The following is a 69,331-nucleotide window of genomic DNA, read 5'->3' on the forward strand; positions in this document are numbered from 1 at the left end:
TGCTGCTCAATGCCTGTCAGCAGAGCAAAGTGAGCTATAAGAAATGGAAATAGCTTCCTATCTTTATGCCGGGGTTATTTCAGGCAGGACGTGTCCGGCCCGGAGCAACGGCAAGCCAAGGGTCAGTCGCTGTTGCAACCCGAGGCACAGTGCAGCAGCACCGGCGGGGTCAGAGGTCATCCAAGACGTGCATTTAAACAACAGCCCTACGAGCTTTGATCTCCTGATCTGGAGCGCTCGCCGCCGTGGCGTCTTGAAAAGGAACCGCAGGAATGGACGAGGATCTGAGTCAGCTACGCGGGCTAAACCACTTCACAGGGCGGCGGGGGGAAGACGGCAGCACCGCAACATCTGCGCGCCACCGCATTCCTCTCTAATGGACTGAAGCTTTTTTGTGAGCTCTGCTCCGCTCTGCTCTGCATCGAGACCACTTCAGAGGACGACGAGGAGAGTCAGAACAAAAACGATGAGGATAAAATATCCTCCGCACATCTGGAGTGGGACCGGTTCCACGACTCGGGCCCCGCACAGCAGGTTAGGGGCTCGAGAGGTGAGGAAAGACAACAGTGCGACTGCAGAAAGAAAAACAGGTCACTTTACATCGCAAGACTGGATCCTGGGTCAGCTTTCAAGCACACGGACTCAAGCAGAGCTGGCCAACGAACTGGGCCTTTTTATTTTAAGCAATACTGCAGTTAAACCAGATTAAATTAAATAAAAGCAGATAACACCTGGGCCAAAACTGGACTAAATTAAGGTGATGGCAAAGTGTGTTTTGGACAAACTGGCCTGACAGTACGCAGCCACAGTTATTCAACAGCATTCAGAATCTGTAGTGTGTACACACACACACACACACACACACACACGCACGGCCCTGGTTACCTGGTAAAGACTGTAAACAACACCTCTGAGAGCAAGCAGAGATAGCAAGTCTACAGAAGCCACTAAAGTACAGTTAAGTGTCATGTTTAATAACTGAGGAAGAGAAACAGCACCTAAAGACACCAGATGTGACGAGTTACGTTGGTCCTGTGATCAGCCTGATGCGTAACACGTGGCCAGTGCAACCTGAATCCTCTTTAAACCCTTCCACAGTGACACACTGCCCTCATTACACCACACGCAAACTCTCCAAACTGCTGCTTTCCACATTCTCCACTAAGTCTCTCCGCTCATCAGTTCCAGTTTGACACACCGACCTCCCCGAACGCACGGCGAGAACAAAGCGCACGCTAAAACCCACCACATATTTGCTTTGATTGGAGCAGGAAAAATAAAGCTGCCGCACATCCTCTCCGTGTGAAGCCTGACAGGTACGCAGCACGACAGCAGGAAAAGCCCCGATTTAAAAATAAGGCGAGCTCTTCAGCACGTATCGGCATGCGACGACCCACGGCGCCTCAGCGAGGACCCCCGACCCGCACCGCGTCATTAGCAAAACAAACCCCACGCTGTTTAAATGTCTGTTAGTGAGCGTGGATCATATCCATTACTCATACTCTGAGGTTCCAGTTACTAGATGAGAAAAATATATACTCTGTCAAAACAAACACACTAATCACATTAATCATCTTTAACCACAAAACCACAGCAGCAGAAAAACAACAACAACAGCATTTTAATCTTATTACTCATCAGGCTGTATGAAATCTCATTAAAATGTCATCCGATATCTACAACAGAATGTGTGATATCGCGTGTTCTCCATGTCAGATTATATGATGAAGATCCTCTAACGATAGACCTGTGATTAAAGAGTTACGAAAATGACTACGTTGTGTTTACGTCATCAGTCAGCGTGATCCGGAAATCGGCTCACGCAGAAACCTGTTTTTGTCCATTAGCATGTTTCGTTTGCATTTCGTATCCCCACTAGCGTATCTGTAGCTGTCGTAATTTCTACGCCATCTTTCCGTAGATTTTAGGTGAGCGTCGTAGTCGTAGTCGTAGTTGTAGCAGTGCTCATGCGCAGATCTTTATCATCAGCTATCTCTGGTCGTGCTGAATCAGACAGCGATAATGTGAGCACGTCGCATTATGCGTTCTAAGACAAGCGATTTGAACTCAGGGCCAAAGAATTCCTTTACGATGTTTGACTGCAACATCGTACGTTTTAAACCTGACTAGAGATAGCATGGATTTAATCTAAAGAGCAACAAAACTGAGTTTTTTTTTCTTCATGGTCATATTATACACCATTCATGACAAAATTCTCTAACTAACCAACTAACTAACTACCTAATAGTAACCAGTAATATTGTGTTTAGATTTACATCATTTGACACCCGGCTATCCTGTTTCACTCAGAAAATAAATGTCATAATTGCTGTTTATTGTTGTCTTATATATAAAACGTGTGTAAACAATTTCAATTAACGTGAAAGTTTATTAAACCTGCTGTTAATATGATAGAAAATGTTTTGAACCCACAGCTAAAATGTCCAAAAAAATTAAAAGCTTTAATAGATCGGGGGAAAAAAATTAGGTTGCGTATGCTGCAGAAACATCTACAATGTTCTAACGTCTTGCCCTGAAAGTGTCATGACACAATTTTATGTCGACAAAAATCACATGAAATCAAAATTACCAACAGAAGTCTTTATGACAGGTGATGCCTGTTGGATTACGCTTTAATAGATGTTTCTGCAGACTTGTGTCAGTTGTCGTGATGGGCTTATGAAGGTAGGTATAGGTCTTAATGGCTTATGAAGGTAGGTATAGGTCTTAAGGGCTTATGAAGGTAGGTATAGGTCTTAATGGCTTATGAAGGTAGGTATAGGTCTTAATGGCTTATGAAGGTAGGTATATGTCTTAATGGCTTATGAAGGTAGGTATAGGTCTTAAGGGCTTATGAAGGTAGGTATAGGTCTTAATGGCTTATGAAGGTAGGTATAGGTCTTAATGGCTTATGAAGGTAGGTATATGTCTTAATGGCTTATGAAGGTAGGTATAGGTCTTAATGGCTTATGAAGGTAGGTATAGGTCTTAATGGCTTATGAAGGTAGGTATAGGTCTTAATGGCTTATGAAGGTAGGTATAGGTCTTAATGGCTTATGAAGGTAGGTATAGGTCTTAATGGTTTTTTTTTACATTGCAAAGACAAAAAAAAAAAAAAACACTCGATCAGTGACTCTTAAAGTCAGTTGTTGTAACATTGTTAGGTCATGTCCTCAAAGTGTCATAACCCAATGGTACTATGTAGCTCTATGAAGCTCTATGAAGCCCAGACTGTTTTTCTTTTATATTGGAAAGACAAAAAGAACTCTGTCTTTACCTGTCAGTGACTGAGGATCGGCCCCGGGCCTGTGGTTGACCAGCTCGTACTGGAAGGCCGTGATCCTCCGGCTGATGTCTCTCTGAGGCACGGCTTCGATGAACAGCGCCCCTTCGTGGATGCCGAAGCAGTGCACTTTGCCGTCGGCTTGCTGGGACTCGCGGAGCAGCAGGCGCAGTTTACCCATCCGCTCCAGGTAGATGTGCGTGCCGCTCGATTCACGGGACGGTTTGATGCACACGGAGAGGTGGGCGGCGGCCGGAGACGCCATGTTGGGCCGCAGGTTGACAATGATGGCGCCCGTGGGGTACAGCCACTCGAGAGAGCCCTGAGAGCAGCGGAGGTACACCTGCTCCACGTCACGCGCGTGTCCTTCGTGGGTCAAACCACTGCGAGGGGGGGAAGAGCGGGTCAGATTAAAATATCACGATATTTCACCAGCGCCACTTTAAAAAAAAAAAAAAAAAAAAAAAAAAAACTATGAGTGATATTTTTATTTACCTTCTACAACAAGAAATCAATTATTTCACACAGTATAAATCAGTGCTGTGCAATATGATGAAATTAATATCGTGATAATTTATGCCACAATACACTTCTCTGAGATATCAACGGTGTCCTATGATTTTTAGAAAAATAGTCAAATTTAAGAAGTAATTAATAAATAAATAAAATGAACAATTACAAACTACTGATGTTAAATATTCACAAAAAAAAAAATAAACGGAAAATTTTTACATAGTTTATTTTACTATTGCTTATTTATAGAGTTACTTATTTTTCATAGATATTAAATAGAAACATCAAACTCAAAGTTACAGATTCCTTCTTTAAAGCTTCGCCGGCAGTTTCTCCGTGATATATACAGTGTATCGTAGAAATATCGTCAAGCATCGTGATGTGATATGTTTGTCATATCGCTCTCCCCTCCTCTAGTATGAGACACAGTGGAGTTGGACAGTCACGGTGAAATTAGATCTGAAGGCCAAAACCTAACGTTTATCATCTGATGCTGTTCACTCGGTTCTCCAAAAATCCAACATAACCCGCTTTAAGGCATTTGTTAGCAAATACAGTGAATTCCGACACAGATCGGATATCGGAGTGCATGTGTAAACAGCTTGGGTTGGATTTTTTTTTTTTTTTTTTGGTTCACGAGGTTATAAATCCAAAGCGCATCTGATGCATGATCTTTGGTCGCATCGAAACCGAATTTCTGCGTCTTTCTGAAGTTATTTTCATTGTTATGTGATGAGTAAACGTGCCAAACGTGGTAAACGTGCTTTTGAAAATTTCACACTCATCATCCATCATCACTCCATTCCATCACTCCACCACATTTCCCATGAGGCTGAGGTTGGAGGCTTTTCCTCTTCATTGTTGCATCATTATAACTCGTGATGATTTGACAACCTCTTAACATATTTGGAAGAAACTCTAAGAAAAATAAGAGATCTCTCCTACAGTTTGGAGTCGTGTCCTTTTAACATGATGATGCTACTGGTAAAAAGTTACTGTTTTCAAACACAGGAATAAAATAAGCGTCGGGTCTTACGCTGCCTTCAGGTGCTATCGGTAATATCGTGATTATGAGACGAGCGCACGTGAACACCACCACAACGTCGTAATTACAGCTCGGGAACTGCTCTGACTTTCCAGCGTGTGGGGGAGGGGCGTGTCAATAGCATAAAGCTACATAAACTTCTTGTCGTTGATGCTACGTAAACAAAAAAATACAAAGCAAAGAAGTTTTCTCACGTCATCCTTTTCTTTCCCCCTGACCAAAACCACTTGAACACACACCATGTCGTAATCACCACCTCCCAGCTCGTTCGCCGACTTCCGAGGAAGACTTTACGGATGTGTAAACAGACAAACGCATTTGTGCCAAAATATCGGAATATCGGAATTGTGCATCAAGGAACACGATGCAAATGCAGCCCTTGAGTCTTGTGATGTCTTCCAAGATCTCATATAAATATAAAAAAAAACAAATTTTAAGAAGCATAGCATGTGGCCTTTTTCAGGGAAAGAGAGAGACAGAGAGAGAGAGAGAGAGAGAGAGAGAGAGAGAGAGCAATCCCATGATTCCGGTTAACAGAGACAGACATGGAGTTCGAGTGTGCTGAGTGTGCAATCGAAGGATAACAATTCCGACTGGATTCCTGAGCAGACGTTTTCTTTAACTGGCTCGTCCTCCACTCTGACGGCGGTCGGAAAATACTGTCAGCTTCACTTTGGTGTTTTTTTTTTTTTTTTTTTTATGAAACACTCGGCTTCAAAGGAAACTCCAGAGGTTCAGATTAATCTCGAAGAGCAGTCCGAGTCCAAAGCCGAATCTAACGCCAGAGGATTGTCTCTGCGGCTCAGAGAATGCATTTAATAACTTAATAACTTCATATCCGCTGGCACGAGGTGTTACGGCTGTCCGCGTAGCGCTACCGCGTGACCGATCACGTGCGGCTACTCCTGAACTCCTAAACTAAGCGTAGTGGTGGGGCGATATATTACGTTATACCGTAATGTTACGCTATGTTACGGCAGGGAAAAAGAAGGTACTCGAAGGTGCAGCACGTCCCTGTAGACGAAGAAATGTAGAAAGATATTTCCATAGCGTTCAGAAAAAAAGCATTTTAAAGGAGCACTACGTAATCTTTAGCACCCTCGGCTGCCTTCGAGCTGATTAGCAGCTGCAATGGAATCATCGACAAGGTAACACTTAAATATTACACACTGCACCTTTAAGTAATATTCTAGAAATTTCCGCTCAATTGTGGCATCACACCATGAACTGTGATGCGAGTCGAAACGTTGTCATGGTCTTCTGATGTCATGCCTTGAAAATGCTGTAACACAACTTTATGTCATCGAAAATCTGTAACATAACTCAGCGGTTATGTTGCTTTACTCTATTTCCGGACCAGAAAAATATAAACACAAGCCTGAAATTAAGAAACTAGCCAAACATGTCGCACGGCAATACTGCAAATCAGAGGCTTTTTGAAGGCACTTATAAAATATTATGATTATTAACAGCTGTTTTTTAAGCACTTTCAAAAATTACAGACTGCCACTTTAAACAACTTGTGAAATGATCTCACACCCTGAACTACGACGTGAATCCAAATGTCATCTAAAATCAATGTCACGTTAATTACGTCCATTGGGTCAATGTCCAGACCAATCAGAAGCCAGAATTAAAGAAACTATTCAAATTAATTAAATGGAAAACCTGAACATCGATGCTATTCCTAAAACGATATGATTATTACAGGTCTACAAGCACTTTTAAAAATTACATACGGCCCCTTTAAACAACATTCTAGCAGATTCTTTAAACGTGATTTAACATTTTTGCTGCCAAATTGTGAATGACACCATCAATTTTTTTCTCATATAGTTTTTTTTTTTGTCGTTCCCATTTTCCCACCGACTCTTTGGCAATCTCGGAGACTGGCGCACGGCTGCGGCTCGGATTTTTGAAACTCAAGTCAATGAATCCCGGGGACGCACAAGCCACCGGCGCACGGGGCGAGCGCTGAAACAGTAGCCGCGTCTCCAGAGCATGCAAGTGCAAATGCAGGTCACGCACCACTCCTCCCCTCGCTTTCAGACTCCTCAAAGAGCCTGGAAGCCCCCCGGCCTGCCAAGAAAAAAAAAAAAAAAAAAAACAGAAGAAGAAGAAAAAAAAGAGGAGCCTCTTAACTGCTTCAGCAATGCAACGCTCTCTCACTCTCTCGCTCTCTCTTGCTCTCTCTCTCTCTTGCTCTCTCTCGCTCTCTCCGAACCCATGGCTCACTTTCAGCTCGGAACCATCTGCCTCACTCTGAGCCCAGGTCCAGGTCCGATTCAGCCACTGAGACTGAAACAGTAACGTGGCACATGTGCAACACAGAGTCCCCGAGCGGCAACTCTTTAATCAAGAGAGTCACGTCAAGAGACCGAGCTCGGTAATGAGCGACTGGCGTACGGCCCGGCTGATCAGCACCACATTACTGACCCCGGTGCTGAAAACGACTCCACGCTCACGGGTGGGTTTTTCTTTTTTTTCCTTCTTCTCATGCTGTACTTATTATTTATTTTATTTTCAGAATATGGATTCATTGAAGTCAGCAACAAGACCAAAGAGACAATAAAAAAGCCGCATTTTAATGCATTAATGCTACACAACTAATCAAATGTCACTATCACGTCCGTTTATTGGATATAATCCATTACGATGTCACGCCTCGTCAATCATCTACAGCTCAATAAAAACAAAGCAATAAAAAAAAAAGTTGTTCAGTTGTACTTCCTTCCTGCTGGGTCTTTTCACTTCACATGGAGCAAATAACATCATCTCTGTGTTACAGGTTACAGTTAACGTTACACGTAACGTGACCTCCACGAGCCTCGCTCTCACAACCGTACAGCTTCACCACAGCTACTGATTCATGTGTTGTTCTGAATAATATGCTTTAAAAGGAATAACTCCAGCAGAATACACCAGGAGGGTTAAAGCGGTTTATCATTTTAAACAGAAAAAAAGAGAAAAACAATTCAATTCAGTAAAACTAAATCATCTGTATCAGTGATGAACACAATAAACACGATACTTATTAATCTGTAGTAGTTACTGAATGTTAAAGCAGGTGTGTAAAGGGTTAAATCACTGGGGAAGGAGGAAAAGAAGACTTTGCCAAATTGCAAATAATGCAAATTAAGGACCAGAAGAGACCAGAACAGATCCCTAACATTACAGAATCCACTTTACACATCATCACATTATCTATATAATCAATATATTATTATTATTATTATTATTATTATCATTATTATTATTACTGAAATATAACTTGTTGAAATATAATATAGGACTATAATAAATGTGGCATGTTTATGTATATAACTATGATTTAGATCTGTAAATATAAATTTGATTAGAAATGCAATCTAAAAATAAATATGATGTAAATATTAAAAAAGACAGATTTGCATTACAAATAAATAAATTGTATAAATTATAAATACTACTACTACTACTCCTACTACTACTAATAATAATAGTAGTAGGTTTTTGTTATTATTATTATTATTATTATTATACAAATGATTTTGAAAGACTTATTTGTATGAAATAATTTATGCATTTTGTGCATTGTTGTGTAAATAATCCCCACCTTCCCCTCCAGCTGCACTCGTCGCTGGAGTACTGCGCTACAGCGGGGCGCCACAGCGCGACAGCCGACAGGAAGTGCGCCACCAGCGGCCACAGCATGATGGACGCACCGCCGATCCCTGCGCCGACTGGCCGACTCGCCTTCTGCTGCTTTCTCACACACAGTGAAGGAATCCAGGTGCCATTAATCCCGCTACATCGCGCTCAGTATCCGTCAACGAGTCGCTTTGGGATGCACCGAGAGAGCCGTGATGATGCAGCAGCAGCAGCAGCAGCGGCGTCTCTCCCCCAGGGCCCGGTGTGTGTCCCGCTCTCTCCCCGGCTCGCCTTTACTCCATGTCGGTGTGAGCGCCTGCACTGAGCCGCTGCCTGTCCGCGCGCCGAGCTCGACAACTTTAGCTCGGATTCCACACCGCGCGACGCACTCAATTTACTCAAAGCCCCGCCCCCTTCTGCACGCTGCGCATGCGCACTCACATCAGCAGATGTTTTTACATTATTATTATTATTATTATTATTATTTTTTTATTACAACATCCCAGAGTCTTTTACACCAACAGTGATTTAAAAAAAAAAAAAAAAAAAAAAAAACTTCGGTATTATTATTAAATATTTTGTGCTGTAATTCCAGCTTTGTGAAAGTGAAAGCTTTTTATTCAGAATGATTTAAAGTTTAAATGATTAAAACATGTCCCCTGTGTGTAAACGTGTGAAGTTACTGATATTCTTCCCTTTTCTCCTTTTCACTGGATTCTGTTTTACAACCTTCTTTACAATCTTTCTTTCTTTCTTTCTTTCTTTCTTTCTTTCTTTTCCTCTTTCCATGTTTCCATCTTTCTTCCTTTCTTTCCTTCCATCTTTGTTTGTTTGTTTCTTTCTTTCTTTCATCCTTCCTTTCTTTCCTTGTTTCCTTCTTTGTTTCTTCCTTTCTTTCTTTCCTTACATCTTTCTTTCTTTCTTTCTTTCTTTCTTTTTCTTTCTTTCTTTCTTTCTTTCCATGTTTCCATCTTTCTTCCTTTCTTTCCTTCCATCTTTGTTTCTTTGTTTCTTTGTTTCTTTCCTTGTTTCCTTCTTTCTTCCTTTCTTTCTTTCCTTCCATCTTTCTTTCTTTCTTTCTTTTTCTTTCTTTCTTTCTTTCCATGTTTCCATCTTTCTTCCTTTCTTTCCTTCCATCTTTCTTTCTTTCTTTCTTTCTTTCCATGTTTCCTTCTTTCTTCCTTCCTTTCTTTCCTTCCATCTTTGTTTATTTGTTTGTTTGTTTCTTTCTTTCTTTCCAACTGTTTATTATCACAAGTGCCACATTTGAGTGCTTTGAGCTCTGTAAGCCTGTGGACTTGTAGCTCTGGCTATAGGCTGTAGGGGGCGCAGTGTTTGGGGCAGAGAACACGCTGTCTCTCACTCTGTCTCTCACTCTGTCTCTCACTCAGCACTCGGGCTAAAGCGACTTGTGGGGTCTTGCTAAAACATTTGAGTTATGAAAATGCCGAAGTAAACAGTGTGTGGAATAAGAGTGTGTAAACGTTTGTCCTAGCACAGAGAGTGAACAGTGAGCGTGAAGATGTCAGAAAACGTAACGTTACAGCTTTACTTCTGAGCGTAACAAAGCACTGACACTGGAGACTCCTTCCAAATGCTAATAAAAATCTTGTTAAAATGTGTTTTTTATGATCAGGGTTAGATCGTGCGGGGCGTCCGCCGTCCTAGTCCCGGTGAATGATCTGTTACTATGGAAACGATATGCTGCACAACTGTCAGAGCTGCTGTTATAGTAACTTCTGACCAATCAGAATCCAGAATCCAACAGTGCTAACAATCAGCAGGAGACAGGAAAGGGCTGAGGACTGAGAAGAAGGTCCACCTGGGTTCCATCATGCCGGGGATCTGTTTATTATCCTCCATCTTTCATAATGTCTGTATTTCAGGGTTTCTTGGCAGCGTTGTATGAACGAGAGCCAATAAAGAAACAGCTTTCAGGTGTTCGTCTAGTTTTTTTCCTTTATGTGGCCATAAGAAACCCGTTAGACAGGAGAAACTTGAGTTACGTAAAAACGTTAGCTGCTTATGTACGTAAGACCAAGTCATCTTGTGTGACTGTGTGTGTGTGTGTGTGTGCTATTTGTTTTGATTTTGGCACACGTTGGCCTGCGGTCGTCTCTCGGAGTGATACAACACGTCCTTAAGCAAGAGCGAGAGCGGCGTGTGCACGTGTCACGACAAGCTGAGAAAATCAGTGACACCTGCAACCTTACACCTGCATTACCACCTGTGTGTGTGTGTGTGTGTGTGTGTGTGTGCATGCTTATACCTGTCGGACAAAGCTTTCTGTTACACACTTTCATCTCCACAGGAAAAAAAAATGATGCTGTTGTAAAACACAGATGGAAACTCTGTCCATCCTTTTGTCTGTTCATCAGGGAGCGAAAGCAGATGTTGCCTTCACAAACATGGCTTCTGAAAAGAGAAAGAAAGAAAGAACAAAAGAAAGAAAGAAAGACACCTTTCCTTTTTTCACTCAGTATGGTTTGTTTTTTGTTTCACATCATGTCAGCATGTGGCTCATTCCTGCTTCAGCTGTTGCTGGTTTCGAAATTTCTTAAATTGTTTAAAAAGCTTGATTAAAATCTCTGGTTGAATTCTGCTCTTTATTTATTTATTTATTTATTTATTTACTTCTGCTAATTTTTCAATTTCATATACTTAATTTTATTTTACGTTATTATTTTTTAAATTTATTTATTTCTCATTTCTAAACACACACACACACACACACAAACACACATATATCACCAATCAGATGTTACACTGAATGAATTTTATATATTTTTCTCTTGTAATATTTTGCGTCTTTGGGTTGCATTTTCTGTAGGAAAAGTGCTGTAGAATATAATAATAAGTTCCGTCCTTCCTTCCGTAATCTCCGAAGAAAGAGTTTAGACGAGTGAACTTGTGCATCATCACATCATCCATCACTGTCCTTATTTTTTTAAAAATTTTTAATATTATGCTAAATTGCCCGAGAGTGTAAATGATACAGTACCTCAGGTGAATCTGAGTTAAATTACAAAAAATATTTAGATTTTTTTTTCCCTCTTCATCATGAATGAATATGTAATAAGGGAGTGTTAAAATGGTACGACCCGTTGCAGGGGTGTCATTGTGGGTGATGGGCCTTTCTGAAGCAACACATGTTCTCCCTGTGTGTACATGGGTTCCCTCTGGGTTCTCCGGTTTCCTCCCATCCCTGAAAAACACAGCAGCTGGTGAACTGAAAAAGCTGCTGGCTTTGTGGCTGCAGTTGCCACGAGCAGCTTCGTACTCAGGACTCCGTTCAGTGGACAGTGGATAAATATAACAAACCGGACTTCTTGCGAAAACTGTGATGAATTTACTGGTTGCACATTTGCTTTATTTGTGCATATAGTACACAATAATAGAAGGATTTATTTATAATCGCACTATCCGTTGCACTCAGATGAGGATGAGTTCCCTTTTGAGTCAGGTTCCTCTCAAGGTTTCTTCCTCATATTATCTCAGGGAGTTTTTCCTCACCATCGTCGCCTCTGGCTCGCTCAATAGAGATAAATTCACACATTTAAAATATATTTTGAATCTGTTTATTTCTGTGAAGCTGCTTTGTGGCAATGTCCATTGTTAAAAGCTCTATACAAATAAAATTGAATTGAATTGAATTGAACTGAAGACACTAAACTGCCCCTAGGTGTGAATGAGTGTGTGCATGTGTGTGTGTGTGTGTGTGTGTGTTTGTGTGTGTGTGATGGACTGGCATCCCATCCAGGGTGTATTCCCGCCTCACGCCTCATCTCTTACTGAAGATGAATGAATGAAGGATAAACTGAAATTCCAATCCTAGTGGAATAAAATATCATTTGATTGAAAATGACATGAAATCACTTAGATGTCTTAATAATGGCTTGCTTTTTGAATTGGTTTCACTTTTTGTCTTTGTGGTGGTTTTGTTGTTCTTTCAGCATCAGGTTTTGGGTAAAGCGTAGCGTAGCGAACTCAGAATAACGTCTCCGCTGCAGTTCGTCTCAATCTCAGTTTCTGAGGGAATGATGAGTCACATCCAGGGTTTGAGTCAAAACAACTGGGAAACGAAGTCAGAAGCAAATGAGTGTGTGTGTGTGTGTGTGTGTGTGTGTTGCCCCATTCCCCAAGAAACATGGGTGTGCCGTATCTGCCATATCATTGACTCTGTCATCAGTAGCCTATGAATCACTCCTCTGATTCTCTGATTTTTGCAAACTGTGAACAGTAAACATGTACAAACACACACACACACACACACACACACACACACAGGAAGCACTCTGTCACCAGATGGCCAAAACAAGTTTACTGTAGCTAGATACTTTCTGCAGATGGAAAGCCGTCACCTGTGTTGTTTACATTCTCTTATTAACGTTAATTTCAGCGAGCGACAGTCAGGTGACGGGTTCCTGTGTGTAATAACGCGGAACCGAACGCCACGCCATCTTTGTCATGTCCTCGGCACAGGGCCAGGGTTTGTAGTCAGAAAACTCTTCGACATGTTTAAACAATAAATGTCATTAAACCGGAACATACTGTGTACACTGTGGTAGAGATAATAGCTGCCTGTGTGTCCTGAAATCTAGAGTTCATATATACTTAGTGTACACTTAAGGAATAACACAAACCCTAGAATGTGTCCTAACATGACCACACTCTTAAAAAGTTGAAATCTTGAAGCGGTAAGATGTCTTTGTCTTGTCCCTCTTTTAGTGCAACTAGGGGCGGAGCCTCACAGCCCCAGGGTCCCCGGTTCGATCCTGATCTTGGGTTACTGTTGAGTTTTTCTGCGCATGTTCTCCCCTCTGCGTTCTCCGGTTTCCTCCAAAAACTCCCTTTAGCTTGCTCGGCTATGATATAAATTGCCCCTAGGTGTGAATGAGTGTGTGAGTGTGTGTGTGCACGGTGTCCTGTGATGAACTGGCATCATATCCAGGGTGTATTCCTGTCTCACTCCCAGTGTTCCCGGGATAGACTCCGGATCCTTCACCACCACCCCGAGCAGGATAAAGAGCTTACTGAAAGGGAGGGAGGGAGTGAGTGATTGGACAACTATTTTTTTTTTTTTAAAAAATCATTTAACAAAGCATGTTTTTTTACTTAAATATTTCTTTCACTGAGGTCCTAATATTTCTTATATTATATTTCTTATAGGTCTTATATTATCATAGAGTTGTGTGTAAATGGGTGTAAATGGTCCCTTTTTTTTTTTTTTTTTTACAATTTACAATGTACTTATTTAAAAAGGGAGTTTTATTACGACTGAAAAAGGATATGAAAGAGGGTGGAGACAGTTAAAAAGGGAAAATTAGGACGTACAAGCTCAAGAATAATTAGAGAACTGATATTGTCTCGATTTGTTGATATCTTAAGACACACTGTTTGATCATATTCCAATGTCCATCCATCATTTTCAATGTCAAATTGAACCACAAATCCCCACAGCCATGTTTCAAAATCTAGTGGAAAGCCTTCCCAGAAGAGTGGAGCTTATTATAACAGCAAAGAGGGAATAAATCTGGAATGGGATGTTCAACAGTCACACATGAGTGTGATGGTCAGGTTTCCACATACTTTTGGTCATAGAGTGTATAAAGAAACAGTGACCAGGCAGTTACTAAGGATGAATGAAGGAATGCTTCGGGTTCAGTGACATCATGTTCATATTAATGTTAACAAACATGGACTTCGTTTGACTTCATATCTGACGTTTGCTCGTCCCTGCATGAACGTAAAAAACCTCCTGCTCCTGCTTTTGATACACACCTTGATACACACCTCTACTCTCAACCAGATGCCCTGTGAATCTTCCTAGCAAGCTTTCTAAAAAAAAAAAACAAATAAATAATAAATAGTGCCTCTCCTATTCATGTCGAAATTCGAAATAATGTATTTGTATGCAGTTACATCCCTAGTAGAACTGATGTGCCATAAGAAGAGGGGTTAGGAATGTGTTTTAAGCAACTGAGAGGATCCGAAAGCTGTCCAAAGGATACGCAAAGAGGATGTAAATGGGTTGACATACAATTTCTCTTAAGAAGCAAAAACCAAAAAAAAAAAAAAAAGGCCACATCTTGTAGAATTTGACCAGACCAATGTAATATCAAAAAATTTCAACACTGAATAAAAATAGAACAAAATAGCTGAGCATTGCAAAAAGCTGAACTGAACAGGATTTATGCAGAAAGTAGCGTTTGAGATACTCCCTTCATCCAGCTTTGAGTGTATGACATGCAAAAAGATAAATTGCTGAAGGAATATTTTTCATGCTAGCTGTCAGACTTTGGAGTCCACCTGCTTCTTGCATCTCAATCAGCACGGTGCTAGTTAACAGAGGGAGAAGGTTAGCATGGAGCTCAGGAGCGTGGATAATTGAGGAATGCAGCCATTGCTTAGTCTGTTTTAGCGTTCTCAGGCCTGCATTAGTCTGAAAGTCTGAGATAAAACTCCGTCTTGGGAGAGAACAGAGAATGTGAGACAGACAGGAACACTACACTGCAACTTTATAAAGAGTGGCTGAGTTTCCAATGAGGTTCAAGTTCCTGTTCTGCAGTTCCACGAAACTGCAAAAAAAAAAAAACAACAAAAAAAAAAGTCATAAAAGTAATTTAACACAAGTGACATACACTCTGTGCAGAAATGACACTTCAGGGCATCGTGTTCTTTTTTCCCCACAAATTGGATGTTGACATTAACTTAGCTAGTTACAAGCTCCCCAAAGCTTTGAATGTTACTTTGAATGTTAAGTTTCTGATAAAAGAGTCAAAGAAACGTGAAATGTAAACATTCCTAATGTTCTTGAGAAAAAATCCATCTAGTGGAAACACACGTCAAGTTCTTGAAAGGGTTCCTGCAGTGGAAAGGCACCCAAGGTTCCTGCAGTTTAAACATTCCTCAGGGTCCTGAGAAAGTTCCAGTGTGGAAAAAGATGCTTCAAGTTCATGAGTTCTTGAAACGGTTCCTACAGTGGAAAGGCACCCAACGTTCTTGAGTTCCACAAAGGGTTCCTGCAGGAAAAGCTCCAGCAGTGGAGACAAGCCTTAAGTTCCTGAAAGGGTTCCTGCAGTGGAACCACTGTGGAAGTTTCTTAGGAAGTGCCTGAGCTGGAACCACGCCTCAAGTTCACCAGTCTATGAAAGGGTTCCTCAAATGGAAACACGCCAAGTTCCTACATTTCTAACAAATTTCCGGCATTAGAGACATGCCTGAAAAATGAGAACGCTTCTGTGGAAATCTGGCCAAAAAATCCTGACTTCCTGAAAGGCCTAAAATTCCTAACAGGGTTCTTACAGTGGTAAGGAAGTGTGCCTAACATTCCCAAGACCCTGAAAGAGTTCCTGCAGTGCAAATGCACCTAATATTTCTCATCTTCTAGAAACTGCCCTACAGTGGAATTTCCTGAGTTCCTAAAAAGGTTCTTTGGTGGAAATGCACCTGAGGGTCCTGAGAAATTTCCTGCAGTGGAAATGTGTCTGAAGTACTAGAAAGGGTTTTTTTTTTTTTTGCAGTGGAAACAAGAATAAAGTTACTAGGCTTTCCTAAAGTTGCTGAGAAACATCCTGCAGTGGAAACCCAGCTAATACTGCAGAGTTCTTGAAATGGTTCCTGCAATGAAATGGTTCCTGTAGTAGAAATGCTTCAAGTGTGCATCATCTCCTGGAAGAGTTCCTGCAGTGGAAACCCAGCTAGAGTTCCTGAACTATTTAAAGGTTTTCTGCAGTCAAATCGTTCCTCAGGTTCATAAGAAGGTTCCTGCTGCCAAAAAGAGTTCCTAAAAGGGTTCCTGTGGTGGAAATACACCTAAGGTTTCTGAGTTTCCTGACAAAATTTCCTGCAGTAGAAAAACATCTAAAAAGTTCTTGATTTCCTGATGGGTTCCTTCAGTGAAAATGTGCCTGTTGTTCCTCCCAGAAAAAGGTTCCTGCAGTGGAAATCCATCTACTGAAGAGGTTCCTGATATCCCAAGAAATTTCCTGCATTGGAAACATACCTAAAGTTACAGAAAGGGTTCTTGCAGTGAAAACACGCTTACTACATTCCTGAGAAACCCCCTGTAGTGGAATCATGCTGAAGGTTCCTGAGAAATGTCCTGCAATGGAAACCCACCTAAAATTCCAGAGTTCCTGAAAGGTTCCTGTGATTCACCCTCACCATGAGTAAGTTCCAGCTGCAGTCTGACTCTCCACCATCAATATCAATAGCAGCATTAAACTGAGCTTTAGCATGTTCAGCATCTGTTAATAATTTTTAACATTTTTTTTTACTCAGCATCTGGTGTGTATCACACATGAGTGCTGTATGAAAGCGGCCTGGATGTGATTATGTAAATGAAAAGTTTATGTGCCAGTCCAGAAGTATTTTTGAAATACAATATGAAAACTTCATATTTTGCTAAATGCTACATGATAAACTTTTACCATTAACCAAACTCCTCTGCTTTACCTCTTCATATTAGTAACAGCAGGATGTTGGGGGGAAAACGGTAATCACGGTTTGAGTCATTAACAGGAAGAGAGCCTCCTCCTCTTTTCTTCTACCAGTGATGGAAAAAGTACTGAAGCTCTTTGTGTAGTGAAAATCACTTACGCTAACAGAAAGTAAAAGTGAAATATTGTGTTAAAGTTAAAGATTCTGTCAGGCTTCAAAAGTTAAAGGTGCAATAGTTGATTTTTTTTATTTCTTACTAGTATCTGGATAAATATGACAACAAAATGATAAAAAAAAAGATTGTTTTAAGCCATGGCCTCGGCACGTTTGGGAAACCGCGTTAAAGTCCGGAATGCTTGTTTATGTTTGGATGAGCCTTCTGTCCTCTTGTTTTTTTTTTTAAATAAATTATTCAACTCCACCTACTTTGATAATTAAAAATAATTTATTCAACTCCACCTACGTAACATCTTTCCTAATGTTCCTTTAAGACGTTCTTTGTGAAGCAAAATATCTGTCATGTAATAAACATTTGGCAATGGGGAAAGTGAGGAAAATTATAACTCTAACTACAAAAACAGCACGGTTTTTTTTTTGGATAAGAATTGTGTGGGCGTGTCAGATTGCATAATCACCCTGTAGCGGCAGTGAAGATTTCAGAAGCAGATGTGAAGGAAACAGTTACGGAAGTAATATCTCGCACTTTCACTTCTATTATTGTAAATTCACCAAGAAGAGAGTGGGATTGGTCATTGGTAACAATGGTGATCAGTGATTGGTCGTTGGGAACAAAAGTGTTCAGTGACTGGTCATTAGAAATAATGGTGATCAGTGATTGGTCATTGGGAACACTGGTGATCAGTGATTGGTCACTGGGAACACTGGTGATCAGTGATTGGTCATTGGGAACACTGGTGATCAGTGATTGGTCATTGGGAATAATGGTGATCAGTGATTGGTCATTGGGAACACTGGTGATCAGTGATTGGTCATTGGGAACACTGGTGATCAATGATTTGCTGTAAGCAGGCTCTCTCAACTCATAACAGGAGCTGTGATGTGAGCTGGAGAGCCGTATCGAGTGCAGGACAGTCACCAATGTCTGCTCAAAAAGTTACTAGATTTGTCACTAGATTCTTTTTTTAAAAATAATGTCACTAAAGGGGTTTAAAAAGTTAATAAAGCAAGAAAAGTTGCCAACACTGCTCACAACTTCCTTGTTATCATGTGCAGCCTGTTGACCTTTTACAAAAGAGAAGTGCTGTCTGTTTATAGACACTGTTCCTATTTAGTTCCTGTTAACAGGATCAGAAGTGTTCACACCAGTCCACACCGGTAAACTACGTTTATTACGGCTGTAAATGAATCATGGCATGTCGACGGACGGTGTGTGCTCCCGCATCATATCAGTAACTGCTATACAATCCAAGAAGTACACGGTCACGGGCTTTTATTTTCCCCTTATTACAAACCAGGACACACAGAGGAATCACGTAATCACACACACACACACACACACACACACACACACACAGTCACGCCTAACTTGATTTTTCATGCCTCATGTAACCGACACCTTGTCAGAAATAAAACACAGTAATACATGATTTGTTCAGCAAGTTTACACATATACGCACTTCCCGAGAAATCACAAACAACAGGTTTAGATTACAGCATGAAACACAGCGCCAGCTTCAGCGCTCAGGGCCTTTTATTTCTCCTCATAACTCTACAAAAAATCTTCCGCCTGTTAGAGGTCGAAGGATTGGAAGGATTCGTGAAGGATTCATTAAAATCTTACGGCGGTGTGAGTTGATTGCTCATGATGTGCTGCTGGAAAGTTGGAACCTCCTCCAGTGCTGAAGCTCCTGTATCGAAGAACGCAAGCTAGATTTTTAATTATCGTTTTGTTGTGTGAGGAATTAAACACATGGCGCATGCTGTAATAGGAAACTAATCAGCAGCAGTGTGTTGTGATGAAGCAGAGCTACTGTTGAAGCTGCCTGAAGTTTTTTATTCTTCTTACAGCACAGAAATTTCCCAACAAGAACATTTTCAAGAATTAATTAAAAAAAACGACAGGTCATACTTTTTGAACCATTTATAGTTAAGGTTGTGGAAAGTTCCTGTTCCCTCATCGGCTTATTTTTTTTCTCTTTCTCTTGAACTTAATAAAAATTGCTGCTGTTACAGAGAAATGTATACATGCAATTCTCATAAGTTACTAAGAAGAGGTACAGCTTCTTCTTCCCTGTTAAGTGATTGACATTAAATGCTCTATAATACGACAAGCCAGACCACAAGCGTTTACTACAGAATCTGTTTTATTTCGTAATGATATGTAGCCAGAAACCTCGTACTTTCACAGAAAGAGGCCATTTGACTAACACTGAAAACAAACAACATGACTTTATACTAAATCTTTATTAGCTTTAAAAGACAAGACCCTGTAAACATTTGAATCCAGTGAAAAGATTCGTTTTCGCATCGTTAACCAGTGCACAGAAATGCCAACAGCCAATCAGACTGCAACCTTCAAGATCCTGAAGCATGGCCAGAAAAGTGTACAAAAGATATCAGATGTTCCATATCCCGTGCGAGGTCTATAATATGTTATCCAACATTTAAATATCTCCTTTTCTCTTTCGAAAACCAAAAACAGTGTTTCTCCCATGAAGGATTATTAAAAGCACATTTTCTGGAGGATGAGCTACAGTCCTGACCTGATTGACCTGATGAAGGCTAAACTGTGAGAATCCCAGTTTCCTGCTATACTGCCTTTCTACACTCTTACAGATTAGGCTGCCAAAAGATGATAGAAAAGAACAACTATTTATGATTCCCCGAAGAACCATTTTTAGTTCTAATATTCAGTATTTTTCCCTTATTTTTACATTTTCTCACCAAATTCCCAACCACTTTTTTAAGAACTTATTTCCATAGATTTATACGAATTTATTATTGATTGCAAATTGTGTCAATAACGTGTGTTATTATTAGTACTTGAAAAACGAACTTTGGTAGCCCGTGTCCTGAGAAGTACCTGTTCTTACTGAAATATCCTATCACAAGAACGAAATAGCGAAATAAACAAAGTGTGTTCCATGTTACCTAAATTCTCTCTTCTTATTTTCCCCTCAACTATAAAATTTATCATATTCACCTTAATATGTGACCCCTGACTGTGCTGAGCCCCGCTTTGGTTTTTCATTGCTTAAAAACGCAGAACGCCGTGGCACGAGATGGGTTTGGACCCGAGACCCCGGTCTTGTCGGTGCTAGCTGCTGCTCTACAGGTGCTTTTTCACCTGTTTAATTTCCTCGAGCTCTCCAAATTTACATGCTATAACAAGCAACCGTAACAAGCAAAGCATTTTTCTTTTTAAATAATGATAAAAAACAACAGTCCTGAAGTAATCTGGAACAAAAGTAACTTGTGATGAAATATCATATTGAGCCACTGCTGGCACTGTAGCTTCGGTGTTACTCAACACACGCCTCCACAGTAAGAAGTTGCAAGATTCACTTCAGCTTTCAGCTTTCACTATGAAGTCAGGTTTTTTTTTTAATTTATCGGCTCATCTTCCTCATGAGCTGAACATGAGCAGGGTTTTATTAGTCACAGGTTTTCTACAGAGATGAGCTTTTATTTAAGTTGGAAATTATTTTCATAAACAGTATCTGCTTCTGACTTCGTAATCAGACGTGAAGTTTATGGCTACTGTTCTTCTATATAACAGATTATATATTTTATTTATTTAACACCTTGCTTGATCAGATCACACAGTTTACTCTATTTCCAGTGAGTTATCATTCAGACTATTAACAAATTATTATTCCACGTACAGTAACATAAAGTAAACATACAGTACAGGAGCTAGTGAAATTGACCAATGACAAATGTTTTCCTGCTCAAGGTTATCTTCTTTACTCACCACTAAACGCTTCACACAATACGCTTTAATAAATTTCAAAAAATACTTTCTTGCTGCAAAGGATTGTGTATACATGGAAGTACATGGAGGAAATAAGATTACAACATTCAAGATCCTGAAGCTCGTGGCCAGAAAAGTGTCCAAAACATGCCAGATGCTCTGTATCACATGGACGCATTGTCGTAACTAGCTATAAAACACTGAGTTCCTCTGTAGTCCTCCACTTATCAAATTCCTGATAACATAGTGGCAGAATGTAGCCTACTATGTGGAAAAAACACTTTTGTAAGAAAAAAAACTCAATAAACTTACACAGTCTCGCTTGTTTATCTTCAGAGCAGTTTATCTAAGACTGGAAGTATAATATTAAAAGTGATTATAAAGTATATTATAATTGGTCGAACACATGGTGGTGTATTAACTACGAAGTGGGTCACGTTTCTGCAGAGTGGACCTCGCTAAAAGTTTTGATCCCGGATACAGCTGTGCGTGAGCAGACCGTAAACTATGTTATCCCATTCTTATCTCTTTCTCAACTCTTTCTCCAACGCAGGATGAAAAGCACATTTTCTGGAAGACGGGAGACTGGAAGTCCTGAACTGATGTGGGAACAATCCCAGTTTCATGCCGTACTGCCTTTCTACATGATTAGAAATGAAGTTTCCAGAAATGTTTCTTTAGAGCCATGGAGCAGCAGAACTGTTTTGATTTTCGAAAGAACATTTTGGAATGATGGATCTATAATTAGAGACCTAAAAAAGTTTGCTTAGGAGCTGTCATGAGATGGTGGAACTCAGGAAGGATCAAAAATGTGGGAAACATTAAAACAATGGCCAAAAGTTTAAAATAACGGATCAAAAGTTTCTTTAGCAATCCAAAATGGTTCTTTTAAGGAATCAGGCTAAAGAACCGTAGAAGGCAGTGTTGAAATAATGATGATATTAAGAATCTTACTTTATAGAGAACTTTTCTCACCTCACGAGAATGTGGACAATCTCTGTTTTAGGGGTGAAAAAAGTCCTGAGAAATGATACTTAAGTGAAAGTATGGATCAAGGACCAAAATCTTAAGAGTACAAGTATTCAATTTCAACAACGCTGACGTATAAACTATAAATAGACCAAAATAATACTTAGTAACTAAGTCCAATCACTGAAGTATTTCTCACCGCTGCCCAGTTTCACTATGTAGTTAATAGTTGCATCCACATCTATGGCCCAGTATGATTGCAGATATTATAATTATAACGAGAATAATTATAATTATCATCAGTGGTCACACAGGTGAACATTTTGTTCGATGGTTCATCTCTGTCACTCATTTTTGGTTTTGATTGCAGGATTTTAATCCAGGTGGCTCGACCTGTTCATGAAAATCTTGATTATCTGGATGAGGTGTGGGTTAAATTAAGGTTGGGCCAGATTTAGTTTTACTAACCAAACTGAACAGCAGTGTGTATGAAAGGAAAACACTTTTTTTTTCAAACATGGTGTGTGTTTATTTGAACTCATGGACAAAAATGCACAAATTGAAAAGACTATAGTTCGCATTTCAACACCAGCGCCAGTGTGTGCGCGCGTGTGTGTGTGTGAGAGATGCAGAAAACACGGGCCACATTCTCAGGAAATGCCATGCGTCAACATAAATATTCAGACAGCGAGGTTTCGGAGAAGGCAGTCCATCAGCAGTGCCATTAAGTCAGGCATTCCTGAGAGTCCTGCAGGTTTTTCTACATTCTCAGAGCAAATGACCAGGCCTGCGTGTAATCCGGCCTTCATTTCCACTTCGTTTCAAGCTCTTGGCACTGGTCACAGGGATCATCTTTCCCCTGAAAAAAATAATAAAATAAAAATAAAAAAATAAAGCAGCACGAAGCAGTCATTCATTGCCAAGCCTTTATTGCAAAAGCGCTCACTCGCTGAGCAGAAAAACTTGGGACATTTTCATAATCAAATGACCTCTTTATTTTACGTTTTAATCACTACACCCGGGGTGATAAGCTTGGTATTACGGGGTATGTAAAGGATATTTTTAATTAACAAATCAGAATAGGCTCAGGGATTTTCTAAAGGATGCGGTTTCTTTTCAGATATTTTGCTCTGTATAACAACAACTGCCAATTGCCATAAATGTAAATGAAAATGAAAATGCAGAGCTGTTTTCCACATAAAAGACTTTATTCTAATAACGTAACTGAACGAAATAGCAAACAAAACCCTGCTCTAAGATCAAACTGGCTCAAAATAATGAGAATCCTCTTTATTAGCTTTATATAGACCTTCTTCAAGTACAAATCATTATAAATGAACTCAAAAGCTTGAAAAATGTATATAACAACATAAAACATTAAAAAATTACTAATAAACATTAAACAAGTTAAACAAGATTGAAATATACATATGTTCATGATCAATTATTACCCAAAAGTAATGAGATGATATGCACCTGATAAAAAAAAACAAAAAACGAGTGAATGTTTGTACATCTGTAAAAAAAAAAAAAAAAAAAAAACATTAGTGATTTCGGTTGCTGTCACATGACTAATAATAAAGATAATACAGATATAGGGAAAAGTTTGCACCCCTGATGATGTATAAATAGAAATAATGAAACTTTACAATTTGTTCAAACACTAAACTTTAAAATTTGTTCAACTCCAAACAAATAGTCTGACCTGATCCTCATCAACATTAAAGAATAGAAAGAAAAAGGGGGGGTACAAACTTTTACATTCATATATTTTCTACTTATCTCATTATTAATATCTTAACATACACCATTTTGTCATTTTTGTTATTTGTGATAATGAAGGAACATCTGTGAATCATTGTCTTCATTCATCTTTGTCCTGAGGGTGTGGAAGGAAAAAAACACTCAGTGTTGTGCTGTTATAGGAAAATAATCAACGATCGAGTGGTGCGATTTGAATGTGGAGCGTTCGCCGTACGAGTCCCTGTGAATGAGCTGTTGCTATAGAAACGGTAACGTATCAGAACGAGCGCATTAATGTACATAATCCTGTGAGTTGCAGCTGTGCTACTGTCAGAGCTGCTGTTCTAGAAAACTAATCAACACCTTCTGACCAATCAGGATCCAGAATTCAACAGCACTGTGCTGTAAAGAGCATTAAAGTAGTGAACAGAGGGTTAAAGTAAAGTCACATAGAAAGGCTGTCTATCTGGTTCCTTTGCCACACGGCCTCAGGCTTCAGCAACGCCCCAGACACACTCCTGAGCTCCCTGCGGCGTCAGACACACACACACACACACACACACCCGTCACACTGTGAGTCACACACATGCAGTCAGTAAATGCAGTGCCATCACACATTCACACTATCAATTGACAAGTTGCTCGTGTTGCTTGTAGTTGTGGGTGTGTAGTGATTGCTACTGTTGTCTCTCGTAGGCATGGCTTGACTAGCGCTTTTTTTTTTTTTTTTTTTTTAGTTCTGATGAGAAATGCTCGTATCCAAAATGTATAACCTGCTATACAATTCATACACACTGCTTTTGTTTAAAATGTGTTTAAGTTTGATGGACATTATGTTATGTTACGTGCTCAGCTTCATACTAGCTTCGTTGTCAGATTAGCTTAGCTACCTGTACTAGCTGCATACACTCACCAGAGGCACCAGCGATCTCTGCTGCTTCCTTCCAAGCCTTATTTTTAGTTCATAATGTCTCTATACATACTTCATGAGAGGTCATATATGACAGGATAAGATAAAACTACGGTTATAAGGTGTGTCTTCCATGTTTTTCAAGTCAAACTGTAAATGAGAACTAGCTGCAAGAAGGAGGTAAATTTGTGAGAGGGGACTGAAGAAATGTTGGACCACACCTGGACGGAGGAATCGTTCAAGCAAGGAATCGTTTGGATTTTTACCATATCTAATTCACATAGAATTAAACTGAAACATCACACTGAATTCGCAGCTCGTACACATACGAGCAAATAAATCACAACATGTACACAGAAAATAAACGATCGGCTGTTGCTGTGTTGCTCGCTAACGTGAACGTAGGCTTAAGTGCCAGTAGTTAATGAGCAGACACAGCACACAAAGTCTGTAGGTGAAATACACGAAAAGGAGTGTTGTGCTTTTTTTTTTTTGCCAACTTTGCTCAAAGCTTCCACCTGTTTGAAAGCGTTAATCACTACAGACGTCTTTACAAGACCAGGCACGAGCACACACAGGTGAACTGCCATGAATCACGGTGAAGAAGGGAGACGCAGGACGGTTATGACAGGGAGATGAGAGACGAGGCACCATACTGACTCGCTCTGATTGGCTGCATCGAGCTTGTTTACTTAATCAGTGCACAGAAATGCACGTGTGTGTGAGTGTGTGAGTGTGTGTGAGTGTGGGTGTGTGTGTGTGGGTGTATGTGTGTGGGCATGTTTTTATATTTTGGTGGGGACCAAATGTCCTCACAAGCATAGCTATATCTGACAGATTTGACCTTGTGGGGACATTTGGCTGGTCCCCATGAAGTAATCTGCAGTTTTTATTAAATAATAATAATAATAATAATAATAATAATAATAATAATAATAAGAGACTAAATGTTTTCCTTTGAATCACGAGGTTAAGGTTAGAGTTTAGGTGTAGCACAGCAATAATGAGCAGCATTAATAATTATTGTCCTCACAAGGATAGAAAGACAAATGTGTGTGTGTGTGTGTGTGTGTGAAAATAAGTCTACCGTCTTAGTCATCTCAGGCTTATGATCAGAATCCCTGGACGTACAAAGAAGCCTCTCTTACTCCACTATTAGCTCAGCTAAAAGCCCACGGCGCAGCTCTATAATGCTCTCTTTGTTACGCTACAACTGTACCTCTGTCAGGTTTAACAAGAAAAAAAAAAACCAAGAGCTTTTCTGGTAAAATTTTGTGTTTCTAAGCTGAATAACACGATGATGGAAACATCCCACCTGAGGGCTTTGCTATTCACAGCTACATCTCAACGGCTAGATCCAAAGCACTCATTACTAACTCAGGGCTTTCATTAACACACACACACACACACACACACACTAATTGTAGTTTGACACCATGATTGTCGGAATGTCTTCAGAAATATTGGCACCCTTGAAATTTGACTACAAATCCCTTTCCTCCAACAAAAAAAAAGGATTCTCATAAAAATTATTTATGTTCCTAAATAATACGATTAATTTTCTCAAAATAGCAAAATTATAAATAATTGGATTTTGTATTAGACTATGAGCTTTTTCTTTTAATCTTCATTAAAGGGGTTTTATTTTAGCAACAGTACTTGTTTTACCCAATATGTTAGAAAAGCTTTGTTGAAGCTAAATTTTTATTTGTATTTTAGATTATGGTGAAATTTTGTACAAGCAAAATTTACATGTGCTTCTCCACAGCTGTAGATACAGTATGTTTTGTTTTGTTTTTTTTGATTGCGTCAGAATCTCTCGTTGTCGATGACAGGTAGAGGCTGATCTGACTGTCAAGAGCAGCATACCGGAGAATAACAGCTGTTATTTCTCACCTAGCCACCATCTGCTGCTAACGATTAACATAAAACTCAGCACGAGGAGTTCAGGATGTTTTTATCAGGTTATTTGTATTTGTTGAAAGATGCTGTAGCTCTGATTGCTGTCATTAATCGTAAAATATACTACATATACGTCCACTAGGCTTATGTTACATAGCATTGCCTTTTATCAGAGCATTTTTACCAGTAAATGAGGACAATATCGGACTAATACCTGATATAAGTATCAGTATTGACGAATCACTTTATCACTTTAGACACAGCAAGCTGTTTGGAAGGATTACACAAAAGAAGCCCAACATACAAGATGCAGCTCCTGAACATCAATTTTTTGGCTCCTGAACTTCAATTTTTTGGCCATCGCCATGTTTTAGTGAAAAGTGGAATGAAAACTGCCTCAGTGTAAAATATAGACGTGGATCAGTGATGTTTTTATGGCTGGAAGTCTTAAGAAGCATCAGGAATTATGCTCAGTACCTGGATATATAAGCCACAAAACCTGGTTGCCTCTGCCAATAGGTTACAAACTGACCATAGATGGCTCTTTCAACATGATGACCCCAAACATACTTCCAGTCTTCGGATTTGAAACTCGATGAATATAAAGTTGCTTCTTGAGATGTTCTGCATCCAAAGATTCTCTTCAAGCGTCAGTAATGTTGTTAGACGTCACAGGAAGCGGCTCGGTGCTGCTATTCTCTCCAACCTCCTGTAGGCTTCATGTAATATTAATTGCGGGGTGCCAATAATTTCAAATCCATTGTTTTGAATACAATTACATGCAATTACAAATGCAATTACAGTAAATTGTATTTATTGTGTTAAAACTATCCAAATTTATTACCTCAAAATTTTTGCTTATATCCTCATTTTTGCTCAATAATTTAAGATGGCTGCAGTTTAAAAAAAACAAAAAAGTTTCCACTAAACGGGGAGAATGTGCCGCTTCCAGCTCCAGTCTGTTTATAATCTTCCACGCTGGCTCTTATCAGCGAGCGGTGCGGTGGGTGAGAGGCTCGTCAGTTCACACTTCCTCCCTCACGGCACTCCTGCCACATCCGGAGAAAGTAAATCAGAGCTGTTTGCCCTGCAGTGCAGCATGGAGACGACCGCTCACTTACTTCCACAGAGGAAACATCTGGATACCACTGGCTCACCCCGGTGTGAAAGTGAATGAGGGATGTGTATGAGTGTGTATGAGTGTGTATGAGTGTGTGTAAATCCAGGCTCGTTAATGTGTAAACAGCTTGTTAGCTGTAGATACAGTGTGTATCAGCCTGGGTGATTAGCTCAGGAGGGAAATTTCTGTTTAAATGTTACATGAGGTAAGATGCTAAACTCAGACGACTCTGAGTGTGTGAGCTCTTATCAATCAAAAATGTCATAAGTGTGAGTGTAAGATTCTTCATAACAAATGTTACAGTAATCACACAGTGTCTAAGCGACTCTTTCGTCAGAACTGCAGTCAGTGTGTAGCACGTGTGCATGGGGTGGCCACACAGGGCCAGGGGGAATCTTGGGAAGGGACACTGCTGTGGGGGATGAAAAGTGTTCAAAATATGATTAAATAATTACTCGATTGATTGCAAAATAATTCATAATCAATTCATAGTTTTATTCTGAAATAAAGAAATAAAATATACAGTATAATCTTACTGTAAAAATACCAATATATCTTCAAATTATATTATTAATATAAAAGTCTGTCTTCCAGAATGATAATTAATTAATTAAAATAAACCTATTTATTTATTTATTCGATTGTTTGTTTCTTCATATGAGATTGATGTATTTCCAAATGGAGTGTTTCAAAACAAAACTATTTATTTATTTATTTGTTTGTTTATACTTTGAAAATTGATGTATTTCCAATTGGTGTGTTTCAGAATAAAACTAATTATTTGTTTGTTTGTTTCTTTATAGTTACAAGATTGATGTATTTCTGAATGGCGTGTTTCAGAATAAAACTAATTTTCTTTCTTTCTTTCTTTCTACTTCTATTATTGACATATAACCAAATGGTGTGTTTTCAAACCATTTATTTATTTATTTATTTATTTATTTATTTATTTATTTATACTTTAAAGATTGCATTATTTCCAAATGGTGCATTTCAAACCAAAACTATTATTACTACTATTTCTATGTTTGTTCGTTTTATTTGTTTGCATTTTTGAGCACTTTCATCACTCTCATCCTCCATACAGCCTCCGCGAAACTTCAAAATGTAGAGTTGTGTTCAGTAATCGTTGCTTAAAGATGTAACTGTACTCACACAGTACGCCTAGCTCAGCCTTCTGTAATCGTGTAACAGTGTATTATTATCTTTGTTCCCCAAACATACAGCACACATACGAATAACACACACATGAAAACATGATAATAGTGGTGTAGTGTGTAAAGCAGCTCTCTGTTAGCTGAAGTGTCAGGGCCTCTCGTTAGCTGGAGGTGTGCGCGAGTGTGTGCTTGTTGTGGAATTCCTGGTCGTGTCAGTGGAGACGGATGTAGCGGGGCAGGTGGGTTCACTGAGAGACTGAGCTCTGGGTTCATCCTGCAGGAGGACTTGTTGTTGTGCACGCAGGTGATACGAGGCAGTGTGCTGAAGAATCACTCTGGCTGCTGTTGACAGAGGAGAGAGGGAAAAGGTCAGAGGTCACACCTGGTGATAGTTCTGCTGTGTCTAAACAGGAGCACTTCGCACACACACACACACACATTTAGACACACATATTAATATTGCTATGCTGAAAAGAGTGAACAAAGCAACATAATTGTTGAAGTAATTTGCTTTCAGGGAGCTAGCTGAAGCTAGCTAAAAGAAGAACTCCGTAAACACACCAGTGTAGAATGCTAATCTCTATCTACTTTATCTGTAGTGTGTGTGTGTGTGTGTGTGTGTTTTCCACTGACAAAAACTTTGACATGCTCCCCTGTACTGAAAAAAATAAAAAACCCAGAAAACCTGTTTACGTTAAATTCACTTACAATACAAGCCTAAGGCAGGTCTCTGATTCTGTCGATAAAAATTTCTATGAAACATATTTTTTCTATCACATTTCACTTGAGTGATATTTGTATATTAATCCTTTCAGAAATAGAAATTTATTACTATGAATGTTATGGGAAAAAATTCCTGTTCTTATTTACGTTATAGCAGCTATAAACGGTCTTTCTCTCATCACACTCTCTCCCTTTTTTCTCTCTGTCAAGTTTAATAAGACAAAAAAAAAAAAAGCAGCTGGTCATGTTACCGTGAAACGCAAAGCGGAAACTCCTCTGTCCTGAAGACACTGGAGACTCCTTCCATAAATGTTTCCTTGCAGAAAACTATTCTGCTACGATTACACAATTTTTGTGAAGCGTCCATCATGTGAATGAGCCGTTACTATAGAAACGATAACGTATTAGAACGAAACTCTGTTTTGCAGCCTCGCTACTGTCAGAGCTGCTGTTATAGAAAATGAATCATCACCTTCTTCTGACCAATCAGAATCCAGAATTCAACAGCACAGTAGTGTAATAAAAAAGAGATTATTATTATAACACAAAAGCTTGAACTAATTTACATAATTTTAATTATATTTATTTTATTATTTTAAAGTTAGCACAGATGTTGGTTCAACTTATAATAAGAGCATTCTTTATTCATTTTGCAATTTAAAAAAAAAAAAAAAAAGCCACCTTCGGTCTCATTCAGCCACCTTTACTGTTACAGTGTAAGAGTGGTAGACTGAAATTGTACTATGTTTTAAACAACATAAATGACAACATCTGCCCCCCTTAGACTTCCATTATGAGTGAGTTTGGAGTGAACAGGTTTTCTGGGTTTTTTTTACTCAGTTCACGGAAATTCTTGTCACATCAGTAATACCTTACAGACACAGTGGATAGAGTTGAGGTTGAAAAATGTTGAAGTATTCCTTTAAATGTTGAAGTGTGTGGGTTTTTTTTAATCTCTCACACTGAGGAGATGTCGAAAATCCGGATTTGCACCAAACAGTGCATTATTTCCTCCTGCTGATTTTTGGGCGGTGTCGGGAGCCTGTCTGGTTTCCTGTGTGGGTCGAGATCAGGACCTGCTTTATCTTCTCCACCTGACATCCGTCCACATCCCACTGAGATCGTCCAGACATGGACTTCCTCTGAGTTGTACTTCTGTTAAACCTCAGATCTCTTGCTCTTGCACTCTATTTATTTATTATTTCTTGATTTATTTGTTTGTTTGTTTGATTGCTTATTTATTTCATCTCTATGACATATAAAGGCCATCAATCTACCCATAATATCCCAATAGTTTTTAATTTTTTTAAATTTTTTACAAACCAAAATCTCTCATTTAGATAAGTAGACCTTTCAGACTCTTTGTTCAATACTTTGTAGACACACCTTTAGCAGCAGTTACAGCTTGAAGTACCACTGCAGCGTTGTTTTGGCTGTAAGCGTCGCCACATTGTCCTGCTGAAAGGTGAATCTTCGCCCCAGTCTATGTCTTCATGGACCTCTCTGAATTTGATTTCATTCATCCTTCCCTCAATTCTGACCAGTTTCCCTTTCTCTGCTGCTGAGAAGCACCTCCATAGCATGATGCTGCCACCACCGTGCTTTACTATAGGAATCGTATTAGCCAGATGATGAGCACCAGAGCTCCATGTAACCCTTAGAGTTTAGCACAGATAGTTAAATTTTTGTCTCATCAGACCAGAGAATCTTTTTCCTCATGCTCTCTATCATATTTTCCCCCATTCTTATGTTTGACATGAATATTAACTGAAGCTCTTGACCTGTATCTGCATGATTCTGTGCATTATGCTGTATCTATACACACACATAGATATATACCCTCTATTTCTTTAGTTCTTTCTTAATACCTTCTTTAGTTCTTTCCTAATATCTCTCCAAGAATTCCTTCAGTAAATCTCTCTCTTCTTGCTTTCTCTTGCTCTTTCTTTCCCTGTCCCTGTTTTCGGGAACATCATTGCTTGCTGAACTCACACTCTCCTGGTCCGAGGCTTTCTCCATCTCACATCTCCTCAAACACACCCAAAGATGGGACATCTTTGGTATCTCCAGGTGTTACAGAGCAACAACAACAATGACCTCATCCACCACAAATGCCCCCCTGGTCCTGCTTACACTGCCAGATGATCATCTCCTTCCTCCAGGCCAAGCAGAGAGCTGAACAAGCAGCATTCAGCTGCTGAGAACGTTGAGGAGACGCCTTGGCAGGAGTGTGTGCAGGGTGGCGAGGGTTTAAATGAAAGCCCATATTCACAGAGCATATGTAAAAATAATACTTGGAGATGATGCATAGTGGTTAAAGAGCCCTCACCCTTTTCCTCTTCTTCCTCACTTTACACAAAGGGCTTCTGTGTGGAACTGTGGGCCTGCTGGGAAATCTTTCTCACAGTGTGTATCTGTGTGTTAGTAATAATAATAATAATAGTAATAATAATAATAATAATATAAGCACTGTACAAGCATCATGTACAAAGTGCTTCACATGCAAAATGAATAAATATGAATGAAAGACAAAGGTAAAAGAAATAAGTAAATAAACAGCAAATAAACCAAGAAACTCATCACCGTTGTTACACAAATATAAAAAAACTCAAGATAATGACTAATATAGTTAGGTTAATGCTAGCTGCCTGGTTTTACATGATATAATAGTTAGTCTAACATTATTAACAATCAGGCTAACAATCAAAATCAAAATCAAAACCAGGCAAAAGTCAGGTGATCAGTAAACACGCAAACCTGCGCAAAGTCAGTAACCAGAAACACAACGGAGAGCAGAACAAATGCTAGAACAGTGTGTGTAAGTCTGTGTTATTTATGGTGGGTGTGTGAGATTAGTGGCTGGTGAGTTCAATCAAAAGTCGGGTTGTAGAGCAGGCGAATGAGTCATGTGATTGGTTTGTAGTGGTGCGTAGTGGGAAATGGAGTTCATGACAAAGGAACGTTAACAAAGTGTTATCGTAGTGTTGTGGTTCAGTTGCTGGAAAGCTTATTTTAAACTAGAACTTTGTGATAAGCAGTAAACCAAGGTTAGCATATAATTAACAGAAATGTTAGCAGTGCTATCATGCAATCAATTCAGATCAGTTTTTTCAATTTAAAGCTCTGTCCTTGATGACCCAGTGATGCCTGACATCCAAACCATGATCATTTACATTTAAAAAATGCTATAATAGTATAAGCCTATGCAACTGGAAAATGAGTAAAAATAGATAAAAAGACTTAAAATAGCATGATATGATAACATCTACAACATTGTATCCAATAATAAGTTTCAGGGTTTTTTTTTGTTGTTTGTTTTTTAACAAAATTAAAAGAGTAAGAAAGAAACCAGAGCTCATCGATGAACTGAGGTTTGGTAGCCTGATATGTAGCTTTGCCATGAACAACCTGCGAACAATCTGTGTCTAAAAACATTGAGAAGCAGCGATGTGGAACTGATGCGGATGACTCACCGGGTTAAAATGAGGTTATGGAGTACTCTACACTCCAGGAAAAGCTAGCCAGAAAAAATATGTTCTCAATCAAATCAGACACAGCCCGAGCCAAAGTAAAATCTGCAGGTAGACTGCTCCAAATTCTACAGAGCCAACATCGTAAAAAAAATCCTCTTTTTGTATTTAACCTGTGCTTTGAAACAGCCGAGTCTCCTGATCTGATATGAACTAAGTGGTCTAATAGTGTCATAAATGCTACATACACACACGAGAGTTTCCTTCCAAGCCTGTTATCAGACCCCAATCGAGCTAAATGACGGCTTCCAGCTACACATCTGGCTGATTTATGGGAAACTTGTATAAAATATTAAAATTAGCGCTAATGTTGACCCTGAGGTTGTGTTCAGTACTCAGCAGTGTTTCATCACGTTCGCTGTAGGCCTTCGGAAAAAGCCTTGCTAGTTACATTCAAGACCAAATGAAACGTGTTGAGAGCTGTGTTGATGTATTTCCCTTTGAAACAGGAAGTCAGTGTGATGGTGTGTTGAAATTCTCTGATTGGTCAGGTGATTGGTATATAAGCTGTTCTGTGATTGGTCATGTGATTGGTATATAAGCTGTTCTGTAATTGATCATGTGATTGATATATTAGCTGTTCTGTGATTGGTCATGTGATTGGTATATTAGCTGTTCTGTGATTGGTCGTGTGATTGGTATATTAGCTGTTCTGTGATTGGTCATGTGATTGGTATATAAGCTGTTCTGCAATTGGTCATGTGATTGGTATATTAGCTGTTCTGTGATTGGTCATGTGATTGGTATATTAGCTGTTCTGCAATTGATCATGTGATTGATATATTAGCTGTTCTGTGATTGGTCATGTGATTGATATATTAGCTGTTCTGTGATTGGTCATGTGATTGGTATATTAGCTGTTCTGCAATTGATCATGTGATTGATATATTAGCTGTTCTGTGATTGGTCATGTGATTGGTATATTAGCTGTTCTGTGATTGGTCGTGTGATTGGTATATTAGCTGTTCTGTGATTGGTCATGTGATTGGTATATAAGCTGTTCTGCAATTGGTCATGTGATTGGTATATTAGCTGTTCTGTGATTGGTCATGTGATTGGTATATTAGCTGTTCTGCAATTGATCATGTGATTGATATATTAGCTGTTCTGTGATTGGTCATGTGATTGGTATATTAGCTGTTCTGCAATTGATCATGTGATTGATATATTAGCTGTTCTGTGATTGGTCATGTGATTGGTATATTAGCTGTTCTGTGATTGGTCGTGTGATTGGTATATTAGCTGTTCTGTGATTGGTCATGTGATTGGTATATAAGCTGTTCCGTGATTGGTTTAGTGATAGTGATGTCAAGTTCGTGAACAAATTATTTTTTTTGAACCGGTTCTTTTTAGTGAGCTGGTTGAACCAGTTCACCAAATTGGACTGAATCATTTGAAACAGTTTGCGTCTCAATTCAACACTGATCCACATGTTACTCAATCAAAACTCACTTTCTGACGTGCCTGACAGTCACTCCGATATGAAATCAGCCAATATCCTGGAGTATATGATCCTGTGATCCCTAATAATGATGTCGGATTTTGCCAACTCTTCTTAGCAGCTCCAGTACACTAACTGAACTGAGAACAGTCTCTGTCAGACATGTGCTACTTGCTGAGAAGTGATGAGCTGCTGAAACTGAGCATGGTTTCAAACTGTAGGGTTTCATTCAGGGGGACCAAATGAATGGTTTTAAAGTATTTTGCTGAACAGGAAAAAGTATAACAAATAAATTGTACTGGAAATATATTTATGGCTTGATTACCGCTTTATCAGTGTTTGATCCGGCTTACGTAACAGTGATCCAATGGCAGTAGCTCTCGAACAGTACACTGATACTGTGTCAGCAGTTCTCGTGTCAAGAGTCGGTTACAGCCATTGGTTGCAACAGTTCTTGAGTCAACAGTACACTGAACTGAGAACAGTCCCGGACTCGGACATGTCCGCATGTGCCGAGAACTGATGAGTGAGCTGCTGATACTATCAGCATGCATGAACTGAGGACTTGAGGGAATGAGTAAATTTCTTTAATAATAAATAAAACGTACTGGAAATATGCATAGTACAGCTAGTTATATTAAACAATATTTTTACTACAACATGCCAAAAACCATTCAGCCAAGACACGTAAATGAATTTTACTCTTGAGTATTGTGTATGCAGATTGTAGTTTAAGTTTTTATGAGCTGGATCATGGTTTCTGTTTATTCACTTCATATGCTTTAGACATGTAAAACATCCACATTTGCACATTGCCTGTATTGGGTGCTTTAGTTGCAAAACTTTAATGTTATTCAAGATGTTGATGAAGATGATGATGATGATGATGATGATTATTATTATTATTAGTAGTAGTAGTATTTAATTGAATAAAATGTATGCACTCTTATATGCTTACACATGGCTTTATTTGAATGTGTTTGAATGTGTATTTTATCCTCCCAGATGATAGCATTACGTATGAATGATGTCATTACGTGATGACGTAAAAGAACTGGTGAATCAGTTTTTTATCCGGGTCAATTGAAACGAACTGTCTGAAAGAACCGGTTCGCGGAAAAGTACCGGACTTCCCATCACTATCAGATGATTGGCATATTAGCTGTTCTCTGATTGGTCAGGTGATTAGTATATTAGCTGTTCCATGATTGGTCATTTGATTGGTATCTTAGCTGTTCTCTTTTCTGAAAAATGTAAAATTTTCAACTTTTCTCATATAAAAATGCAATACGTTACAAATATATGTTTAGATTTATGTAAATATTTATTTTTATTTATTTATTTATTTTTCACAAAATATTATTTTTACCTATATTTAAGTATATGTTGCAATATACATAATGTATTTGGTTATGATTGTCAATATAATTCCTTAATATCCTGTATGCCAAATGCGCAACAACAAAATGGTCTATTTCAAATATTTGCATATATTCTAAAATATATGGCTTTATTATATAACGATAAAGTGATATATTTCCACTTTGGCCACTGAATAAATAAATAAAAGAATAAACAAACAAACAAACAAAATATCAGTGGCAGCACTATTTACAATATAATTATATGTATAACTGCGTACATAGCATGTGGTGGTAGTTAAAAATACAACCAGTCAGCGTGGCGGGCTAAGGTGTGTTAGATCAGGACCGGTAGATTTAGTAATCATTTGAATCCACCCTTCCTAAACTGCTCCTGCTCCAATCACTGCTATGCCATTACACCATTTGTGGGTGGAGCATTTCTTTTATGCAAGGTGGAAGGAGTTCAAGTCGTTCCAAGCGGAGACGGAAGGCAGTAATTAGGGGACGACTCAGTTGCATTCAGTGCTAGTAACAGCATCATTCATCAAACCTTTACTCGCAGTTCTTCATCCATCACTCACACTGACACTTTGTTAAAAAAAAATAAAACCCTGGCAGTGTGGTGCTGAAACAAACCGGGATTGTTGGTACAAAGACGCGACAGCCAGACGCTTTAAGACGGACAAGATGATTGTCTTTGTGCTCATCTGTCTTCACACCAAGCCTTGGCTTGGGAAACATTTCAACATCCAGAACAACCATCCATCCATCCGTCCATCCGTCCGTCCGTCTGTGGTTTCCTCGTGAAGATAGCAGGGATGGGGTGACACAAGACTTCCTCGTTGTGTGATGAAAAAAAAAGGGAGCTGGCACGTGTTTATGTGCACAAGGAAACGAGACAGGTTCCAACACGTTCTGTTTGTGTTCATGGTGCTGAATGAAGCGACATGGAGTCTGCGTAATGTTTGCTTTTCGTTCTCTTGAACATTGGGGGATTCTCGGGTTTTGCGTTTCTCTTTTCTTCCAGGAACAAGAGCGAGCTCGAATGATTGACTCTAGTGTTCCTGTGACTTCAGGAGTGGCTGGTGTGAATGCGCTAGCAGGGCTAAAACCCAGCTTTCAAAGATAAAAATACATCAATATATCTGATTATTTAGGAAAAATGTCTTAAAATGGATTATTTCGAATTTTCGTATATGTAGAAAAACACACCATACAACATGAAGAAGCGAGGAGTGATGCTGGGGCTGATTTCATTCTAGCCCAGACTGTAGATTCAAGGTGATTACACAGAGTGACTGACACGCCCCCTAGATCTGATCTCCATTTGCACTGATATATACGTAACATACCATCAGCAGTAATTGAAAGAAAAAAAAAGGCACAGGTGAAATATAGGCTTGGGTGTAATGAATGTGAACGAGGTGGATTTTTTACTCATCATCCTAATTTTTCCTCTACACTGCCTTTGGAAACTAAATCATACATCGTACAATCAGAGTACAAATTACACTAAAGGACAGATGACAGAACCGCGAGTTTGTATTGGTTTTCGTAGGTTTGAGGAGGAAACATGGCATGAACCCAGTTGAGCTTTACAAACTTGAAGCACTTTAAAAAATTAGAAATCATAAATGCAGCTCTGTGTGTGTGTGTGTGTGAGATCGTTTTCCTCATATCATTCTTATTACACAATTGATGAAACCTTGTGTTTTAATGCATCACTCAACCTGAATAGTTTTACTGTCGAGCTACTGATGGATATCAGGTTTTATGCTGCAATCTATTGTACTCGTGACTCAGAAAGTTCCAAGTCAATTTTCCTGAATTCCGAGCTAAACAACTTCCAGTACTTCGGCTTAGAAAAAACATGGACGCTCAGAACAAGGTCACTGAATTTTATAAACACATAAATAAGATTTAACACAAATTATTTTTGGATGATTAGCGCTGAGAAACTACGTATAAGACGTATAAGGTCAACTGTCTCGTTCGTCTTCAAATCTTCGTTATCTACAAATCTAAACTTACCAAGCTGTTAAAACACTTTTTCACAACACAAAAGCTACACATCAAATAAAATCGAGTTTTATCAAGTAGAAAATGATGCAAAGGGAAATCTGTTCACTGTCTCCATGTTGCCGTGATGTCACGTGCCTTTAGATCAGAGAATTCAGCCTAGATGGATATTTCCTGATATTCCGGCTGGGAATTCTGTGTCGAATGACCATTCCATTATTTTTTCCATGTCAGTGGTTGAGTTCAGAGTACAATGGATTGCAGCATTAGAACTGAAAAACCGTAGATGATAAGCAGGAACACCTCGTCCGTTAGCACAGAGTTTTAAAACGCATTGTGGTAGAAACACAACCTGACTCATACGCAATCCTGGGCCAGGAGCGATATCAAGATATCAAGATATCAAGATATCTGCCAAAACCATTATGTTAGCATGTGTTCTGTCCAATATTATTACCCAATAACCGTCTCCTGGGAGCTGTGGGTTGTATAAACACGTATATTTTTAAATCTGATTGAGCGAAGGTTGCCAAATCCCCCTGTAACAAGCTTGTCCTTGTATTTATTGCCGTTGAATTATTCAGCAGGATGCAGGTCAACAGCCCTGGTGTTACACTCTCATTTCCCCTGAACGAAAACATCAGGCCAAGCTCACCGAGCTGCAGGAACGTGTGATTAAGCCGAGCGTGTTTATACGCGTGACCTTACGCAACCTTGCGCACGAATCCGTTAATGCAGCGCTGCTCCTGAGGAACAAAAATATGTGGATAAGTATGGGGTGCCAGTTGTGAGATTGATTACTAAAGCACATGTATTGGCTATTACTCATTCACGTTTGGTGTGTGTGTGTGTGTGTGTGTGTGCATGTGCACGTGTGTGTGTGTGTGTGCGCGTGTGTGTGGATATACTGCCCCACAACCGGCCAAGAGAATTACCTCAGCAATAAGAAACGCTGCTTGTTCCATTCACCCCATCTGGTTCACTTTAGTCCCAGCTTCGACATGAGTACTTTCACCTCCAGATACACACACACACACACACACACACACACACACACACACGTATGACTTGCTGTGTACTTTATTCTTGATTTCTCACTTCTAAAAGCTAAAACCAGCTCATATAAACCCATCAGTCAGATCCTGAATGTGTTTTGCTAAACCTTCATACCGTCGTTCCTCCCTCGCCAAATCATACCTCCTCACGGTGCTGCGCTACGTGATCCTGAACGGCAATAAACCAGGAATTTATAGCGCTCTAACGCCCCCCCAAACCCCCCTCCACTCCAACCGTTTTTCTTTATAACGTGATTCAGTTGGAACGTGTCGTCTTCCTGAAGACATTTTTAGCTCCCTGATTGAAAGAGCAGAATGTGGAATGGACGGCAATGACGGCAGAATAAAAACAGAGAAAAGTGTCAAAAGAGTGAAATGAAAAGTAAAGGTGGTAAACATATTGAAATTCTTGACCTGAATGCAAATACTCTTCTAAATAAATATTCTGGTAAAAGCTTCAAGTAGAAAAGTAAAAACTCTTAAGTCTGTATTATATTAGCTTTTAGCTACACTTAGTGCGTACGCAAAATGGCTGCTGCGCGTATCCTACGGTCAGAAATGAACTCTACACGTCCGCATGTTGCAATACCGACATAATCGTTGGGGGTGCTGTAGTATGATGTGACGTCACGTCAGCACCAGTCTGATACACAACGACAGAGGCAGAAAGTTCTGAAGAGAAACTAGAGGAGCTAGTAGAGTTACCAACGTCTGTACGATGTCCGTATGCCACAAGATGTCTTCCACTGTCGCAACCTTCATTGCTGACATGTGAAGTCAAACAAAGCGGTCAAGGAAGATATCAAGATGCCGACCAGGAATGTTTCAGTGCTAGCCTGCCCCCTAGTGGATATAGCTTTATTCTACTTTCCACGTACGCAGAGTGAAACTGACGTATATCTGCAGCTTTAAAGTTTTCTTAAGATTTCAGAAAGATTCACACACTTTTAAATCACACACTGATTTCAGTTCCTGATGGTAAATTAAGGATGGAAGGAACATGCGAAAATATCAGCTAAGGCTAACTAACAACAGCTTTATTCCTCTGAAATGTTAGCTAGCAAGATTCAAATCAGCCGAATGCTAATCTGTAGTTGTCATATTCAAACTGCCGAGATTAACACAATGTGTACGTAGCAGGAGATCGATGAACGTGATGAGTATTAACGGCTCATTCTCGTTAGCATTTCTCATCTATTAAAGTTTAGATTTGTTAAGAATTTAGATCTGAAGATAAAAAGTCACCTTCTGACTGCAAAAATGTGATTTCAGAGAAATGGAGTGAGGTGTAAATGAGAGAAGAGATTTTTCTTTTGAAACGTAGCGAGTAAAAGGAGAAAGATACTTTAAAAATAACAGACTTGAAATGACTGTACTCTGTTTCTTCCCTCCTCTGGTTATCAGTAGAAATATGAAGAAAGATAAGGAGTGTGAGAGAAGACATATGCTGAGACTAAGACAGGGAGAAATAGACAATGCTTATATGCACACGTGTCAGGACGGCTGATGCGGGCTGACAGCGTAAATTCCAGGCAGGATTAATATTAAGATTCGGATCCTGCACAAGTCTCCTAAAACAAGTCTCCTAAATGTGCGCTGCACACGTCAAACCTCCAGGAGTGTAAAAATCCCGAGTCTCACCTCAAACCTCTTCCAAATCACCTCAGCCCTCACTCTCCCTCCCTCCCCTTTTTCCTAATAAAGTGCCCCTCGTGCTCACTTCTGTACTCCACAAAGACGTCTTTGTTTGACTTGACAACCAGAAAAAAAACGCTGTGTCTCGGTTGGCGCTGTAAATCACTCCATCCAGATGGGACGCAGCTTCTGAGTGCGGTTTGTAGCCGCTAGGCTAACGGCGCCTTGGCCCTTTGGGCCTCCTAAAGAGGCTTCAGAGATCGAGAGCTCGGCCTGCTTCCTGGATTAGACTGCGTTAATAAAATAAAATCCGCCCCTACATAATGAACGCGTGCTGAGTTTTAGTTTAAACTTTCACTCTCAGTTTTCCTACATTACCCACAATGCCGTTCTATCTGCTGATCGTGGTGCAGTGGGATTCAGCCCTAGCGCCATCTTTACATCAAGAGAGCGATGCAGCAGCGCTTTAGTCATTTAGTCTGTCCAGCTATCTCTGCTCTCACGCTAAATCTACCGCCAACTCCATCGCGCTTGTCATCTCATACATCGCTAACTAGCCGAGTCTCAGCTGCGTCGTATAGCCACATTGCATGCTGGGATTTCAGTCCAGTGTTTTCACCAATGTCTGCACTTTTCTTCACTGGATTTCTTGCTAATCCAGAGAGTGAGTAAAGTTTTATTTTTAGGAGCTAACAGAGAAACCTGACTGTTATCCATTAACAGTTTTTAATTTTTTTTTCTTCTTCTTAAATGAGGGCAGATAAACAGTTATCGTGACTCATACCCCGCCCACAGCAGCATCAGATGCCAGAGAGGTTGAAGATCTTTGAAAATCAGCCAAAAGGTTTATTGGTAGCCATGCGTCAAGACAAGTGGATATGATGACATGAGATTAACTAATCCCAACTGACTTCCTCTTCATTACATAATGGCCTTGTATGTCCTACATAGTGCACTCATTCGAGTTTTCTCCCCAAAAACATGTGCATCTCGGTTTTTACATATTTATTCAAATAATTCTGCTTAAAAATTCTTTTAAATACGGTACAGTTTATTAAAAAAGCCACTGCTGCTCAACATGGTTTGTACTAAACTAAGCCTGAGATAGATCTCGTTGAACTCTAACGACATGTTTCCACTTTTCCAGGGTGTATTCCTGCTTCCAGTGTTCCCGGCATAGACTCCGGATTCACCGTCACCCTGAGCAGGATACAGAGCTTACTGAGGACATACTGAGTCCTGCAACGTTTCTGACTCGCCTCCTGTGTAAATATATATATCTATATATATGTATATATGTATGTATGTATGTATGTGTGTGTAGCATTTTTAATAAGCAATAAGTGAACTAAGCAATAAATCAGGAACTAAAATCAGTTCCTGAATCCCTGAAAAAACAATGGAAGTGAGACTAAAATGTCTTCAGGCTTAAAACACAAGACACTCAGAATGTGAAAGTACCTTCCCACATAGATTTCACTGTGAGCAGTAATGAATACAGAAGAAGAAGAAGAAGAAGAAGAAGAAAATGCTGATGAAGATGAAGAAGGAGGAGAAAAAGAAGCAGGGAAGAAGAAGCAGAAGAAGATGAAAAAGAAAAAGAGGAAAAGGAGGAAAAGAAAAAGGAAAGGAAAAAGAAAAAGAAGAAAAAAGAAGAAGAAGGAGATAATCATAATGACAAAAAAGATAATGAAGAAGAGGAAAAGGAAGGAAGCATAATAAGAAGAAAAAGATGAAGAAGAAGATGATGATGATGATGAAAGAGGAGAAAAAGAAAGAGAGAAGATGACGAAAAGGAAGGAAGCAGGAGAAGAAGAAAAGGAAAAAACACAAAGATGATGACAAGAATAAGGAGAAAAAGGAGGTAAAGAAAAAGGAAAAGAAAAAGAATAAGAAAGAGAAGAAAAAAGAAGAAGAAGGAGATGATGATGATGATGATGAAGAAAAATAAGAAGAAGAAGAAGAAAAAGAAACGAAAAAGAAATAAAAGAAGAAGATAATGATGAAGAAGGAGAAGAAGAAGAAGAATGTTCTTAGTAGCAGCGTTGATTTATCGATTGGTTAAAACACAATAAAAAGTAGTTTACCAGACCTTAGTGAGTTATAAAATGTGTGTGTGTGTTTGTGTGTGTGTGTTTGTGTGTGTTTGTGTGTGTGTGTGTGACAGGTGAATGATGAAGGCCAGGCAGGCTGCTAAATAAAGGAAGCTGACAGGAGTTTAGTAGCGCCTCAGGGACGCAGCTGCTCCTCAGACTGCAGCGCTGCAGCGTGTGATTCAGCCTCCGCATCTCTGGATCCGTTTCATTTCTTTCTCTTTTCTGGCCTCGAACTCTCAGCTCACGGGTCCTGGCAAGCAAAGAGAAGCCACTGCCGAGTAAAATCACATGACAACTGCACACACGGAGCAGCAATCGAACAGCTCCGGGCCAAACAGCCCTGCTGCTGAGGAGCAAACACACAGCCGGTGAAGAGAGAGGGGGAAAAGAGAGAGAGAGAGAAACGGAAAGAAAGTGAAGGAGAGGAGAGGAGAGAGAAACAGAAAGAAAGTGAAGGAGAGGAGTGAGAGAGAGGAGAGGAGAGAGAAACAGAAAGAAAGTGAAGGAGAGTAAAGAGAGAGAGAGAGAGAGAGAGAGGAGGAGAGAGGAGAGGAGAGGAGAGGAGACAGAAAGAAAGTGAAGGAGAGGAAAGAGAGAGGGAGGAGAGGAGAGGAGACAAAGAGAGAGAGAGGGGAGAGGAGAGAGAGAAACAGAAAGAAAGTGAAGGAGAGGAGAGAGAGAAAGAGAGAGAGAAACAAAGGAAGTTAAGGAGAGGAGAGGGGAGAGAGAGAGAGAGAGAGAAACAGAAAGAAAGTGAAGGAGAGGAGCGAGAGAGAGAGAGAGAGAGAGAGAGAGAGAGAGAGAGAGAGAGAGAGTAAACTTCATTTGGACAGTTGTGATGCTATCACCACAGCAACTTTTCTGTGTTTTGTGGAAAGATGGCTGTGGGGTTTGGCACTGCTCGATTCCTCTGGGGAAAAAAATGGCTTCTCTTTTCTCATTCATCAGATGCTTCTCAGAGAGAGAGAGAGAGAGAGAGAGAGAGAGAGAGAGAGAGAGAGCAAACAGAGAAGAGATGAACGAAAGCATGAGGGGAAAAGAGGAGAAGGGGAAAAAGAAAGAGAAGATGTATGGACAGAAAAACAAAGGAGAAGATGTATGGATAGGAAAAACAAAGGAGAAAGCTAGAAAAAGAATGAGAGAGAGAGAATGAGAATGAGAGGGAAATTTGAGGATTAGAAAGAATGAGAGAGAGAGAGAGAGTGCGAGAGAGAGGGAGAGATAGACAGGCTTCATTAACGCTCAGGTAAAAATGGCTGAATTTCTTTTCGCCGCTAGCCATTGTTCACACAACACAACAGGACACAAATCTGATTTATTTCTAAATTCCGGGTTATACAAAGTGACCAAAAGCGCTAAGTATTTAGCTAGTTAGTTAGCTAGCAATGTGCAGATTGACATCTGATTGATGGTTTTACATTAGTTTAAAATGTACTTGTATGTGATTTACATGCTACATTCTCAGGTTAGCTTAGCAAAGCCAGCTAACTGTACTAGCTCTCCAGAGGCACCAGCGATCTCTGCTACTTCCTTCCAAGCTTTGTTTTTCTTAGTAACGTCTCTTTACACATTTACTGAGAGGTCGAATGGATCCGATGAAAAAAACGGTTGTGAGATTTTCTTACATAAGGCTATGTTCTGATAAAAGCAAGAAATCCTGAAAAGGTGTACGAGCTGTACGCCATGTTTATCGCTGCTGTCACCATGGATACTACAGTTAGCCTAGTTTGCTAAAGCCTGCTAACTTTTACAAACTTTAGTTAGTGCTGCAACCAGGGATTGTTGTTGGAGTTAGCTAAACATAAATAGCTAGCTTTATAACCACAAGCTAGCTGGATAGTTTTGTTATACTCTATAATGAAAAAAAAAAAAACATAGAGCGTGTAGGTTTGCAGTGTTAGCGTAGCCAAAAAAAAAAAAACAAACAGACGCAGAAGAGGAGGGAGAGGGGAAGTGGAAAGAGACCCGGAGAGAACGACATTCCTGAGCCAGCTGTGGCTTCAGGGGGAATTTTGACTAAATTGGAGCGGATTGTGGTTCTGTATTCGACCCAGATCGCTGACGCGAGAGACGCAAATCTGAAAGAAGCGAGAAAGAGGCGAAAAGAGGAAAAGGCCACGTAGCTTAAGCTTCATGCCGCAGGTGCTGAAATGCAGAATAAATACAGCAGAGTCGTGCTCTTTCTTTGTAAACACTGATTTTAACGCCAGACATAACCCGTGTCCCGCTGTACGGATGAGACAGAGACGGAGTCAGGCGTGCTAATGAGAGATCTAACAGAACAACACACACTTTATCGTGTTCTGCCCCTCATTACCCCAGCTCATTAGCCCTGAGCGCAGCCGGGACACTTACACACTTACACACTTACACAAAGAATCGTTTGGTGAGGAAAGTAATCCCGAAAGCGAGCTATATTGAGCAGGCTAGGAGCATTAGCTCTGCTGTTCGGCGGTGCCGTGAAACAAGCGAGGCTTTGTGCGCTCTGATTCAGACTGATAAAACACGTGCGTGTCCCGAATCAGGCTCCGGGGCTCACAGAGTCTCGGCTTCTGTCATCGCCCGACTCACCGCCGGTTTCAGTGGAGTCACAGACCATTAAAAGGATACTCCAGTGTTTACTTAACACTAATCTAAGTCCAGTGTATCTGGAGTGTGTGTTTGTGTTCACTCCAAACTCGTTTATGATGGAGGTCTAAGGGCAGCTGTTCAACTCTTCATTTCTCAGTCAAAGGTGATTTTTTTTTCTCAGTTCAGGGAAACAGATACAGTGGATCAGGATTAAGATGAAAAATGTTGGGAGTTTTACTTTAACGCTGTGAATTGCGCTGTAATAACCAGAGCTTCTTAACTAAGAGGTTTGAATGGACTTGTGTTACACACACCTGCTACACACACACACACACACACAAACAAGCACTGAACATTTGAAATACATGAACAGAAACACGTACACAGTGTGTTGAACACTCCAGGTAGCTACATGGGGCGTCTACACACACACACACATGCACACACACGGACGCACACGCATCCTGTTTCCAGAGTGCTCAGTGGGGCCGCAGTGACCCCTCAGGGCCACACACACACGCGCGCACACACACACACACACACATCCTGGTGCTGAAACAACAGGTCAGGAGGGGACGAGCCTCCAGCGGCCATTGTGTCTGTGTGTTTATCCTTGTGGATGTGTGCCTATCACAACACTCTCACAAGTCACCGTTCCAACACACACACACACACACACACACACACACACACACACACACGTTTCTGTGTTAAAGGAATTCACCCGTCTGAAGCCAAACCTGGGACAATGACGCCTTCCTACAAACAAGCTCAGAAATGACCCTCAAGTATGAAGACTTCAGAGACACACACACACACACACACACACACAGCTGATGACGTCATTTCAGACAAAGTTCAGTAATAATCCTGACAAGGCACGTGGACCTGCAGAACTCATTAAGTCTTAAAATGATCCTCTATCAAACTGCGTGCATATTAAAGTTTATAATGCAATAAATGTTAAAGCTTTAGTATTTTATTATACGGAATTGGTGTATTTCCAAGAAGTGACCCTTAAACAGGAACAATAGTGCAGCTCTGATTTACTACGATCATAAAATAACGAACATAAAGCTTATCGTGAAAGCTACAAAGATCTTTCTAAAAATAAAAGCTACACAAAGAAAATCAATATTTAAAAAAAAAAAAAAAAGGAGGAGGACAAAGAGGAGGAGGAAGAGGAGGAAGAAGAATAGAAAGAGGAAAGGGAGAAGGATGAGTAGGAAGAGGAGGAGTAGGAGAAGATTTTAAAGAGGAAGAAGAGAAAGAGGAAGAAGAGGAGGAAACGTAGAAAGAGATAGAGGAGAAGGATGAGGAGATGAACGAGAAGGATAAGGAAGTAGGAGAAGGACAAGGAAGATTTGAAAGAGGCAGAAGAGTGGAAAGAGATAGAGGAGAAAGATGAGAAGGACAAGAAGAAGTAGGAGAAGGACAAGGAAGATTTGAAAGAGGAGGAAGAGTTGAAAAAGGTAGAGGAGAAGGAGGAGGAGAAGGATGAGAAGGAGGAGGAGAAGTAGGAGAAGGATGAAGAGGATGAGGAGGAAGAGGAGAAGAAGCAGGAGAAGGAGAAGGATGAAGAGGATGAGGAAGGGGAGAAGGATGAAGAGGATGAGAAGGAGGAGAGGGATGAAGAGGATAAGAAAGAGGAGAAGGATGTAGAAGATAAGCAGGAGGAGGAGAAGGATGAAGAGGATGAGGAGGAGGAGAAGGAGAAGGAGGAGACCGATGAAGAGGATGAAGAGGATGAAGAGGACGAGAAGGAGGAGAGGGATGAAGAGGATGAGGAAGAGGAAAAGGATGTAGAGCATGAGAAGGAGGAGAGGGATGAAGAGGATGAGAAGGAGGAGAGGGATGAAGAGGAGAAGGATGAAGAGGATGAGAAGGAGGAGAGGGATGAAGAGGAGGAGGAGGAGGAGAAGGATGTAGAGGAGGAGGAAGAGGAGAGGGATGAAGAGGATGAGGAAGAGGAAAAGGATGTAGAACATGAGAAGGAGGAGAGGGATGAAGAGGATGAGAAGGAGGAGAAGGACGTAGAGGATGAGGAAGAGGAGAAGGATGAAGAGGATGAGAAGGAGGAGAGGGATGAAGAGGAGGAGGAAGAGGAAAAGGATGTAGAGCATGAGTAGGAGGAGAAGGATGTGGAGGATGAGGAAGAGGAGAAGGATGAAGAGGATGAGGAAGAGGAGAAGGATGAAGAGGATGAGAAGGAGGAGAGGGATGAAGAGGATGAGAAGGAGGAGAGGGATGAAGAGGATGAGAAGGAGGAGAGGGATGAGGAAGAGGAGAAGGATGAAGAGGATGAGAAGGAGGAGAGGGATGAAGAGGATGAGGAGGAGGAGAGGGATGAAGAGGATGAGAAAGAGGAGAGGGATGAAGAGGATGAGGAGGAGGAAGGGGAGGAGGACGAGCCCTTGTCTGCTGCATTTGTCACCAGTCGATGGATTAAAGATGTCCTCCATGTGTGAGAAGCCGCTTCGCCACATCACACACTGCTGCCTCCACACACTTCCCTCCACACCAATCACATCTAACAGCCCACAATCTCTCTCTCTCTCTCTCTCTCTCTCACACACACACACACACACACACACACACACACACACTGTTCTGTCCTGAAGAAAACTTCCTTCCATAAATGTTAAATAAACATCTCCTACAGGAAACTTCACTGAGGGGCGATGATTCAAACTTTCACCCTGCACTTTTAGAAACGGGTTCTTTGGATCCTCAAGGGTTCTCTATGTAGCTAGAACTGTTTTAACTATCTAAAGAACCCTTGGAGAACTTTTATATGGTCCTTTTTTCTGAAAGAGTACCAGGTTTTTGCTCAGGTACTCTAGGGGTCCTGAAATATATATACAGTATATATATATATATATTTCGCAAAGCTGCACTCGTATATTAAAAGGAATTTGTAGTTAGCACACTAAATGGTTTTTCAGCCTGTCTCTAAAAACCCGCCATGTTTCCCTTCCACAAAAGTTCCCAACTAGAACCTCTTTTTTAAGCTAGAACACTTCACTATCCAATGAATCATTGAGGAACTCGTTTTTTCTTTTTTTTTTAAGAACACAGCATTGCTTCAGCTTCAGAGCGAGCAAAGCGCAAAATCCAAAAATGCCACATGCTGTCCATTCTCTCTGACACACAATGAAAGTCTTCTGCAATCAAAACAATCGATGTTTGTTTGCACTGTGAGATCGAGTTTCGTTTCAGAGCCTAACACGGACATTATTGGGGATCACTTGGATTTCAGAAACCCCTTTTTTGTGTTTGTAATCCTCTCTGAGCGAGATCAGTGCGCTATTCCAGTAACAGACCACAGAAATGTGCTGAACCCACATCCTCTCCTCTTCTGCATGAAGAACGACTGCATTAAAAACACGCCAATGGAAAACAAAGTTCCGTGCGCAGTTTTTAAGCTAGTCATGACCCGTGAGCCGGGTCGTCTTTGAGCACCTGGCCTGGTGATTTCTCATTAGCACATTAACCTCTGCAAACATTCATGATTCCTCACAACTTAAACTGCAGTAGCTTTTTTTTATTTTTTATTTTTTTGCCTCGTCTGCATACCATGGTCTACTAAATCACGGCTTGTAGTTCAAACAAAAAAGCCTCCATCCCCCCAAACCAACACTCCACGGCTGATGGAAGTGATTAAACAATATCTGGTTGTAATTCCACCTCGCACAACACACACACCCCCCAGGACTTTGGTCTCGAAATAGCTCAAACGGAGCGGATGTGGGAGTTCCTGAGCTCTGAACGCAGTTTGTCATTAGAGATGATGTGAGGCTGCGAGGGCACGAGCGCGGCAGCAGGCCTGGTGTTGGGGGAACAAGGAGGAGGGAGAGGAGGAGGAGGAATGGGGGGGGAAAAGACAGGGGGACGCATGCCATCATGCCCTCCAGGTCTTTGGCCTTCTTGAGCTACAGTTTAAGCCACAGATTGCTTGAGATGTTCCATATGGACCCAGTCACGTGGCTAACATGTATACACATGCCGGCACGTGGGCTTAACACACACACACACACACACACACACACACAGACACACACACTGTGGACGAGATTGGGGAAATGACCTGATGGATAACCACTTCACGAAAGAGAAACACAGATTATCAGGGGTGAAGGGTCTTGTGCTGGGATTTATTTATTTATTTATTTATTTATTTATTTATAATATATCCTCTGCTCCTCTTTTCAGGGGCCTTTAAATATCGATGTATAATTTAAATATCGAATGTGAGTATAAAGTGACATATTACAGGTTATACTGTAGATTGTGGTAAGGGTGTGTGCTTTAACCTTCCCACCACCTCAAAAAAAAAACAAAACCCAACAACAATAACAACAGCTACTCAGATTTGAACTCACAGCCTTCTGGTCCTAATCACACGCTCGATCTTCTTCCTAATTAGCTAACAAACTGAATCAGGCGTTATCGCAGGACAGCACATACTTCAACCTCACTCTTGACCATTGAGCACGTCAAACATGTTGTTGGGGTGAGAACCTATCTAGATACAGCTTGCTAAACAACATTTCTGTCAGGACAGATTTAGATTTTGCTAACTTGAGTGATATTTTGTTGACGCTAGCCAGTGCTAGCTAGCGTATGGAATAGCTGTAGCAAACAGTAACCCCATTTTTTCAATTTATTTCAATCTGCCACTGTTCGACCATGTGACTGATTTCAGCCAATGGAAGCGTATATATATGCAAAGTGCTTTCGTTTGGACTACGCCATGTGCCCTGTCACATCTGCGCTGTGTTTCTGTAGCGCATTTCGTTACGGTAAGGACTGAAGAGCTGAAATTATATAGCGCTGTAGGTGAGAAGTGTTCCCTCAGAACCACACGATGTCCTCTGCCACTGAAAAATAAACTCACCCAGGCCTCACGGCCATGTTTAAAGAAGAAACGAGGTATTTGATGGAGAAAAAAAATGAGAAATATGGCCTGCAGAACGGCATTCTCCTGGCAGGTAATAATCGGTCTCGCTTAGCGCAGACGCTCGGCCGTCTCCCTGAGGTTAACCAGACAAGTCTAAACACCCAGCACACACACTCGCCATGTTTGCTTAGTACAAAAACGGCAAAGACAAACACACACAAACACACACATTATGGAGAACTCAAAGCTGGATTTAGTACAGATACACAGAAAGTCACTGTAGCTAATAAATCTTATATTTCTCTGTGGAAGTTGAACTGTCAAGCGTAGCACGTTCTTTTGTCTCGTTTCAACTGAACGACATTACTGTGCTGGAGCAAATTTTTTTCCCTGTAACTTGGTCTCAAAAAAAAATTCTTTGCAATTTCTTTCCATTTTTATTCTTTAGGTCAACAGAGTATTTACTTATTTGATTTGTTTCGTTGTTTCTTTTTAAAAAAAAACCTGAAAAAGTTAAATGTCTCATTCTGTCGTTCTATCTGGATTTTTTTTGGCAAATGAAAAATAGTAGAAAACTTGTTTCTTTACAATTTCTTTCAATGTTTTTGTTCGTAAGATGAAGAAAATATTTTTGTTTGTTTATTTTTAAAAATCCTGACCATGTTAAATCTATTAACTGAGACCTTTTAAATATCAGGTTCTATCTGCCTTTTTATTTATGGATAAAATGAGTTAATATAATTGTTTTAAAATATTTATTTAAAAATGTAGAATAATTGAGGGTTGTACATTATTGCTCAGTATATAAAATGAGGTACATGTAAACCCATTTAAAATTATACTACCACCTCACCACGCCATCTCACCTCACCATCTCACCACACTACCACCACACCTCACTACAGCTCATCTCCGCTCACCACACCATCTCACCACACCACACCATCACACCACACCATCTCACCACACCACCACACCTCACCATCTCACCACACCATCTCACCACAACACCACACCTCACCACTCTACACCTCACCACACCACCACACCTCACCACTCTACCTCTCACCACACCTCCACACCTCACTACACCATCTCACCTCACCATCTCACCACACCATCTCACCACAACACCACACCTCACCACTCTACATCTCACCACACCTCCACACCTCACTACACCATCTCACCTCACCATCTCACCACACCACCACACCACAACACCACACCTCACCACTCTACATCTCACCACACCTCCACACCTCACCACTCCACACCTCACCACACCACCACACCTCACCACTCTACCTCTCACCACACCTCCACACCTCACCACACCACCACACCTCACCACTCCACACCTCACCACACCACCACACCTCACTACAGCTCATACTTAATGTTTGATAGTTTTGGAAATTAGGACTAAAATGAGCTGTCCAGACCTTGGCCCCATCACCCGTATCACAACAATCATAATCATAATCAGATTAATGAAGTCCTGTGACACACAGTTCATGGCTAGTTACGACATGTCGCTCAGTTCTCAGTTATCCTGATACCTGATCTGCTGTTACTAGTTTTAAAACACTTCCTTAAAAAATTATTTATCCACCAGTGGATTAGGACCATTTCAAAGTTAATATTACATAAAGTATTTTATTTTTACATATTTTAGAGCAATTTCATACTGAGGAATATTAGATAACCATCATGTGATAGGAATTTACAGTGTTTCCAAACAGATATGAGATGAAAATATTTTAAATAAATAAGCCAGATAGCATTGCAATTAGATTTTTGTAATCAAATATTATTTAAATATGCAAGCCAGACAGGAAAAGGGTTAAGAGTGCTGCATCATGCTAGCAACTGTGACCCAGCTAGCTGAAAGCTAGGTAACATTAGCTAACTGGCTACAGTCAATCCTATTTCAGCAAGCATTAAAAATATAACATGTATGCAAAAAAGTAAATAAGTAAAGTTAAAAACAAAACAAAAAAAAGAATGCACATAACTGAGTTAGCTATCTAGTTAACTAGCCTAATTATGTGACAAAGCACACTTAAATATTAAGAAGTGTGTTTATTAATTCCAGACATCATTCACTGGTTGATGTACCAGACTGAAATGAATTGAAAATATTTTATAAAACAAACTAACATGTGTGCTGATAGAGATGCTAGCTGGCATTGTAATGAGTGTTGCATTTTTGTATAAAAAAAAAACAAGTCAAATATTATTTTAATATGCACGCTAGCTAAGAAAATGATTAATGGTGCTGTGTCACGCTAGCAACTGTGACCTTGACCCTCAGTAATCTTATTAAAAAAGAAAAGAAATAAGTAAAGTAAAAAAAAGGCGCATAACTTGGTTAGGTATCTAGTTAACTAGCATAATTAATGATTTAAAAATTAAGATGATAAACTGAAATGTACTTGTTTTTATTAATCTTATTCTACCCATTTACTCGTTGCACTGTATCTTTTCTGGAAGTGATAAATGCATGGATCTGAAATCCTCACACCGAACGAGAGATAGGAGATACGATAACGAGGAGAAATGTTTTACAGGTTGAATAAATATCCTCTGAACCTCCACCTCCTGGCATTTCCTGCTATACACCATTTTTCACGACTGGAACTTCTGGAGTGTCTCATGATATTGTTGACTTTGTCTTTCAGTGACTCTAAAGCAAGCTTACTGACCAGAATCGTAAACGCTGAGAGACGAGAGAGAAAATACTAGTGCGAGAGGAAAGAGGGTACGGAGTAAAACGAAGGAATGTAAACATACAGTAGATTCCCGCAGGAGGAGCGGTGATAAAAACGTCAAAGTGTGTCAAAAGCAGTTAAAGTGATACGATCAGAGAGGAGCGTGCTAGCATGGGGGGGAGGGACTAGCATGGCGTATGATATTTAATCCTCCAAAAATTAGCTTGCTGGGGTTGAACCCCGGGGTCCAGTCCAGCGTCCTGATCGGGATGTGTTTGGTTTGGCTCAGCTTGGCCTTGATCTCGAGAGGACTGGCTGTTAATGCACGTGGGGGGAAACTTTAAAAAAAATACAACATACAAAGTCTCTTTTTAATTAGTGAAGTATTCTCTTTGAGTTGCATAATGAATTCCAAATGTGAGAGTGGGAGAGGCAGTAAGGAGATACGGCTCTGAGGAATGGCCTGACCTCTGGCTGGCCTCGCACACGTGTGTGTGTGTGTGTGTGTGTGCGTGTGTGTCTGGTGCAGACTGGCTCCAGGTTCACAGAAATCAGTGAGTGACAGAATAACAAGCTGGCTAATGGAATCAAACGAGCCCTGACTGAGTTATCAGCTCCCCGGAGAGCAGCTAGCTTGGTGTTTCGTTCCCTAGTGCCCACTCACGTCAGACGTCTGAGAAAGGAGCTTGTTAACCTGTAACTCGAAGGTTGTAGTGTGTGACTTCATAGTCCCAGGACACAGATGATGAAGCACATACTAAGAGTTAGTGATGCTGTTTTGAAGGAAATTATTTTAAAAAATGACATAGATAATGTTTACCGCTACACAAACTGGGCCTGTTACATGTCAGATTGTGCAGCTGTCTTTTTTATGTGCCAGACTGAAATTAAAGGGTTTTTGTAATAATGAAAAAAAGCTAACTAGTGTTTGCTTGCTGTCACAGTATGCTAGCTAGTGTAGCAATAATAAAGGACTGCCAGTGGAGGATTTTTTTTTTATATAATGAAACGTTATTTTATTATGCATCCCAGCTAAGGAAGAAATGCCTAATGGTGCTGCTAGTAACTTTGAAAGTTAGTACATAAAGGAACGCTAACTAACTTGGGCAGTATCCCAAAAAACATCACAGCCTCAAAGGGAGTTGAAAAACAGCGTCTTAAGATGCATGAGATAAGCACAACGAAAAGGTAGAAAATAAATAATAAAATCAGATGATGCTCTCAGGTTATTGCACTGGACCACCCTTGAGAAGTGACTCAGGTCAGTCCAGGCCACGTGGTTCTGGGACAAAACGGGTCTCCTTTTTGGGATCAGGCGTCGAGGGGCTAACGCTGAGTGTGAAGTAGACAGTGTCAGGGCTGATCCTTCGAGGCTCTACAAGCATCTATGAGCTCATCATGGCATCGGTCCAACGTCCACGGAGGCCCAGACGCTCCTTCTGTCACCCGAGCCGACCCGACCCGAGAACAACCTACCGAAGCCGGGCTCTAACACAAAGCCTCTGTTCACCACGCAGGAAGTAAGAGAGGGATGGACAGACGAAAAGGACGAAATGTGACGATAAAACGTAAAGAGGGCCCAAGGACGGGAAAGTCCTGAGGAGACCAAAATACACGCTTGTTGTCTGTCTGAGGATGAGGTCATGCAGAAACATGCAGGAACATGCAGAAACCGCATGAGCAGGCTGGTCAAGTACTCGAGGCCTGAAGAGGCGGCCAGATAGCCACAAGCCAGTGGAAGTGCCAAGACGGGGCAGCTATTTTCAGATCGAAACGAGACTCTGGCGCCAGAGCGTGCGGATGGCCGATTGAAGGACAGCCGAGGTGGTGACAGCACACGGTCTCGGCGTAATGGTGCGGCCGCTGTGACCGAACGCTGAGCATCATGGGAACATGCTAATGTGCTCCTTCATGTCTCATGGCCGCTGATTAACAGTCAGAAAGGAGGAAAGCGAAAACAAGCTTTGAGTTATACTTCAAAAGTCGTCGAAGGTCCTCGACCACACAGCTGGACGCCAAACTTCTGACCGACCGAGCAGACGGGTATCAGCAGAGCGTCTCCTCAATGTGTGTGTGTGTGTGTGTGTGAGTGTGTGGTTAGACAGAAAGATACAGCCGTACACACAGATAAGAGACAGCGAGGCTAATTGGTTTCTCATACAAGAGAAAAAGCAGAACTCAGGGGAACTGGAGCAGCTCTAATGCAAACCATATGCTGATCTCACTGCTCTGCATCTCCTGAGACACACACAGCCAAAAATATAACCAGTCCAGGTCAAACAATAACACCTCGAATGCAAGTCATTTACGATACGAAAATCTGAATCATGCCAGAAACTACACAATGAACCGAACCACATGGCAACAATTCCCTCTTCGTGCTACGCTTATTTAGAATGTCAACACCTTATGGGCTGATTTCACCGAACCGAGGTCAGATCCTGGTTCTGACCTCTCCGCTTAATTAACCTCACGCCCCATAAGAGCCCCTGCACACGTCTGCTGTATAAAACAAATGCACTTGCACATTACAGTGCGGCCTATAAAAGTGCCACCATCTAACAATTAGGCCGCATTCCCGGAGCAGTCCAGCTCAAAAATCACTATAATTCCAAAAACAACGTGGCAATTTTCTAGGCAGGGAGCGCAGGACTCTCCAACCGTCCATCACTGCGTTTCGGGAAGACATAAAGAGCGCGGTTTCCTGCATGAAGACCGCATCAGCTGTCAGAATCCTAATTACAGCATTTTGGCCGTGTAATTACGATATCTGCTATTTCTATCGATCATAAGATCACATGGCTGTTTCAACAAACAGGGGGATTATTTTTGTAACCCTTAAAATGCTTTGCATTTAAGAAATGTTCTTGTGTATCACTAAAACATCAGTCATATATATATATATATATATATGTATGTATGTATAAAAAAATCAGGTCCATAAGTATTTGGACAGAGACACAATGTTCAGAATTTTGCCTCTGTATACCACCACAATGGATTTGAAATGAAGCAATCAAGATGGGATTGAAGTGTAGACTTTCAGCTTTAATTCAAGGGTTGATTCAATGTTCAAACTGCTTATCAGTCAATTGTCCAATTACTTTTGATCCTGTGAAAATGGAGGGACTATGGAAAAAATGGCTGTAATTCCTAAATGGTTAATGCAATATTTTTGTTAAACCCCTTGAATTAAAAGACTACATTTCATATCAAATCTATTATGGTGGTGTACAGAGGCAAAATTACCAAAATTGTGTCACTGTCCCAATACTTATGGACCTGACTTTATATATATATATATATATATATACAATACTGTGCAAAAGTCTTAGGACATGCAAAGAAATTCTGCAGAGCAAAGATAATTAAATTATTAAATAATAATTTAATTTAATAATTAAATTAAATTAAATAATTAAATGTTTCTACATTAAAAAAATACTGTAAAGAGCAGTAAACAGTAATAAATGAAACAAAGTCAATATTTGGTGTGATGATCCTTTGCTTTTAATAAAATAGTAGTCTCAGGTACAATTTGTGCAGTTTTATAAGGAAATGAGCTGTAAGTGTTACTGAGCATCTTGCAGAAGCAGCCACGGTTCTTCTGTAACATTTAATTTTCTGCTGGAAAACTAATATTAGGAAATCTAAAATGTTTTTGTACTGACTCAATAATGTCTAAGACTTTTGCATGGTACTGTACATAAATTGAGAGTTAAGGACGTATCCATTTCACTGCATCTCAGTAGAAACTCAACCGCATTTTGGATCAAGCTTTTCAAAATAAAAAAAAAGAAAGAAAGGAAGTATCTTCGAATGAGTGCGTTAGTGAAAACAATGCTGGTTTAGAGACACAAATCTCTCTCAGATGGCTCAGCTCATTATTTTATTTCATCTTCACCACATCCATCTCTGGTAACGCGTTTCTGCTTTCTCTCTTCATGCTGTTGGTCATTGGATCGGTTTAAAATTCATCTGAACTGTTATGAAGATTGACATGATGTGCCCTGTTACTGATTTAACATAAATGTTTCAAACGGTGGAGCTGAATAGACAGAATACAGCGTGAACTCGAACAAAGACACATCAGGAGCACACAAGGACACGAACTGTCATAAAGCTCGGGCTCGGGACAACCTCTACATTTCTGACCAACATGGTTTTCATGTCAGTCAGCCTCATTTATCATTCTTTCAGTTGTGCTAAGTTGTGTGTAAATGTTTTTGCAGGTCACAGTGATCTAAAAATTAACGCCAGATGTAGAAAAGTTTAGATTTCTTCGTACTCAAGTGTCTATGTTGATAAATGACAGCCAGCTGTAAATTACCAAGTGTGTTTTTGCCACATTTACATTTAGACACACCCACAAAAGTCTATAAAAACTCTCTAAGAGCTGAAAACAACAAAATGGTGAAAGAGTGTAGCAGGTGCGAAATCCTCCAGTAATGCAGCTCAGCCATTGCAGCGAGTCGGCTACTATAGACACACACTAACTCTTCTTCTTTTTATCAGGTGCAGGGGCATAGCACCTGGTCCCATCGCACAGTAGTGTTAGAAGTCAGAAGTTGTCTGCCCTCTTTTTGCCTTCTCTCTCTCTCTCTCTCTCTTTTGGTTTCTGAAATCCTCTAAAAGGTCAGGATTAATGACGCACTCTAGCTAGTGTCTGGGGTTAGGATTATGGTTAGGAAACAACAGGAAGCAGAAGCTACCATGGAAGGCACAGTCTTGTTTTATTAAAATTACTATATCAACTGTCATGTTGCTATAAAAACATGGAATATCAAATTTACAAATCAAATTCAACTTTATTTTCCCGGCTGTCGGAGGGCCCCGGTTTGTCATGTCCACCATCCTGACGGGGTGCCATTACTTTTGTGCTACTTGAATGACTAGTCTTATTTGTCTTAGTTTATGGATTTATTGTGGTTAAAGTCATTAATATGAAATCACAAAATGTTCATTTAATTGGTATGAAATTGAAATAAAGAAGTGATTTAAATGTGACGGCTTTATCCCTGTATAAAATCACAGTAACTCATCCACATTATACGCATTTAAGGTGATCGATCAAAGTGCACATTGGTGAGTCTTTTTATACGGAAATTTACACAAACTCAGGAGAATATAAAGCTTTTTCGTTTTGATTTTCGTGAACACTACATTTCTTGTGTAAACGCTCCTGCGAACATTTTACGAATAAATTCGTTCATATCAAACATGTGAATCGTGAGATCTCCCACGTCGCCTCGGCCTGGGCCGTCTCTCCAGATGTGGCTGTTTGTCCCAATCCCATCTCAATCCAAAGCAGAGGTTAGAAAATAAAAATCCAAAATAAAAAAAAAAGGCTTACACATTGGTGCAAATTTTCTTTTTATACTCCCAGAAAATCTAAAATGTGCCACAACTGCAGCCATTTTTAAATCCAGGTTAAAAAAAAATCTACTACAATTCTCTAACTTACACTTACACTTTACTTCTGCTCCACTTTTTTTTTCAGTATTCTACTTTTTATATGTCTTTTAATTGACTTTTATTTACTCTATTTTATTTTAAATAAATTTCTTAAATTAAATTTCTTGTCTTTTTTTTTTATTTGATTTTACTATCTTTTCTTTTATGTAAAGCACTTTGAATAATGGATGTGTGTGAAATGTGCTATACAAATAAACTCGTCCTGCCTAAAATGTTGAGAAACTGCTTCCTGGATTATCGAACAAGTAACAAGCAAAAAACGAAACACAAATAACAAACATTATTTTATTCTCAAAGAACAATTCACATCTAAAGCAAGTATTTTTAGCCATCCATCTCGTGAAACAATCACACGTCCATTTAAACCAACCAACTCTGAGGTGTGTGATGATTTGTCCTGTTTTTTCATTATTAATGGTAAACATTTGTTCATTATAAACTGCTGGACTGTATCAGGTGGCTCAGAGTAAGCACATGAGGATCCTGGACCGCTCTGAGCATTCCTAAGCTCAATTCTGTGCCGTGTTGTCCAGCATAAACGTCCTCACAGCTTTACTCGTGCCTTTGAACAAGTGGACTACACACTCAACTGCTCTGTCTTGTGTCACTGCCTCCATTACAGAAATTGGAGGTCATTAGCGCCCGGGCTTTACAAACGAACCGGATCTCATTACGCAGTAACATGGAGAACATGTCAGGACTGGCAGGGATCAGGAACTGGATATCTGGTGCACGATAACGATACTCCTCATAATCACCACGCAATTACCACAGGAAGAGGAAGAGAGAGTCGATCTGGTCCAAGTTGAGGTCATGCTGTGATTGTTTTAAATTGCGTGCATGCTTTCAGAGCGTGGATACGCTTACTCTATTAACAAACAGATTACAGACTTTCTCTTCTATGTCAATTGCAAATAAATAATCATCGAATTAAGATGTGAAAAAAACACATTTCAGCATTTTGCTGACAGTTAACCAAAACAGGTTTAGTCACTATTACAGCGTTGTGCCGTAATAGAAAAATAATCAACCAGCAGAGTTAGTTACCACACCAAAGCTGATTATTGTCCTATAACAGCAGATCCTGAAGTGTTTTATTCCTCTTATACCACAGCAATCTGCCCATGAATACAATCATTTATTTATTAAAGAACGACACGTCATTTTTAACCATTTATAGTTACGTTTAATGATGTGGAACGTCTGTGAAACAAGTTAGTTCCTGCTATTGCTTACATTATAGCAGCTATAAATAAAGTCGTTCCCTCACCAGCTGCACTTTTCTCTCTCTTGAAGTTAATAAGACAAAAAAAAGCAGCTTGTCATGTTACTGAAACTGTAAGCTCCTCTGTCCTGAAAACTTAAAGTTACAGCTTTACCTCTGACTGTTAAAGTGCCGACTCCTTCCATAAATGTTACTTAACCTTTTATAATAATGATTATACATTTAATATTTTCATTTGTTTATGCGGAGCGTCCGCCATACACGTCCCTGCGAAGTCCCTGAAACTGGTTGTTTGACTTTGCTGAAGCTTTGGAGGCAGAAAATCAAGAGAATTTGAGCTGCTTGTGTGACTCGACTGTATGCAGCCGTCACGGTGTGACATCATGTCGCGTACTGGCGAACGTCCCAAAAATACACACACTGTTATTTTTTGTTACGTTGGGAACGTTGGAATATTTTCCATTCAGCATGAACGTAGCATGTCTTATCTTCAATCACCAAAGTGACTCATTTTTTCGTTGGTATTTTGTCTTCCGTGTTTGTTTTTCTCACTTATCAATCAGAGCTGCGACCTGATTGGTCGGGAGATAAAAATCGTTTGATGTTTCTCTGCGATTTTCTGAAAAGTAGAATTTTTTCCTTCGGAAGCTCTGTTGAAGCGAACCCGAGGTGCCGCTGTGACCAAAAACACACCAGTGGCAGAATTTGTAAAAGCATCCACTTCCTGTTCGATTACATGTAAAATGTCAAATTGAATTTCCAAATTTAACCAGAATTTTACCGTCAGATGACGCTGAAAGAAAACATCTTCCCAACATTTTTTTTCCCCTCAACTAACCTGCGCTCATTATACAGGTACTTCTACACTGTAAAATAAAGTGGGTTATAAATAACGTTTTTTTCCATCCTTCTAAAAACTTTCAAAGTAGTTTCATAATTTTTTTTCATCAATGCTGCACTGTTCTGTCTTAAAAAGAGCAGTTAATAACGTGTACTTTATTCAAGCACATAATCTCAGAGCAGTATAATCCCATAACAAATGGCTCAGGGGTTCCTGTAAGAGGAGAGTAGATCTATTCTAATATCACAACAGAGTGAGTGTATGAACCCCCTCCACACCCCTGTTCCCGTCCCCATCCTTCTCCTGCACTCTAAAAGGCCTCCTTTGTCCAAGGGCCGTCACCATGGCGACTGCGGTCCGACTGTAAGGCCTTTAAAATTATTAGCATTCCTGCCGATTACGAGCACTGTAGCAAAGCCCCAGCGATCAGATGAGGATTAAAGAAAAAAAAAAAAAAAAAAACACCTCACACACCGTGTTCTTAGTAAAACAAGATTTTTTTTTTCTCTCCCCTCCATCTATCCCCAATGTTAATTAAAACAGAATTATAGAACGGAGAGGAACGTGAAACCTCAGACAAACCAAACACACAGGGCTGTGAGCGGGAGCGCAGAGACAGCTTCACTTTCTGACTAATAAAACTCACATTCAGACGGACCACAGCGATGGGAAAGCCAGAGAGAAATGCGTACGCGTGACAGTGCGTAAAACCCAGCTAGAGTGAAAAAATCGGAATAAAAAAAGGAGTTTTCTTTTAAACAAATGCCTGCGTGCTGCTGAAAATGTACTTTACTTGTTAAAATGTTGAGAAACTGCTTCCTGGATAATCGTCACAAGAAACTGAAAGTCAGAAGCAACAAGTAACAAGCAAAGATAAAAAAAAAAAAAAAAAAGTTATTGGTTTCGTAGAATTTCAGTAGTTTAGTAGAATCAAATCATCAAAACAGAATTCTAAAGACAAATAAGTAAAGAGAAGCAGATAAAAAAATGAAAACAACCATCAGAGGGGTCACATTAACAAATTAACTTTCAGTTTAACAGACAAATGAGTGCTCCAGTTCAAAAATAATTAAAACAAAGTGAAATAAATACAGAATGAAAAATGGTTAAACACGTCACTGGTGTAATGTCAGGATGCGCATTAAAATTGTTGTGCTGTCTACAGCAGGGGATGTACTAAAACACTAAAAACTAAATAAATAAATAAGTCAGTAAATAAATAAATAAAAAAGTCTAAATTGGATTTTAAAAAGTGAAAAATACAGAATGAAAGAAATTTAAACTTCTTCAGTGTCATTGGTGTAATATCATACTGCATTAACAAGATTGATTGTTTTTGTGCATTAAAATTATGTCTACACTGGACATACTAAAACAAGAAAAATTTTAAAAAAGTCTAAATTGTAACTTTTTTTAAACTCTAAAAGGATAGAAAATCACACAAAAATTTAAAAACACTTTTTTACTTGGTTCTTAGGAGGATATAATCAGAATCGGTTTTATTCATTTGAACACGTGAGGGTTTTTCTCAAGCACCCAGACATGGTTCTCGGGGATTTGAACTCACAACCTTCTGGTTCATGGTGTAGAACCCTTACACCTGAGGTAGCACTGCACTAACCTTTCTATTTTATTTTGGTCAGCGCTCTCATCTTGTAAAACACACACTTCTCATTTCAGCTCCTACGATTTGGCTGGTTGGTCATGAATCTACAGTTCCACAGCCTGCGACTGCATTCTGCGCCAATCAGTGTGACCCAAAAAAGGCCCTCGGTATAATAGAGGTAATGTCACGGCTACAGAAACAAAATGATGCTTTAAAAGGAGATGAGTTTGGAGCTTTATAAACGTGGACAGGCACGAATGCCTATTCTTCGACGTGTGATGTATAAGAACATGAAGCTGTAATTCATCCGCTAATTCTTTCCATGCTGCGTCCCTTTTCACCCTGTCAAGACAGAACTTTAATGAGACGTTCTCTCTTATTTTACATCCTGCGTTTCTTTTACATTTTGCCATCGCCTGCTACAGTACTGTATTTGTAGCTGTCATGCTACTGGCGGCTTTTAGACAAACAGCGTAGCAAGTTCAAATCCCGACATTGCCACAGGTATCCGTGGCCAGGAGTCCAAGGCAACAAAATTGTCCGGGATCTCTGGGTGGGAGGGGCATACGGTTTCTCTCTCCTGTCAATCACAGTGACACTAGCCAATCATAGGTGTCTGTTAGCTCATGTATGTGGAAGAGGGCAGAGAGCACTTGTCCTCTGAGTGTGTTACATAGTTGTTGTATGATGGGGAGAACAGTCAGGTGATCAAATTCATCTTTGGTCGTAATGAGCACGTCACATTCCGCGCCTCAACTCAAGATAAAGAATTCTTTTACGATTCTGCGGCATCAAAATCGGGCCCGAACACCATACAGCATAAAGATGATGCATTTTTTATGCAAATGAAACATTCGTAATACAATAAGAACCCAGTTTAGGTGAACGCAGGGTCAAGCGTTTCCTGAAACACGACCAAAGACAACGTAATGTGATGAAGTGAAGGCATGCTGGAGAAGCAGTGGGTGGAGATGTACTGCAATAGAAGAAAGCCTGCGGGGGGGAAACACGAGGACTGAGCGAGACCAACCCCAAGGTAGAGACGGTGGTCGAGTCGAGGCGAGTCAGCCATTCAGCCATGTGATTGGAGAGAACATCACGCTGCTCCATCGAGCCCACTGCACTGCACTCTGCTCTCAGCTCAACAATCAGCCTTTTGTTTTCTGTGCGAGTGCTTTTTTTTTTTTTTTTTTTTTGTTCTGTGCTTGAGTTCAGCCTGAGCTTGTGGTCAGAGAGCGAGACACGTCTTTCTGATTATAGCCAGGCCTCTTCGGATAAACGGCTTAAACAGGTGGAGTGTGATTCCGCACACAGAGCTCTTCCTCTCAGGCTAACACAATAACACGCTCCCTGGAGTAGAACGCACAGAAACAGCGCTGATTTTTTCATTCCTAGCTGTTACACTGAGCAGAAGATATGCTAGGTTGCTAATTATTGTATTATTTTCAAGATAATTAATCAGACCATGATTACACATGTTTCTGACTACAACTACTCCAAACTATTCTAATGTCACACGTAAACAAGGCTTCGCAGTTACGCAGTTTTATTAAAACTGTCATTAGATTCTAGTTGACCTGATTGTTAAGCGTAATGAGTAAATAAGTGTGATGACAGTGGGTTGTAGTTTCCACCATTTTACCTAAATTACAAAATGGCTCTGTTTCACAGGCCCTGCTTTGAGAACCAGGGATTTAAAGAATAAAGTTGGAGATTTCATCCTAAAATGATACCAATGTTTTTTCATTTTTGGGGTCATTATGTATTTTGTATTTCGCAAAAAAAAAAAAAAAAGGTGGCAGAGTTTCAGACTGCTTTCAAACATTTTATTTCAATATTTATACACAAAGAAACACAGTTAATATGATTTTTTAAATGAATTTTGTCACTTTTTGGTCAGTGTACGTGTGTGTGTGTGTACACCACCTAATTTTTAGATGAGCATAAGTATAGGAACAGATAGTAACTTAGCATTTGGCTGCATATCCCTTGCTTGCAAAAACTGTTTCAAGCCGGCGACCCACTGACATCACCAAACTGTTACATTCTTCTTTTGTGCTGCTTTTCCAGACTTGTACTGCAGCTTCTTTCACAGTTGTTGTTTGGTTTGGAGGGTTTCTCCCTTCAGTCTCCTCTTCAGGAGGTGAAATGCTCCTCAATTGGGTTAAGGTCTGGTGATTGACTTGGCCAGTCTAAAACTTTCCACTTTTTCCACTGATGAAATCTTTCATCGAGTTGGCAGTGTGTTTTGGGTCATTGTCTTGCTGCATGACGAAGATCCTCCCAATTTGGGTGTATGTCTCTGTAACTTGGCAGACAGAAGATTTCTGTAGACTTCTGAATTCATTCTGCTGCTACAATCATGAGTTCCATCATCAATAAAGATTAGTGAGCACGTTCCAGAAGAAGCCATGACACTACCTCCACCACGCTTGACCCATGGATTGTGATACCTTTATCCCTGCCCTGTGGAGGTTATCGGTGATGTCACTGACTGTGGTTTTCTGGTCTTTTTATTTTCTTTCTGAGTGGTTTCTTTCTTTTTCAGGACATTCCAAATTGTTGTATTGTATATGCCCATGCTTGTGAAATGGCTTTGATTGATTTTCCATCTTTTCTCAGCTTCAAAATGGCTTGCTTTTCTCCCACAGACATCTCTCTGGTCTTCATATTGGTTTATCCTTTTTAACAACAATTTCAGTCTTCACAGTTGAAACCCAGGGCTCAAAACAAGAGTAGACTTTCAGAGCTATTAATTGTTTAAATAATCAATCTAACAGGACACACCTGGCCAACTAGAAACACCTGTCTGTCCCAAAAATGGGTGGGTTCAAACAAAAGGTGCCATATTCTAAGTTGTTTAACACATGTAGATGTAAATATATAGATTTATAGAATTATAGAGAAAATTACACTGTTTACATATCAAATATATGGAGCCGTGGTTTAGACACGTCACATTAATTAATGCAAATTATTTGTTATTTTATGATGCTTTGTATGATGGTCTTTAAAATTCAGTTTGTAGAAGATTTGTTTGCCCTGTTCACATCATACCTGTATGATAAACTGCTTTATATTTGAAACACATAAATCAGTACATGAGTTTTTAAGATGTGTTTGCATTATCCTCAAGATGCTAATTGACAACATATGCAAATTGACTGACTGATCCTAAGCTTGTGATTTCTGAGACAAGTTGTTAGCCAGCGTTAGTGTGAATGTCACGTCCGTAATGCTGGAATTGACCTTAACTGAAACACTACCATTAAAAAAAAATCCAAGATGAATTTGAAGAGAATACCGGGAAATTCCTTTACATCAGAAAAATCAAATAAATGTAAGAATTGTGACACACCCACTATAAACAACGTGTTTAAATGTTTATTAAAGTAACATGAACAGGTCAGAAGATTGTTGGTGTTTAACATGGAATGAGGAAGCTGATGATAGGAAGTTAGGAATAGGAAGTTCACCTGCACACACTTTCACACTCTCCGGCTTTTCTGAACTATTACACGGGACCCTATAAGGCACAAAGAGAAAGAAATATGAAAAATATATTATTTTAGAATTGGACTGATGGTCATTTATATGTAATAACCAAGAATTACCTAAAGTCATAAAATGTAGTACGATATTTATGCAAGTCACATTTATAAACACATTCAGTCGAATTTTCTTCTTTTCACTCCCTTTTGATGGTTAGCTTCATCTGATGGTCCACAACCCTGTAACAATTCTTGATGCTATTTTGATTTCACTGCTCCATTGATGATTGTCCCGAAAGTCCAGTTCCTGAGATAGCTAATTAGCCTCAAACCACAATACTACCATCACCGTGCTTCACAACTAAGATGGAAGTGAACCTCAGCTCTACAAACACTTTGCTGCTTGACTATTGTTACCACCAGGATAAAGATCAGACCACATCAGACCACAACTGTACAATTTTTTTCATTTCTGTGGTAAAGAAATCAATCTTAAGGCTATATTGACATGATAATGCTTAATGATGGTTGACTGCTTAATAGCTGTAGCTGGACATTTCCAGTTCAAACTGTAGGACAAATTCGAGAGTCATAAAAATGTTTTGGTATGCCTTCGTAGGCAGTAAGTAATTTCGCTTTCAACAGACAATATTCTGGATTTTTGGACTTTTACACAGTATGTTTAAAAAAAAAACAACAAAAAAAAAAAACGCAATCTATGACAAATACTGTACATGCTGGTAACTAGGTCAAGCATACATATATATATATATTTTTTTTTTTAAATTTAGTTTTTATTTAAGTTAAACAAGGAATTCTGAACTATCTCCATAATGTTGTAAAGTTTATTTAAAAAAATAAACAAAAAAAACAAAAATCCATAAATGCTCTTCAGTGATGTAAATGAACTCATGGCTGGGATTCTGTCAGTCAAGTTTATCGACTTTTCCCTCAAAACTGACTTTAAAAGAGAAACACACTTTCACACATTAGTTTCAAGTCCTAAAATCAGGTCTTAAAACCTAAACAAAAAATCGTAAGTAGTTTGGAGTTTACGTGACATTTTATCTATAAAACTCCATAAAGCTCTTGCATGTGAAGAACATTTTAAAATAATAATAGCGTTTTCAAATAACGAGAGCAATGCTAAGAGTACTGTAACGTAAATCTTACTATTTCTTGCTTGCTTTTTAAAAACTGTAACATAAAACATGACTGTACTGATGTACTGTATACATTCAACAGGTTTCCTTTCTTTCTGATACGAGTGAAGGTAAAATATAAGTCTATTGGATGGAGGTACGGTGTTAGCATAAAACACTGAAATAGCAATTATCGCAAAACTGTGATCTGTTATGTCCACAAGACTTTAGAGTTTGTTTACTGGGAATAAAATGCGAGAGACATTTAAAGAAATGTGGTATTTTTTTATGAGTTAAAAAAAGAGTTGAAATGTGGAAATATTGTGCATTGTGCAAGCATTCTTGTTTATGAAGCTTGAGTTCTAACAGTAACGCAGCTCCAGCATTTCAGTTCTCAAAACATTATTAATGACCCTGTTCAGACTCTTGACGTTTCCCACCACTCATCTGAGCTGACATGGCTCCTGCGAGTGCTTAGTTTTGAAGAAGAGGTCATAACACACTGGGTGGAATTGCTATATGATAGTTAGTAACAGGCACATGTCACCATCGCTCATTCTGAAACCAATCAGCAATACAGTGAGAATCAGTGGCTACGAGCTTCCAGCTGCTTTCACCATCGCTTCACTCGTCACAGGGTTCTTATTTATGTAAAGGTTCTTCTAGTTTGAAACCCTTTCTTATAGAGCGACATTTGGTAACGAAAAACATTTTTAAATTGATGGAAACCAACAAGTATTAAATAATACTTCACTCTTATACTCAAAATATACTGTATATATGATGAAACATAATGACATTTTCCTCAGCAAAATGTCTAAAAACTAGACAAAAATGTCACAACCGGGTAACTGGATGAAGGTGAAATGTTTTTCCCCCTCAGATCTGTGCACTTACGTTGCAAAGACGATTATACAAAGACATGGACACAGTGCTGGACTGTGTGTATGCTAACACATCTCAGTTAAAGAAAGCCATTCTGTGATAAAATGTTTTATCCTCAAGGGAAAAAAATGCTTTTTTTGGTAATGCACATTGTTTTCTTAGGCTAATATACAAACCCCATTTCTGGAAAAGTTGGGATTTTCTAAAATGCAATAAAACAAGAATCTGTGATTTGTTAATTCTCTTGAACCTTTATTTAATTGACAAACGTCCAAATTAAAGATTTCCACAAATTAAAGGTTTCCACTGTTTTCACTGACCTGCTTAAATGTACTTTGTGAACATAGACAAATTTAGAATTTGATGCCTGCAACACACACAGTTGGGATGGAGGCATGTTTACCACTGTGTTACACGACCTTTCCTTTTAATTATACTTTTTAATCGTTTGGGAACTGAGGATACTAATTCTTGCAGTTTTGTGGAATTTTTGCCCATTCTTAACAGTCCGTGGTCAGTGTTGTCTGATTCTCCTCTTCATGCTGCGCCACACGTTTTCCACAGGAGACAGATCTGGACTGCTGGCAGACCAGTCAAGCACACACACTCGGTGTCTACGAAGCCACGGTGTTGCAGCGCGTGCAGAATGAAGCCTGCCATTGTCTCGCTGAAATAACCATGGACTTCCCGGGAAAAGGCGTCGCCTTGATGCCAGCGTATGTCTCTCTAAAATCCCAATAAACGCCTCTGCATCAACGGTACCTTCACACGTATGAAGTCACCCATGCTGTGAGCACTGGTGCACCTCATACCATGACACGTTGGCTTTTACACCTTTCACTGAAAAGGCACGGAGAAATCGACGTCTGTTTTTTCCTGAAAACAAGCGGAACAGTGGACTGATCTGACCCCAGCACACGTTTCCACTGTCTTTCAGTTCATCTGAGGTGAGCTCGGGCCCGGAGAACTCAGCGGCGTTTCTGCATAGAACTGATGTATGGCTTTCTCTTTGCGTAACAGAGTTTCCTTGAGTTTCAGGTTGCATTTCTTGACGCAGTAGCGGACTGTATTAAGTGACAATGCTTTTCTGAAGTACTCCCGAGCCCATGTGGCTATATTTATCACAGAAGCATGATGGTTTCTCAGGCAATGCCGTCTGAAGGCTCAAAAGTCACACACATTCAACACTGGCTTCCGGCCTTGCCCTACACACACTGAGATTTCTCCGGATTCCATGAATCTTTTCACTATATTATGTACTGTAGATGGTGAAAGACCGAAATTCTTTGCAATTTTGTGTTGAGAAATGTTCTTTTGGAACTGATTGACAATTCTCTCACAGTTTGGCACTGTGGTGAGCCACGACCCATCCTCACGTACAAAGACTGAGCCTGTGGTGGATGCTGCTCTTATAGCCGATCATGACATCCTCACCTGTTACCAGTTCACCTGCTTATTGAGGAATGCTTCAAAATGGTGTAACTTGAATATTCTATAAGCTTTTCACTCTTATGGTGCCTCTGTTCCAACTTTGTTTGAGTGTGTTGCAGGCATCAAATTCTAAATTTGTTTATATTCTATATATTTGTTTGTGGTCAGCCAAAAGATTAAAAGTCATTTTTTTGTACTTTTGTCAGTTAAATAAAGGCTCAAGAGAATTTACAAATTGCAGATTTTTATTGCATTTTAGAAAATATTCCAACTTTTCCAGAAACAGGGCTTGTAAAACTATCTAGCTATGACTAGCTTAAATGACGAAACCTCAGACTTGATGCTAGCATAACTTCGCTATGAAGGAGCTTCTGCGTCCACTGAAGAACTTCCGTGAAGGAGAAAAGCTTTAGTGAGATCTGGCATTTTATTTTGGAAACTTAAAAGAATACACTGTGAAATTTCGAGAGGGAAAAAAGATTAGAACTTAGATTAAAAATTTAGTTTTAGATATTTTTGGAAAAATTTTTATTTTTTTT

At 39.8% G+C, this 69,331-nt stretch overlaps 3 protein-coding genes across 3 annotated transcripts in view; all 3 read right to left on the reverse strand.

Annotated features, from left to right (window-relative positions):
• The window catches only part of metrnla (meteorin like, glial cell differentiation regulator a), a 12,629-nt gene extending 3,766 nt beyond the window's left edge, over positions 1 to 8,863 (reverse strand). The window contains exons 1-2 of the mRNA XM_026946094.3: positions 8,437 to 8,863; positions 3,278 to 3,666 (exon numbers count right to left, since the gene is read on the reverse strand). Of these exons, the coding sequence (XP_026801895.1) occupies positions 3,278 to 3,666; positions 8,437 to 8,534 (487 nt within the window). The 5' untranslated portion in view covers positions 8,535 to 8,863. The remainder of the gene's footprint in view (positions 1 to 3,277; positions 3,667 to 8,436) is intronic.
• Positions 8,864 to 28,796: 19,933 nt separating this feature from the next.
• On the reverse strand, positions 28,797 to 48,979 carry LOC128317280 (uncharacterized protein DDB_G0271670-like). Its single transcript, XM_053228674.1, has 5 exons — positions 48,821 to 48,979; positions 46,809 to 47,456; positions 45,466 to 45,503; positions 42,628 to 42,761; positions 28,797 to 28,990 (listed from the first exon to the last, which is right to left on the reverse strand). Exons 1-5 carry the CDS (start codon positions 48,977 to 48,979, stop codon positions 28,797 to 28,799), a joined length of 1,173 nt encoding a protein of 390 aa, XP_053084649.1.
• A 16,230-nt stretch (positions 48,980 to 65,209) lies between these two features.
• Positions 65,210 to 69,331, reverse strand: part of tbcd (tubulin folding cofactor D) — a 56,408-nt gene continuing 52,286 nt past the window's right edge. Inside the window, exon 39 of the mRNA XM_026945971.3 lies at positions 65,210 to 65,369. Within this exon, the coding sequence (XP_026801772.3) occupies positions 65,358 to 65,369 (12 nt within the window). The 3' untranslated portion in view covers positions 65,210 to 65,357. The remainder of the gene's footprint in view (positions 65,370 to 69,331) is intronic.

The sequence above is a fragment of the Pangasianodon hypophthalmus genome, chromosome 23 (assembly GCF_027358585.1).
Source record: "Pangasianodon hypophthalmus isolate fPanHyp1 chromosome 23, fPanHyp1.pri, whole genome shotgun sequence".
Lineage (NCBI taxonomy): Eukaryota > Metazoa > Chordata > Actinopteri > Siluriformes > Pangasiidae > Pangasianodon > Pangasianodon hypophthalmus.

Excerpts from the sequence above, each read along its gene's own strand:
- LOC128317280 (XM_053228674.1), bottom strand. The coding sequence starts at position 48,979 with ATGCGTCCCCCTGTCTTTTCCCCCCCCATTCCTCCTCCTCCTCTCCCT. Across the intron at positions 45,504-46,808 it reads CCTCTTCATCCTCTTCATCG|ACGCCCCATGTAGCTACCTG; the intron begins GTCTCCTCCTTC and ends GTGTGTGTGTAG. Across the intron at positions 28,991-42,627 it reads TGAGGCGCTACTAAACTCCT|CAGCCAGAGTGATTCTTCAG; the intron begins GTCAGCTTCCTT and ends CTCTGTCAACAG.